This window comes from Odocoileus virginianus, chromosome 25 (genome assembly GCF_023699985.2).
Source record: "Odocoileus virginianus isolate 20LAN1187 ecotype Illinois chromosome 25, Ovbor_1.2, whole genome shotgun sequence".
NCBI lineage: Eukaryota > Metazoa > Chordata > Mammalia > Artiodactyla > Cervidae > Odocoileus > Odocoileus virginianus.
Genome location: NC_069698.1, coordinates 20,281,953 through 20,354,041, shown reverse-complemented (window position 1 = coordinate 20,354,041; position 72,089 = coordinate 20,281,953).

The following is a 72,089-nucleotide window of genomic DNA, read 5'->3' as shown; positions in this document are numbered from 1 at the left end:
ATAAAAAGAAGCACCATCAGAAAGTCCCTACTTTTTTTCATACCTGTTAACCACCTAGTATAGACCCTTTTCTATTTTCATCATGCTTATATAATTTGATATAGATATCTTGTAAACGTGTATATATACACATATACATACAAAGTGTTCCAAGTGCATTGGGCATTTTACAAAAATGTAAATAATGTAAAGATGTGAAATTTTTCATTCTCCTGCACCTTGTTGCTTCACCTATGAGTACTTCCTAAGTAAATTTTCTAGACTAGTTACTTCAGTTTGTTGTACTTAGTGGATGTAGAACAGTCATGCAATAGCTGTAGTATTCATTTTACCTTTCCTTACAGATGGTCATTAATCTGTTACCAGTTTTTTTGTTTGATGCAGTTTATATGCACATATGCATGTAATTATACCTACTTGATGCTGTTTTCTATAACGCAGAATCCTTGATGACAGTGAAAATGAATTCAGTTACTTAGAAGAGGTATTTTAAATATAATAAGTACATTTATGAAAATGATTGAAGTGCCTTATAGAGTAAAATTACTACACAGTCTAATAAGATCATGAGTAACAGAAACAGAGTTGCATTCAGCAAATGAATTAAAATGCTGAAGTTAATTTCAACTGTCCCAAATAAGGAACTAGAGAAAACCATTTATTTGCTTTATGGGTCTAGAAAAGTGTCTCTAAATTACCTGATATGCTTTTGTGACACCCCTTTGCGATTCTCCCAGGATAATATGCATTGATGCTTTCCTTTATTATTTGCAGAAAATCCTCAGCCTGTGTTTATACAATTGTTCAACGTTTGTATTAAGAGCAGACTATTAATAGCTCTATGCCGATGTTTCACTTCCCTTTAATATGCTCACAAAATACACACCACTAGCTATCTCCACGGAAGAAAAGCTTGTCTTTCTACTTTCATCTTCCTATGCTCTGTTCTCTCCATCTCTCTTGTTCACTGCCTCTATGGTATGTGTTTTCTACTGTAAGGGGAGGAATTCTCTCCTGCCAGCTTCCTACACAAAGAGTACTTTTTGGCAGACTGAGTTTCAAAATGAAAGCTTCCTTCGCTGAGTGCAAACATGGACTCAGCCTTCTGTGCACTCCCATTACACAGGCTCCTTGGCTGTTTAATAAGTTGATGCTCACAAATTATGTCAGCTTCCCTTTCACACACTTTTGAAACCCTTTCACATAAACTTTACCTGGATTCTGTACTAAACAGAATAACTTTGTGATGCTGTAAATTAAAGGTCAAAATTTGAACCTGGAATTCTTTACTCTTAAAATTAGAGACACATTTTCCTATATTATGTAAACAGTCAAAAAATGTGTTTTAAAGTTCCACTAAATGCTGTAATTTTTCCCATAGCACTGTTGAAAAAATATTCTTTTATCTAAGGATATAGAACATTCAGTATTTATTTTCATTCATAAAATTTCAGGCTTTGCAAATCTTAAACCAGGGGCTTTTTAAAATTTTAAATCAAAAAGCTCAGTAGTTAAGTAATTCCTAAAAAAATAATAAAATTGATTCATAGATTCATGCAATGATTTTGAGAAGTTTGGGTTATTTTACTTTAAGCCTGGCTATTTTTATTCACCGTTTTATCCTCTTTGCATAGGCCAGGGTTTGGCACATAGTAGGTATTCCATGTATATTGACTAGAGAGTAAATAAATGAATATTTTGGTTATTGAAGGCTTGTCTCTTGAAACTAATTAGAAAAAATTTTCAAAGACTAAGAGACAGAAGTTGCCGTCTTCTCTATGCTAATCAAAATGAAACATACTCGCTGAATTTCTCTTTCTTCCTGCCGAGATCAATTTCTTTCTTTAAACATTGAAGTAGTCTGGCATTATCTGTTCCTTTGGGCACACACAGAAGGATGTTCTGGCATTCATCTCTAACACAAAGCAGAGATAGTTTTAAAGAGCATGTGCTCTTGCATCGTCTGCTAATTTTTCAGGGCATAAGTGATGGGCACTAGTAAAAGCCAATCATAACTCTGCTATCTATTTTAAAGCAGGTTCAGTAGGCAGATTTTTTCTATAAGACACATGAACATTCAGACTACCACAAATTAGGACAAAAATATTTCACAAGAATTTTGCAAGCCTAAATAATCTCTCTTTTTGCAATATTTATCATTGGTAATCTTATTATAATTTAAATAATCTTATTTATTATTTATAAACAATAATGTTTTCCCCCAAAAGATATAAAACAAAAACTATTAATTGCTCTGTAAGAATCAGAAGTTTGTATGATTGCAAATAGCTAGACCAGGAACATGACAGACGGGTAGTTTTCTATTCATTTGTAAATTATACTTATGAGCTAAATATATTTCTAAGAAATAAATACATGAATAAAAATTTTCTAAATTGAATCATATTTTGTTATACTTAAGGTTCTTATTGTTAGAGATAAGGAAGGAAGGTTTTTGTTGTGCTGAGTATTAATTTATTTTAATAAATAAATGAATGCACTATTGTGTTAGGTTTCATTAAGAAGCAAAGCATACCTACCCAGCATATAATTGTTTTATATACTATCTTTACAAAATATAATCTCAATATAATCAGATTATTTGTTTCTATATCCCTCATGAGCTCATTATTAAAACAACCTCCTTAGAAATGAGTAGTGTGAAACTAACTACCATGTCAGATCTCTAAAGTTAATTGGCTATCATGAATCTTAATGTCATGTCGTACAAAGTGACAGTCTAGCTATACTTGAATGTGCATATCTGATTTTTAGGACAATTTTAATTTTCTCTCCAGCCAAGGTTTGGTTCTTTACCCTGGCTTGGAGAGTACAACAACTCAACTATCAGACAGGAGAAGAAGTACTCTAACACTTCTGAAGTGACAGATGATCTTCTTGCAACTATGTCAAGATCACGAGAAAGCATTCCTACTTGACTTTTTGATAATCTTGTTCAAGACAATGATACAAAATTGGTCAGTGTACTTTTTTGGGTCTATCTGCATTTATGATAAATCAATAAGACTTTGTGAGATAAAGTCAAGTTTGATATATCCTGCTTTCTTTAAAAAAAAATAGAATATCAATATTCAAAAGGAATCACAATTATGAGAACAGAAAATACAGAAAGATTAGGAGAAGAGCCAGATTCTGCATTCTTGAGAAGAATTCTCTGTGATTTTTATAGTGATTTATACTGTCATGTTTTGGACTTTACAGTTTCTGCTTCAAAGCTGATTAACCCCGTGATATTATTGACCTCTTTGGCTTAACTCTAGGAATAGAACTAGAGGAAAATTCTGTATTCCTTATTAGTAACATCTCTGAGGGATCAATGAAGCATTCATTTTCCAGCTGTTAATGACAGGCAACTGAGAGTTCAGATCTTTAGAAAGAGAGTTTCCTTCAGAAAGGCCAACTGAGAGCTCATATCTGCCATAATATAAAATTTTAGGACAGGTACCTAGAATCAACTTAGGTAATTTTTAGAATATTGAAATTGACCCAGGCCAGAATAGACTGTAAAGAATGAAAGTCCAAACAAGAGTTACAAGAGTTGGTCAAATAATTATTTAATGAAGCTACTAAAGAAAGTAATTAAATGGAAGTTCAGAGAAAAGAAAGAACTTATTTTTGATTGAAACTAATAAGACATGCTATTTTTGAATAAACAAATATATAAAAAGTGAATGGACAACTGGATTAATATTTAAAATCAGCTGTTTGAGAGACTCCAGAAGTAATTAACGCTATAATTGGACAAAATGTCTTATAAAATAAATGAGTTTTCCTCTCATAACTTAAAAAATTCAGGTGACAAAAAATAAACATTACATATGTCTTGAAAGAAAAAGAATATGATGAAGAAGAAAAAGAAAATGTTAAATACAACATAAGGGTAAGGATCATGAGCTAGAGATTATTAGTTTCTTCAATATCCTCAAGAAAATTTGAACTTCCAGTAATTAATCTCTTTCCTTTAAACTTTCTCTGCAGTGGATGCATGTTGTTTTCAGTTAGGATACAGAAATCCTTTCAAAGTCCTCTACTCCTTTTCTATAACGCAGTATTCACTAGGCATACTCCTGATCTTTATTTATCTGAATAAACATACTTACTTGTAAGGCACTATGGTAAGCAGATGTCAAGTTCTCCTACCTAGTTGTAAATTATTACTATTCTGGCTCATAAGTCAATGACTTTCAGACCACTGAGAGTCAGAGAATGGTCACACATGGATATACGGACAAAAGTGAGCATCTGAACTAGCTAAGTGGGGCCATGGTGGATCCATGAAGGTGAAACTTCCCACTAAGGCCTGGCCTGAGCAATCAACTGGCTAAACATCACATTATTATCTGGAGTTCCAGGGAGCTTGCAAAGTTCAAAGCTGTACTCATGGACTGCAAAATGGTACTGAAAGTTATCACAAGCTCACTGGGTTTATGAAGCCAGAATTGTACAGAATTAAAAAGCCAACAGCTTCGTGAGTAACCTAGAGATTGGAGTGAAAGGATGGATTAACAAAAAAAAAGCATCTATGGACAGTTTTCAACTGACAGGTTATTAAAAGAGTTTGATTAATTGTGGGACATAATTTGTACAAAGACAGAAAAGTGGGGCATTGAATACTAAACTAGAAAAGCTGGCTTGGCTATAACAAAATTTGGAATTACCTAGAGTTGACATTTTTTCCCTCAATTTCATGATTAAGGCAACTTACAATGCTACACTGAATGCCCTACAATATTCAGTTAGATTTTAACAAGCAAAGTACTTTAAGAGATTCTGTACCCATATATTCTACTTGGATTAAAGAAAACAAACAAGTGATTCTTTTTAAATTTAGAAGACAAGAAAGTTATTGATGTATATCTCCTGTCAGTTAAAATAGGATGTTTTATTTACACATCTAATTTGGGGTTACAAAATCTAATTATGAAGCTGACTGTGTATTCTACTGAAAAAGTACAGATGTTACTAAATTGAAGTCATTTTAAGAGTAACGCTGCTTGTGTTTATTGACACCTCCATATTAATATAGAGAAGATGCTATAATTCCACACTGCAAATAAATACACTAATAGTCATAGGTGCTTCAGAAATGGTTTTTTAATACTAGATTGTATTTTTGAGCTTCAGAAAACTCTAAAGCCTAAACAAAAAAAAATCTGTCAAACTGGAAAGAAATGACAGTTCACAATGACTTTTTAAAAGATTATCTTTCTATTCAATTTACAGCATGAGCTTCAAAGTCATAGTCATATAAGAAAATTATTGGTTTTACCCCAAGCATAAGTCTAGCACAGAGTAGGTGCTAAATTAATATTTATTGAGTCAATAGATGCCCTGAATCTTAATCATGATTCAACCACTTTTTCAGTTCTATGTGACTTTGGTAATGTTATTTTATTCTCTAGCAGTCATAGGTTTTCCAACAATAGTTTTCAGACTAGATAGAAGGAACAGTAAGCTTACTACATTAAAGTGCTTTGACAACTATGAATTTATACACTTACATATTCAATACTTGAATATTTTATGATGTTGTCTTTCAAATACTTGCATACATTTTAAAATATACTTACCTACTCTGAAAAGGTAGATACAAAGAGTTACTGATAGTTTTATTTATCATCCTATTGTCATCCATGATGGATTTGGAAGATCCATATACCTTAATTAGCATCTCCTTCCTTTCTGCTTTGTGTATTTCTCTCTAAAGTTCCCCCTTGCTTGAAATGTACAGTGAGTTTTTCTCAAAGACATTCCCTATATGTTGTTTTTTTAGATTAGATACTAGAACCACTTTAAGTCATAGAAGATACTCAGCTCTTTACTATGTACAAAAGGCATTGATATTTCTGCAGCCTCTGGCCTTGGAACAAGGTAAAGTTAACAGTTATCCCCAGGGTGATGAAATCTGTGCTCTTCCCTATATTATCAAAATGGTCTAAATTGTCATTTAATTAGTAAGTAAATGAACTTCTAAAGAGGGAGTGAGAGATTTACAGAAAAAAAGAAAATGAAATGATGCCAGAGTGAGATTGCAACTAAGAAAACTGGGACCTTTAGTGAATTTTGTTAGAAGTGAGATGAAGGAAGAGAAAGTCAATGTTTGAGGCAGATCAAGCATTGATTTGACACTGAGGATAAACAATTTGTTTTTCTTCTTATAGTAGTGGAGGTTACTTGAAGCTGAAATCTGATTGAAATGACCAGAATGTGGTAAGACAACACAACAGATAAAGGAGAAGACCTTACTTATCATAGATTATTTAGCTCGTTTCATTTGGTAGAAGACTCAGACACAATTAAATGAATAAAAGGTAAACTAAATTTTATGGACTTAAGGATGTGCAATCTAAACTAAGTCAGGGCTTGAAGCTGGACCCAGCTGAGTGAGAAGGTGAGACGTAGCCAACCTGAGACCCTGGGATGCCACTGCATCATGGGTATAGCCCAGTGGTCTTAGTAGTCCTAAGAGGAAAGGACCAGAGCAGTGGTGGTCAAATTAAGTTACATTTCCATTGCATAAATAGCCCTGCAGAGTTGAGCAAAAGGTTGGACAGGATAAATTTAAGGATCCTTTCACATCTATTAAAGTCTATCAACAAGAAATAATTTCTTCTAATGTGATTCTCAGGGATACAATTTATACGTGGAAGGTATTTAAGTTGGAGTTTTTATGACTAGATTTTTTTAGCATCTCTGTGAATGTACCAACCCTATTAAACGTGATCATTTAACAAAGGAAAACCACCACATTACATCTGAGCTTTTCTGTATCCCACCTATTCATGAAAGATGGAAGTGTCTATGACAGAATTGCCCCCAGGGGACTAGGTTTCCTAGTGTCTGATCAGTGTGAGAGGGTGTACAATATGTAATGGTCTCACATCTCTGAAACTGTGCTGCTGCCCCAACCACATGAGGTTGATTTTTAAATTATAAAATATGAGTGTCTTACCCAATTTAACATCATTCATTTCTATCTTTCTTACTCCCTTCCTTAAGTGCTTTCACCAGGTCATGATGGAAGAAAACAGTTGTGCCTCATGTCCTGTATTATTTCCTAGGTCTGCTGCAACAGAGCTCTAAAGACTCAGTGACTTAAGACAGCTAAAGCTTATTGCCTCACAGTTCTGGAAAGTTCTAGAAAGTCTAAAATCAAGGTATCAGTGTTCTCTCCAATGGCACTGTGGGAGGATCCCTCCTCTCTTCCAGCTTCTAGTGTTGGCTGTCATCCCTTATCATTTCTGGCTTTAAGGTGCATCTCTCTGATCACATGGCTGTCTTCTCCTTGTATGTCTCTATGTAGTCTCTCCTGTGTGAATGTGTTTCTGTCTAAATTCCCCTGTTTTTAGGAGGATATCAAAAATATTGGATTAAGGCTTACCTAATTAATTTCATTTTAACCTGATTACCACTCTAAAGACCTTATTTCTAAAATAAGCCACATTCTGAAGTATGAGGGGTTAGAACTGCAATGCATCTTTCTGTGGGAGACAGAAGTTAGCCAATAAAAGCCTTCAACACTGTAGACTTACACTGCTGTGTGTTGTTTTTCCAAGGTGGTGTCTATCCCTGTGGATGTGTTTTGCAAGATTACAATATGGTAAGGTAATTGAGGTTGAGTTTAGCAAACTTCTGCTCCAGGAATTACATTCTAATGGGTAAAGATGGACTCAGAAAGATGATTTTCTTTTTAATTTAACTTGTGAGCATTTAGAACAGCCCTTGCTAGGCTGTTCAAGGGGAGTACCACCAGCACATGAGCAGTGGAATTAATGTTTAAGTCATGAGATATAGATAAAGAAAGGGAAGTGGAAGACATTGTGATTGAGGTCTGCTCAGGGAGTGGTTCTGTCATTCTATGCTTACCACACTGCTGGTCACATAGAATGTCTTTTTCCTTGTTGTCAATTTGCCACCTTTTCTCAAAAAGGAAGTCTGACCTGACTTTTAAAGTTACTATGAGGAGAACTTTGTTTTATGTTACACAAAAATGTCTCTAATATTAAAAGATTAATGCCTTTTGCCTCTAAACATATGATTAACCATAAATTATCACACTAGACCTGAACATGTCTTTCAAAAGCCCATTAAAAAACAAATTAACCTTTTCTCTCTAGGCTGAACTCCCTTGTTAATATGAAAATCAGGAGTAATTCAGGGCTCTTAGCTTTTGTTATCCCAGCCATATTCCTTTGTGTTTTTCAAGTTGAGTTGTGACTGGAGAGTGAGTCATACCAGTTAATTAATTTAGTTAAGAACCAATTAGAAGTGGTATTTTGTGCATGAGAAAGCTTGGCTGAAGTGTTTTGAACTTCAGCAAGAGTTTCCTCATTACCCAAGCTTCTACATTTATAGTTTGTGCCATGATGAAGGGGAGATGCTTACTTAGTGAGTGAGACATCCCTCAATTCCTTGTCACAAGTGAGTTTTCAATTCTAAGGAAGATATGATTTATATTTATACTCATAAGCATCTACCACACAACAAGAATTGTTGTCAAATTTATTGTTGTAACAATGTAGCAAGGTTTATCAGTAACTAACACATATATTCTAGTAAACTAATAATCTAAATATTCACTGTAGAAAGATTAAAGAGAGATGGACTTTTCTATATTCTTCCCACTACATTAATTTGAAGTGAAGTGACATGATATGTTGCATTTTAGAAGTAGTGGGTTCAAGAGAGCAGATGTATATACACATAGCTGATCCACTTCACTTTTTTTTTTTTTTGGTACAGCAGAAATTGACACAACATTGTAAAGCAATTATGCTCTACAAAACAAATAAAAGTAGAGGAATTTAAAGTAATATGATAGTCTTCAGATTTTTCCCTTATAGGAGCAGATCTTATTGAGACAAAGCATTAACACAAGTCACTTCATTGCATTTTTTAGGCCCCTGGGTAATATTTGTGTCTATGTATGAGTTGAATCCAGCAAACCAAAGGTGTATACTAGAGAAGAGAGGGAAAAGTATTGGACAGTAAACGAGCAGATTTAAGTCAGCAATCTTCTTTTTCTTTTTTTTTTCCTATAAAGGGATAGATAGCAAGCATTTTTGGCTTTGGGGGCCAGGTGTCTCTGTCTCTGGCCTTTGTCACAACTAATCAAATCTGCAGCTATAGCATGAAAACTGCCATTGATACTATGTCAACTAACAGACATGGCTGGGTTTCAGTAAAACTTTCTTTACAAAAACCAAGACTGGCTTTATCCTGTAGGGCATGGATTTCCAACCGTTGGAGTACGTATGTAGTCATGGCAGTGACACCTGATGGATAGACGAGACTTTCACCCCACGGTGCCCAGTTTCCTCTCTGACAATGATGAGATAAAACTGAGGCAGCTGAAAGGTCTCTCTAGCTTTGCATTTCTAGCCCACAGAGAGGGACTGGCCTCCAGAAATAACTTTAAGCATAGTTCTAGGCTCAGGCAACTGATTATCCAGTGACTCTTTTCTAAAAAAAAAAAAAAAAAAAACTCTAAAGGGAAAATATAAAAACATCTTTCTCCATTTTATGGGTGTTATCTAGAGTAAAAATAGAGAACTGAGAACAAATATGACAATAATAATTTTTAATTCTCTTTTCTCTAGAGGCCATGTACCCGTTTAAGAAAAAAAAAAGTGAACATAACTAAGATCTCAAAGAACCATTTCTTTTGGAGTTAGAAGCAAAATTTACAAACTTGCAAATGAGAATATGAGCTTTAGAGATCTAAGTGCTGGTAGAAGACCAAAGGCTACAAAGTGGCTATAATAAAAACTTTTTTTTTTTTTGAAGGGGTAAAGTTCTCTGGGAAAATTCTCATTGCTGGAGCATGCTGTTACCCAACAATGAAGAATAAGTGGGGCATTGCTCTCTACTGATTTGCCACCATATCTTCTGTGAGTAAAGGTGGCCTAGGGCAATTCTGTGAACAGGGGCACTCCTGAATGTTTAACTGGTGCTTGAATAATTTTCCTTTATCATTACTCAGGGATCAGAATTTCCTCTTTCAGTTGATGTTACTTTAAATATACCTCATGTATATAGTGTCTTTTCCAGCTTATCAGAATCAGTCTCCTAGCACAAGAATGTCATCAAATATACACATGGAGTGTAATTTCACTGCAGTGTTATTACAAAACTATAAATACACAAGTAATCAGCTCTCATTACTCAGTTCCACTTCCCTCTTACAGCTCCGAGTGATGAGAATTCTATATATTTAATCTGCAGTTCTTCACATGAGCTGGAACTGTTCTCTATGAGATTATCAGGGAATGGCATGGCTGTAGTCCATTCACAATTTTTTTTCTAACCTAAGCATTTAAGGGGCACAACAGAATTAGTTATATAACTTGACCCATAACCTTTTATTTGTCTAAACAGCCTATATAAAAGTTAGAATTTGATTACTTCACACTTGACCAGACCAGGAAATACTGAGAATTCCTGATGTCTTTATGTTTCACAATAAAGAGGAGACACAGAGAACAATGCAATTACAAGGATTACTCTGTAGCATGTATTTTGGATCAGAATCATGTGACTAAAACACAGAAATTACAATGTTTGGCTCCTCCCACCTCCTCAACTATTATAAAATTTGACATTATTTCCACTCTCAGATAAGTGACCTCTACCAAACCTAGATCACTACTCCAACAGAAAACTTTCTTTAATGTAACTGTTGTGTGTCCTGCTAACATCATCTGTCCATCACAAACCAATTAAACTGATAAGGCTAGAAGAAGTGAAATGGTTTGAGGATATCTACCAAGCTATTTGTTTCACTTATACATCTACTTAGTGTCTTGACTGGTTTTTAAAATTCTGAGAAGAATTAGAAAATATGGGTGAAGCTATAAATATTGAAATAGTTGTTGAAGATTATATCTCTGTAAAGTATATCAAGTTATTTGAATATTTATTTAGGCCTCCACTCAAGATAGCCTAAAATTCTTTAAATTATACAATCCACTTTGATTTTATAAAATCCTTTAAAGACTTTAAATTTCTCTTGCATTTTCTATCAGAGTACCATTAAAGAAAAAATATTAGATAGATAAGTAGTAGATAGACAGGAATTACAGTAAAAATTGATCTAGCTGGCAGGGGAAAGCTAGGGAAGGTAGAAGGAGGGAGTCATCATTGATATTTAACATATATTACACTTCAATTTATAAATGTGTTATATACTGTTCATTCTTTCTCTGTGCATTAGGAATATTTACTTTGGCCTGGCTACATAATGTTTGAAAGTATATCAAATAAGAATTAGGTTTCATACTCTGATATACCTGTCAATAAACTACCTTCTAAAAATGTTAGTAATCCCCAGGAACTATAATAATCCTAGCTGACTACAAAGAGGTCAAATATATAACCTTTGAAAGAGGAGTAAAACAAAGAAAAATTGATTCAAAATCCCCATATTCTAGACATATTTAACTCTATAGTATTTAAGTGTGTATATGTTAATCTTTTTGCAACTTTTAGGTGGTAATCTACCTGGAACTTTGATTGGATTGACCAAAGACTCTATATAACCCTAAATGGTGAATATTGAAGGCAAAGTGAAATTTACAGTTTTGATCTTGAAGAAAAAACCAAGGAGGAAAAAAATATATTGTCTGTCAGAAAAGAAATTATTTCTATTGGAGTGTATCCTTTTAAAAAAGGTGTTTTTATATTCTCTATTAAAATTGTTCTTCACTGATGCTCTCTAGAATTATATCACCCAGAAAAAGCAATGTTTAAGCAAAAGGTTGAAGATTTTCTTCACAAGGAAAAAGATTTTCCTTGAAACTCAGTTTCAAGTTTCCTTCAAACTGTGAGATTTTCAAAGGAAATACAGAATGTTTCTCAATAAGCACACTAATAATTTGCAAATGTGGGCAACAACTTATACTACATTTCTCTCTAACTATAAGAATGTCTGCATTTGTTTAAAGAAAACATAAATAACTTAAAACTAAGCAAAAATGCTTGTTGAAACAACTTTAAATTTAAGACATAATTGATTTGATCCTTGTTGAACAGAATCTACTGGACGGCCACATGTTCACAGCTGCTTATAAACTGTTCAGTTGTGTGTTATTTTACACATAGACTTGTGTCTGAGTTCATTGTATTACTTTATGTCTCTTTTTTCTTTTTTAGCCTTTTTGTTGTACAGTAGTTGGTTTAACATTCAGTTCCATTTTAAAGTTGCATAATAAAACCTTGTTTTAAAGCAATTAAGAGTACCTTACACATAGATGCCATAGAGTAAATGATTTAGTTCTAGTCATCATCACCACCACCACCTCAACCACTGATGTCATTAGAATTTCTCCTGCCATAATAGTGCCTGACAATTTCTGAGAGCATTTTTAAATACTGTGTGTGAAGAACATGCTAGAAGAGTTTGGATTGCAAGTGTCACCAATCATATTCATGGAATCTAAACACAAGTGATGAATATTAAAAGAGTACCAGTATTGAGCAGGTATACATGGTTAAGAGCTGAATTAAGTCTCAATTCTACCATTTACTTTCCAGGTGACTTTAGACAAGTTAATTAACCATTATGTACCCCAATTTTCTTTTTTTATCTATAGATGGAGATAATTATATATAACCTATTTAATAAGGTCACTATGGCTATTGCTTTTAAAAATATTTAGGATTGAATTTACATGTTTACTGTTATGTGACTGTTTATGATTGTCACTATTATTGTTGCTGGTGTTGAGACATTTTTAAAAATCAAAAGGGAGGTAGGCAACTGGTACTCAAGAAAGGAACTGGGATCAGAGATGACATAGAAAACCATGAAGTCCTCTCTGTCTCTCACCCTGCATCTCTCTGTACATCAGGTTTAATCTAGTGAATGTTATCATTCCCATTCTACAACTGACAATTTTACAGTCACATAGTGTGATAGATAGGATTGGAAGTTCAGGTTGTAAAATTCCAAATCCTAGTTACTGAAAACCACACTAGACATATTGACTAGGATTTCTCAAAGTTGCAAATAATGTCAAGTGATAATTGATATAATGTTTAATTGGTTAATTTTTAATTAATTGATAAATACTTAAAAGATGATGTTATCAGATCATCATTCCATTTCATTGGTTTTAACAGGAAGGGAGATGGATTTGTATCTGTGCATTGATCCATATTCTACTCCTTGGTATTCTTGAGGTTAGTTGCCTCTTTTGAGACAACATAGTCATCCCATTACCTAAAATAATAAAGCAAATGAAGCATCTAAGCACTGAACACATATCATATACCATACTGAGATCATGTGATTAGGATATGGGAAGCTATAAACTGTTTAATAAAGACATCATGAGAAAATACCTAACTATACAATGAAGGGATTGTTGGCACTATCGACAAAGGTCAAAAGAGAATGAAACCTTAATAAAATAATAATAATAATAAGTGCTGTCATAATCAGACATAAAGAAAAAATATAGCTTTGGAATATTTTGGAATGGCTCTAGGTACAAAATTTTAAATTTTAGTCTTAAAGAAATATAGAAAAAAGAATAAGCGGATATTGTATTCTAGAGTGAAATATACAGATTTCTCAATAATTGTGTGTAAATTATTAAAGTGTTTGAGATAAAAATTTTATTGTGCAGAGGACTGACCAAAATCTATAAAAGCAGTTACGAAGTAATGAAAAGGGTAAAGTTGCAACCAATATCCCAGAATTAAAGAAAAAAGTATTGTGAGATGTTACTACTATTATACATCAATAAAATGCATAACCCAGATGAAATTAATACATTCCTATTTAGACAGAGGAGCCTGGCGGGCTACAATCCCTGGTACCACAAAGAGTCAGACAGGACTGAGCACATAAGACAAAGACATCCCTTGAAAGTTCATATGCTGAACTCCTGTCCTCAGAAAGTAGCCTTATTTGGAGGTAGAGTCTTTAAAGAAATAAGTTAAAATGAGATCATCAGGGCGGCCTTAATCCAATATGAATGGTGTTCTGTTAAGAAGAGGAAATTTGGGTACATACAGCAAAGACAACGTGAAGACAGAGAGTAGACAGCCAACAAAAAGATATAAGATATACAAAGAAAGGAAATATGCCTCCTACAGCAGAAAAAAGCAGGCAGTAGAAACTGCTCATGTAAACAAACAGATGCCACGTCTAAAAAGCAAACACATCTAAGCAACTGCTATAAATATGTTCATAGCACCGAAGGAAACCATGACAAACAAACAAAAGAAGGTATGATGACTATGTCTGTTAGTCCTGGGTTGTATTTGGACTAAACATGAATTTGTCTGGATATAGCCTTCATTTTATTTAGTAAGAATAAGGTATGTTTTAGTCTGTGGAACAGGTCAGTAATGTGCATTCCATGTAATACATGAGCTTATGATTTAGTGTACGTAAATGATGTTGTTTCATTAGTATCAATGAAATAAAGTTAAATCATTCAGAATATCATAAGCATGCATGGTGTGTATGTATGTGCATAGTATGTGTTCATTGCTCAGTCATGTCCGACTCTTGGGCTGTAGCCCACCAGGCTCCTCTGTCTGTGGAATTCTCCAGGCAAGAACGCTGGAGTGGATTGCCATTCCTTTTCCAATTTACGTGCATACATTAATATAATACAAAAAAAAAAAAAAAAAACATCGAGGAGGAAGTCTAAGTCTGTTTGTACTGCCATAATAAAAACACCATAGGCTGGGTGGCTTAAAAAACAGAAATGTATTTCTCACAATTCTGGAGGCTGAGAAATCTAAGATCAAGGGGTTAGCAGATGCACTTTCTGGTTTATAGATGGACACCTTCTTGCTCTAATTTCATATATTGGCGGAGTTGAGGGAGGAGGAGAAAAAGAGAGAGAAATAAAAAAGAGAGAAAGAAGGAGGAATGGAGAAGGGAAGGGAGGAAGGGGTAGATTTTACTTTGATCAAATACAGTCCTCTGCTTTGCAGTTAATAATGGGCAAGAGAGAATACCCCTCTGCTCACCTGGAACTTTTAGTCTATAAGGAAGATAACCATAAAGGAAGCAATTATGAGTGTAATAAATTTAAGGAATCACACAGGAAAATAAAAATTCATTAGATAAAAACAGAACAAAACCAACAACCAAATAATTGAATTAAATTTTTAAAAACTGGAAAGAAAAACTGAACAACTGATATAAAGCCCTCATCATGTGTAGTAAATATGAGTGAAAATTCAGCAATTCAGCACACTCAGACACAAAATAAGGGAAAAACTGAATTAAAAGCACATATACATATTTATTCAATTAGGTACAAATGAGCATATAATAGAGCAAAAATTAGGCTCATTTTAATTTTTATTAAATTTCTCAATAAATACTGAAAAAAATTAGCACATTTTCAGAGATTTATGAAAAAAGTTTTATCAAACAACTTGTTCTCTTTGTGAAGAATAGAAAAACATTTTCAAATATTAAATGGCTCAAAAATTACTACTACCTGTGGAAAAGCTGTGATAAATGTAAAGCATTATATAACCATGTTAGCCTAGAATATTATCCTGCCATTCATGTAATATATTCAGTTTTAAATATATCACACTGATAAATTTCCTTTGTGCCAGATACTCTTCCAAGTATTTTATATGTATTGCATCTTTCAACATTTATGCAACCTCACTATCTTTATTTTACTTTTGAGGAAACTGAGGCACAAAGACTTTAAATTAACTGTCCAATCATGGATCTGGTGTTTAGGTAAAAGCACTCTAACTTCAGAGATCCACTCTTTGCTATTTCTCATAATATGCTATTAAGATGGAAAGATGCAGAAAGCAATATTGTATATATGGTGTGATTTTGATATCATTTATTTCAACCAATCTTTCTAAAGGACTACCAAGAGTCATATGTTATAGCTACCATATGTTACATTTTCTATAATTAGAAATATAACTGAGAAAATGCTTCATTTTTAATTAAACAGAAAAGACTAATGAAAACCATTTTAAATACTTATATATCTATTTTTCATAATCATAAGTGATTATTTCAATTTTGACTTTATATGGTTTTTCTTGAAAATAAAGTAATATATATAAACTTTAAGTTCCCTCTTCCTAGTAAACTTTTTTTTTCCCTAGTAAACTTTTAATTCTACTTCTCCATAGTGATAAGGAGTGAGGAGTGGGTGGATAATCATAATTTAATACAAAACTTTGCTAGAAACACAAAGAGGAATCATTTCATAACGTTATATGAAATCCTTTTGCAGTTTGACTTTTTTACTTATTTTCTTTCTTGAGACATAGCCAAGTTGATATATGCACAATTAGTTTAGTTTTTAACCCCTATATACAGAATATTCACTAACGTATCTCCATTCTACCAAAGTACTCAAGTTATTTGCATGTTTTTTGAACTACAAACAAAGCTACAATGAACATCTTTGGACACATAAAGCTTTCTCCAGTATGTGAAACTAAAACTTAGATTACAGACAGAGTCTAAGATAGCTTTTTTTTTTAAGGATAAATGCTCATTTGCAGCTCATTTGTAGAAAGTACTCATTTGCAGTTTCCACTTCTGTTGCAGAGAAAAGGAAAAAAGAGGAATGAGTCTTTTTCTTCCCCTTCCTTGAGAACAAAGAAGATAAAGAGAACAGTGAGCAGGCCTGAACATTCCTAGTCTTGTTTTACTTTAACTGCTCCTACTTCTGAATGTCTGTAACTAAGTTTGCTTCTCTGCCCCCTAACTCTGCAGGAGCTACAATTCACATTTTTCCTTTTGACTCTGCTAAATACATCCCTTATCTGGTTACCCTTACAGGTTACCCTGGTTGTCACCCTTACAACACGCTTCCCCTTGTAGTTACAGAGGCCACAGAGAGATCTAACTGCCAGACTCAATTACTGGGTTACTGATGCCAGGTTATGACTGTCTTTGAAACAGTGAAAGAGGAAGAAATCAAGAACCTATCACCTATGTTCCTCATCACCAGGCTTCTGACTGCAAGCACTTACCTTATATAAGCCCCTAGACCCCTCATGGAGAATGGGCGCAGTTCTTGAGGCATGAGTCTACTGTTTTCCCCTCTCTGCTGGCTGACAATTAAAGCCACCTTTGATCCCTGGGTTGGGAAGATCCCCTGGAGAAGAGAAAGGCGACCCACTCCAGTATTCCTGCCTGGAGAATTCCATGGACTGTATAGTCCATGGGGTCGCAAAGAGTCGGACACGACTGAGTGACTGAGGCCAAGATTTTGGCCAGCAACAGTTCTACATGTTAAGGAGATTGGAAGGCACCACTTTATCCCAACAAGTTAAAAGCTGAACAGACTGAAAAATCAACATATCTTCTTGAGTTCATAAAAGAGTAGAGGACACAAGTTAATCACTCCTTCCAAGACCGGAGAGACAGAAAGGAAAATTCATGGAATTGTGGCTTACCTGGAGCTGAGCCTAGCAAGCAGAAACCACCCTGAATCTGGTGCTAGACTAAGACTACCTGAACTTATTTGACAAACTGCTGGTGAAGCTCAGTGTGGGCAAGTCTCAGAGTTAAAAACTCCAAGGGGTGCAAGTAATACAGAGGCCCCCATAATATTGTGAGATTTTCCTCCAGGAGCTCATCCAATGTCCCAAAGAAACACCTGAGAAAAATCGCTGGATTTTTGGCAGAGAAGGGAGAAAGAAACTAGTCTGAAATTTACCAGAGCACTGTTTTTCTTAACAATGTCTCCCCTCAGGGGAAATTAATTAACTAAGCACAAGCTGGAATCAAGATTGCTGTAGAAATATCAATAACCTCAGATATGCAGATGACAGCACCCTTAAGGAAAAAAAGGAAGAAGAACTGAGGAGCCTCTTGATGAAAGTGAAAGAGTAGAGTGAAAAAGTTGACTTAAAACTCAACATTCAGAAAACTAAGATCATGGCATCTGGTCCCATCACTTCATGGCAAATAGATGGGGAAACAGACTATTTTGGGGGCTCCAAAATCACTGCAGATGGTGACTGAAGCCATGAAATTAAAAAATGCCTGCTCCTTGGAAGAAAACTTATGACCAATCTAGACAGCATATTAAAAAGCAGAAACATTAATTTGCCAACAAAAGTCCATTAAAGCTATGGCCTTACCAGTAGTCATGTATGAATGTGAGTTGGACTATAAAGAAAGCTGAGTGCTGAAGAATTGATGCTTTTGAACTGTGGTGTTGGAGAAGACTCTTGAGAATCCCTTGGACTACAAGGAGATCCAACCAGTCCATCCTAAAGGAAATCAATCCTGAATAGTCATTGAAAGGACTGATGTTGAGGCTGAAACTCCAATACTTGGGTCACCTGATGCAGAGAACTAACTCACTGGAAAAGATCCTGATGTTGGGAAAGATTGAAGGCAGGAGGAGAAGGGGATGACAGAGGATGAGATGGTTGGATGGCATCACTGACTCAATGGAATGAGTTTGAATAAGCTCTGGGAGTTTGTGATGGACAGAGAGGCCTGGCGTGCTGCAGTCCATGGGGTCGCAAAGAGTCGGACACAACTGAATGACTGAACTGAACTGAACCTACTGGGGTTTGATCAGAGCCTAATTGACCTGGGGGAAGGGAAATAACCAACCTCAGCTGGCTCTATCCTTCCAAGTGGAAGAGGGAAAAACCCACATCCTGCCCATTCTAGCCTTCTTGTCCCACCTAGGTGAGAAAATACTGAGAAACTCTTCTAATGAGAGCATAGGCTCATCAGAAATCTGAGACCTAATCAGATCATAGAACACATGATCATGGTAGGGTCATAGAACACTCTCCACCTTGGACACCTCACTTTAACATTACTGCCATGCCCAGGCCATGTACTCAGTCATGTCCAACTCTTTGTAGCCCCATGAACCATAACCCACCAGACTTCTCTGTCCATGAGATTCTCCAGGAAAGAATACTGAAATGGGTTGCCATTTCCTTCTCCAATAACATTACTAAAGGCCTATTAACAGCAGTTCCCTTACCTGATGCATCATGTTTGGCTTATAAGAAAGTATCATGATAAAGGTAATAAACACAATTTGGGGAGACAGAGCAAGTGCCAGAGCCAGACATGGCAGAGCTGTTGATATAATCAAACTGGGAATTTAAAACAACTGTGATTAATATGGTAATGGCTCTAATAATAAAGTATACAGCCTGTAAGAACCGGTGATCAACATAAGCAGAGATAGAAATCCTAAGAAAGAAACAAGAAGTGTTAGAAATAAAAAACGCTGTATCAGAAATGAAGACTACCTTCGATAGATTCATTAGTAGATGATACAGCAGAGGAAAGAATCTCTGACCTAAAAATTAAAAGCAATAAAATGTTAGAAAATTATCCCAAATTAATGTCAGATATCAAAACATAGACCCAGGAAGCTCATAAAACACCAAATCCTCCAAAATAGAATTCTGCAAAGTTAACACTACAATTATCTCTACAAAATGAAGAACAATAATGACATTCTCAGCAAAGAAAAACTGAAGGAATTTGCTGCCAGTAGACTTGCCTTAGAAGAGATGTTTAAAGTTCTTTAGAGAGAAGAAAAATAATATAGGTCAGAAACTTAGATCTACATAAGAAGGAATAAACGAGAGTAAAATTAAACATTTTAGTTTTCTTAATTAATCTGATACAAGTTGTTTCAAATCAATAAGAGCAACACTATATTTGATTATACATTCTTACGTATATAGCTTATATATAATGTGTGTATGTATAGTATGCTTAAATGCTTATATATAAAACAAAGTGAATGATAGCAATGTTACTAGAAATTTGAATATAGAAACAAGTATAAGGCAATATTAACTAGAAAAATGGGTTAATAATTATTTAAAGAAGTAAAAGAGGATTCTAAGTTTTAAGGAGTAATAGACAGGAAACAGCTACTATTTCTAGGGCTGAGGAAGAATACCAAGGAAGAAATATACTTGGAAGCAGAAGTCCTCCAAGGCTGAAATGCTGCCTGCAATGTGGGAGCCAGTTTGATCCTTGGATCAGGAAGAACCCCTGGAGAAGGGCATGGCAACCCACTCCAGTGTTCTTGCCTGGAGAATTCCATGGATCGAGAAGTCTGGCGGGCTACAGTCCATGGGGTCTCAAAGAACAAGTCACAACTGAGCAACTACACTGTGGAGAAAGCATAATTGCAGCCCAAAGTCATATGAAGAAGTTCGCTGAGGTGCCTCTAGCAGGAGCTTGTTGGGTATTAGCCATGTGTGGGGTGCAGAATCTAACTCTGGTTCATGTGGCAAAGGAGAAATGGCTGAGAAGGTGCTAGAGAGACATGACAAGGCATAGTAGATAGATGTTTCTAGTCTTTGTTTGTTTTTCTTCTAGGGCCACAACTGGCAGCGGTTAAAATGCAGGAAATCCCCAGGTGCTCAGCCTCTAGTGAGTTTCTACTCCACTGCAGCAGATAACTTTTGTGGACTAACTCTAGTTTCTGGCCCCTAAGAGGGTGAATTCCTATGCACCCTCTTTGTCCTCTGGCTGCCCAGTGAACTCTGTCTGTGTGCCAGCCCTCTCTTTTCCTCCAACTTCACAACATCATGACATCCCCTTCCTATCTAGAAGTATATACTTCACTCCACCCGGCAAGTGAGATATTCCTTTTCAAAATCTGAGATTATATTAGTAATACAAACCTAAACAAAAATGAAAGTGTTAGTCGGTCAGTCGTGTCTGCCTCCGTGATCCCATGGACTGTAGCCTGCTAGGCTTCTCTGTCCATGGGATTCTCCAGGCAAGAATACTGGAGTGGGTTGCCATTTCCTTCTCCAGGGATAGTCTTTCCAGTAGTCATGTACAAATGAGAAAATTGGACCATAAAGAAGGTTGACCACTGAAGAACTGATGTTTTCAAGCTGTAATGCTGGAGAATATTCTTTAGAGTCTCTTGGATGGCAAGGAAATCAAGCCAGTCAATCCTAGAGGAAATCAACCCTGGATATTCATTGGAAGGACTTATGCTAAAGCTGAAGCTCCAATACTGACCACCTGATGCAGAAAGTTGCCTCATTGGAAAACACTCTCATGCTGGGAAAGGTTGAAGGTTAAAGGAGAAGGGGGTGGCAGAAAAGAAGGTTGGACAGCATCACCAAACTCAATGGACATGAATTTGAGCAAGCTCCGGGAGATAGTGGAGGACAGACAAGCTTGGTATGCTGCAGTCCATGGGGTCATAAAGAGTCAGACACAACTTAGCAACTGAACAACAACAGCAATATTCTGTGGTGGAATTAATGATTCAGCTCTATGTCCCTTACATGGCCTGACCATCCTCCTGATCATGTAGCTTTCCCTAGTCTTCCTATTACCTGAGCGGTAGTTCAAAGATAGGTGTAGTCATAAGCAATAATTATAAGTATTTAACCTCCTTTTGTAGACAGAGTCTACCTAAGCTCTAGTTCTTCACAGGGAGTCTAGTTCTCCTCCTTTACATTTACAAGACAATTTTAAGAGTCTTTTTACTAGACTGAAGTTAGGCACATCTGTGGCTTCTGCTCACTATTCTGTGTTAGGTAAACAGGTTATTTTATCTTGTTTTTAATGATGATGATGTTTTTAAAATATATTTCACATATATTTTATCCATTATTGCTCTAAATTTATGTAGGAGTTTGGGTTATTTCTTTGTGAATTCATAATATGATCTTAACAAGAAGAGTGTATCCTACAACAGGGGTAGAGTAGAGATGGCTGGAGAGAAAACTAAAAATATATATTATCGGAAGGCATAAATGCTCATAAAATATACTTTCCTATATATGTTTCCTCTTTAAAAATACACACTCCTCTGGAAATAATCCACCAAGGAAAATGTATGCTTTTGATTTTGGAATTTGTTTAAATTATCATTTTATTTTACTATATATAATCTTTTGTATATCAATCCATTTTTAAATGTGATATAGATATTCAGAAAAAGAACTCCAGAATATGTCATTATGCTATATACATAGTTATTATCTTTGAGTTTTTCTTCATCTGCCTATTCTCTTCAATGATATAGGAATCACCTTTAGAAATTTGAAACTCCTATTTTCAGACTATCAAGTAATAGTCATATGTTGATGAATAGTTTCATGTGAATCAAATGTTAAAATAAATGATTGGTTAATTATTCAGAGGGATTATATATTAGTTCATTTTGAAAACTAACAGCATAATTGCAAAGTAGACCATTAGCCAATACATGCCTTTCTGAATGGGAATCCAAATTAATGAGAAACTTTTAAGCCAGTAAATATGTATCAAAGAAAACTGAGGTTTTTATTTCTCCTATTTTATTTATATGATTAACTGCCAAGGAGGTAACAGGTGCCTAACAATATTTTTTGCTGTTTTTACTTCTCACCACAACCAGTTTGTTTTTGGAATTTACATAAAAGTTCTATATGGAGTCAGCTGAACAAGAACAGCAAAAACAAAATACTAAGAGTTTTAAAGGGTTTTGAAAGATTGTGTATCACCAGTTACAACCTGCTATCTTGAAATGACAGTTAAACTTTTTGACAACTTTTAATAAACAAAAACTTTTTATAATAAAAACTTTCAGTGAATGTTTATGGTTTATAGATTACAGAGATAATATGATTTCTCTGTCTTGAATCTAATATGAATGAGTTCAATAGTTAAAATATTTAAAAATGGGAAACTGGAAAGTTCTAAGGGGCACTTGGGGGCATAATTGGTGATTATTCCTCATCCCATTTATTAGTTATTCTTATAAGATTATATATGAACTTTCCCTTTTCAGTCTTAAAGTTAAAACATAGCAAAAGAAAAACAAATTCTTCTTTGTATAGGGTTACAGATGACATTATGGAACATCAGGTAAGCTATTCATCATTGTCATTTGGGTTAACTGTCTGCATTTGGAATGTATTAATTTTATATACAGATGACTTCTCTAATACTTTCTTCACTTATTTTTTCTATTATCCTTAGAACTGATTCCTGTGAAGTCATTTTGTCACCTTAATTTATCAACACCATTCCTTGGAAGGATTTGTACTAGAATTTTATAAATCAGATAACTATGGGACTAAATCATATTTCCTAATGAAATAATATATTTGCATAGATTGAAAGCTGATGTGTAAATCATGTTCTCACATGGCCTGATACTTGTCATGTTTTATTGAGACCCACTCTTTGAGAATAATGGGCACCCCTGGTTTCCCTGGGTTTCAGGCTTCCCTGGTGGTGCAGTTGGTAAAGAATCTGCCTGCAATGAGGGAGACCTGGGTTCAGTCTCTGGGTTGGGAAGATTCCTTGGAGGAGGACATGGCAACCCACTCCAGTATTCTTGCCTGGAGAATCCCCAGGGGCAGTGGAACCCGGTGAGCTGCAGACCACGGGGTTGCAAAGAATTGGACATGACTGAGTGACTAAACACACAAACATTCTTTAAGAGAAGTGCTTGTATTGCATATTGAAAATTCCAACAGAAAAAAGCCTGATATAAACCAGAAATAGAATTTAAATACAATTTATTTTATTAATTCAGACTAGTAATAGATACTATTACCTTAACATGTTTGTGGCTTTCTTCTGCTTGATTTTTCAGTCTCATCTTTTAAACGCACCAATCTGCAGATATCACGGAGTCGATTGCTTATGATTTCACAGAGTCAACATCCTTGGAAAAGCTTCCTCTGAAGATGAAATTGTATGTGTTTTATAGCCTTCAGTTGGAGGGATTTATAGTAATTACTACAAATCCAAAAGACAGAATCTTGTATCAAACGATGAAATGTTCTGAATTCAATGACTGATGTGTTGACAAGTTAACAAATTTGTAAGAAATAGAAGTACCATAATTGTTAACAAATTAATTAGTTGAAAAATAAATCCCTATTTTTTTGTTCACCCATCATACTCTGTAAAGAAAAGGAAGCATCCTCTTTATAAAGGAAAAATAAACTATTTGAATAAACAGAAATCATCTATCTTTACCTCATTCCCAATTCAAGAATTTCTACTTCAAGTTCCTAATAAATGATAATTTAGCATCTACCAGAGCACTTTTAGTATCTTTCAGCTTGCAATTTGACATTTCTCTTTATTTTTAGCTTCTTCTCTGTAACACTTATTAGTTTACTTAACAAGTATTTATGGAGCACTGTTTTAGGAATAATTATAGAACTTGCTCTTAACGTGTAATCAAATGGTAAAACTCACTAATCACTGCAAATTCTGATCTCAACAAAGAATGTTGTGATATTTGAAGAGACATGAGCCCCCATGTTTCCTTTCTAAGCTAGACATCTTAGGATCCTTAGATTGTTGCCTGGGTGACCATTTTCAGATAAGATTATCTAGTTTCACTACCATAATGTTTCCAGTTTGGTCATCCTCTTTTATAAACATAAAACTCAAGTTGCATATACCCACAGCAAAAAGAGTAGAATTATTTATTGTTTTCATTATTTTAACTTAAGTATAGACCCTCAAATTGTCTCCTTTAATATGTTTAGTATTATTATTTTGAGTCTTTTATTTTAGATATCCAAAGACATTTTACCTTATCTAATCTATCCAGAAGCTATCCAAAATCCTACAATTTTGCTAATTTGCTTTTCACACTCTAATATGATAAACTGAAAAAATAAGGCAGGATCAGTGGCAAAACCCTAAGCCATATATTTATAGATTCCCTTTGATCAGGATGTGGAATCTGTGAAAAAAACAAGAGTATATATATCTTTTTAAAGAGGTTTAATCTGACATTCAAATAGATATTGATTCCATACTTACCCTGATATAGTTAAAACTACTATTCAAAAAAAATGAATCAGTGGTGTCAAAATACATTGTACCTGAACTTAGGCTAGTATCAATTCATTTATTATATGATACAACTTAAGGGAACGATTTTAGTATGACATTTACTACCCACAAAACCCAAATTCTTTTCTTTATACTAAAATTTTTTTTAAAAAGAAACACCAGGTAGAATAAATTTAAACGAAATAAAACAAGCATACTTGTTCCTATAAGGTAGGAAAGTATTTTAATTACCCTAGAAAAATATGTTTGAATAAATACATTCATTTATACATTTTTAATGAACCCATGTTTCTGTAATTACAAGAATCTGCAGTTGGAAAATGTTTTGTTAAAGTTTTGTAATCTTTTTTCAAGAAGATACACAATGTCTCAATAATAAAAATCCTCAGCATATGCTCATAAATAAATTTTACAAGTGGTTCTATATTTTTAGTTTTAAAATGTGTTGCTCTGATAATTTAAAAAAAAAAACAACTTTGATGCTAATCTATATATTCATACTTCTTTATTTGAATTTTTTTGTTTCCATAGTAAATTTTTCTCTTATTATAACATTTAACACATGTTTGTCGTCTACCCTTAGGATATAAATTCTGGAAAGCATGGACTATTTCTACCTTGTTTTCCATTCTATTCCCCAACTGTACTATGATGCCTAGCAAATAATGCAAGAACAGTAAAAATTTTTGATTGAAACTCAGGACAGTTAGAATGTAAACAATCTGAGAAACAGAAGATTGAGAACTTCAGTTAAATATCCTCACTTGATTTTGGCTATCCTTCCACCCTGGGAAAAAGATGAGGGCAGATGAAATTATTTCCAAGGTGCAACTCAGCCCTGAGGTTTTTTATTATGTCATTTGTGGACTAAGAATTGGCATGTACTAAAAATATGTAGAATGTACTCTCCCAAAAGACCTCATTAAATTTTAAGCCAGGCTTGACAGGCATGGATGTTTGGAGAGCCCAGGTGCTAGCTTCAGAACCATATCTTTTTCCACAATATATAATCTGCTTTCCACTACAAGGAAACATACTACAGCCCTTCACTGTCGCCTTTCTATAGCGGAGGGGTGGCTGGGCACTTCCTGGAGAATGAGCACAAACTCTGCCGTGGGTACAAGGAGCTGGCTCAATTTTATGGGAATTAGGAGTAGCTATAGTTTCATTGTGTTTAGTGCATAATGGACTCCTTTAATTACACATCTCCAGGGCTTCCTTAGCTGCTAGGAGACCCCACTCAAGGGTTCAATGAAGGAAACCCTCTTGATTCAAAGATTCAGGATATGAGGATTTGAATACCCACTGCATCCTGCCCCCCTGGTGCCACTCTAGCCCTCTGTTGCCTGCAGATGGCCTGGCCTGGCAAACACTTCCCTTGTTCAAAAGGAAATTAGCAGGTGTTAAAGACCACTGGCTCCTGACCAAGGATTTCCCTTAATGTAATCAGAAAAATGAAAGAAGATTGGAAAGAAAAGTTACAGATAAAAAGTAAGCAGCTGCTTGAAGCATTTTACATAGGAAATAAATACTCATGGATTTTTGATGCACAGAATAGCTCAGAAGCCTTCCTGTAAAGACAGGAGACTTCCTGTAATCTCAGCATGAACTCTACTTGCTGGGTCCCTTTGTCCCCCTGAATTGAACTATTGTACATTTTTATAGGCTACCATTCATGCAAATATGAATTGGCAGTGAGATAATCAGCATAATTGTTATCCATTTCAGATAAAGAATTGAAATCTCTACATATGGATAACTAAGGAAAAGAAATACAAAATTTTTCAGATAAATACCTTATCTGTATTTTATTTGAAACCTAATTATCCTGCAGTTGTTAAAATGATTGTTTACAATGATAATTTGCAGCTATACCCAAGTAAAATAAAAGTCATAATACCTGGCATTACTTTTCTGTTTACTTTTAAAATATTATTAACACTTTTCCTCAGTTTTTACATGCCTCAATGCACATTAGAAATATCTTTCAACAGAAGAATAATTTTACCTTACCTGAAAATAGAACGCAAGTCTATTTTCAGAGCAGAGCCATCATTTGTGGGACTCTTACAATTAAATAATAGAACAAATGGGGAAAATAGTCTTTCAGACTCCATACTGCTCCCCCACAGCTGGATCAATATTCTTTGAGTATTCTTTTCACCATGATGTTCTCTGAAATCTGGTTTTCCATTATTTCTTTGGTGATAGTGTTTTCAAACTAAGATAATGTCTTTAGTCCACAAAATTCTCCATAACTTGACCTATTGCAAGACTTTTAACCTTAACCTGAATACATTTGCAATATTATTCTTTTGCTTCAGTGAAATTTGCTTCTTTGCTATCCATTGCACTTGTTAAGGTCATATCCACCAATATAATTTAAGAATGCCTGTGGCATAGCTCAGAGGAAAATGTGTCTTAATTTTTTATTCTTAAGTTAAGGGTTTAAAATGAAACCAAATACTTCTGACTAGCTTATGATATTTGAGTTTAAGACCATATATTAAAAAAGATTAATATAATCAGTAAGAGAAAGTCAACCTGGTTCCGGTATGCTTCTACTAGATTTTGAGACAGAATGTCTTCAAATGGGCTGACTGACTCTCACATTACATATTCCCTCATGGAGAACTTCAAGACAGCAACTCAGCTGTCACTTGTTGACAGGGTGGCTAATATGACACAAACTGTGTGTGTTAACACTTTTTATGAACAACATAGACAGGCACATATTACATTTTGAGATAATTTGAAAATGATTTTAAAGACATACATAATAAAATTTCCTATGAAAAATTCAAACAAAATTTTGAAGTCAAACAACTTCAAACAGAAGTTGCTGTGAAAAATGCATTTTGTATTTGCTGTCTCTCATTTTGTAATTATGAGCATTTTTGAGAACATATACAAGGTTTCTCTATTGTCAATAAAGAGGAGAATTTTTTTTTTCAGTGCACACTAAACTCCAAGCATTACTCTATGTGGGAAACTTATTTTAATACTTACATTTGCTAAGGTTGTGGATATTATTATACTCATTTTATAGACAGAAAATCACTATCTAAGAGGTAAAGTAAATTGCATATGTTTGCCTACTCATTAAATGTCAAGGTCATGATTAAACACATCCATCTGACTCCAAAGACTGTGCTTTTTTCAATGTGATAAATTTATTAATGTTATAAACCTTGGTTTTGAGACATAGTTGATTTAACATTGTAAATAGACAGGGTTAATCTCAAACCTGTTGAGTAGTAATGCTTTCTATATTTCAGCTTCTATTTCTTTGTTCTTCATTTCTCAAATGAGGAAATGTCATAGTTCCACAAAATAAAGTGTCATACAGCAGAGACTAAAAATAAGACTTTTGAAATGTACATGTCCTATAAATTAACTAAGCATCTCCCATTCATATTCTGCTTCTTCTGTTACCTGAAGGCATTATGTACTACAACTTGTTCTTCTAAAGACTCATTTATAAAATTACCTGCTAATATGTAAGAAACATTTAAAATAATATATTAAATTACTCCATTAAAAATGACCTATCCTTTGAAACAGAAGTTGCCAAAATATAAAGTCACTTGGTGACTTTTTATTGCATGCCTGTAATTATCTACTGTGTAATTATCTATTTCATATGACACAGAATTGACAGATTTCAGAGTTACCAAGGTGTACATACCGCAGTGCTCTTTTCATGGAAAGAGCCCTATCAATTATGTATCACTCATTGTTGATATTACATCAAACAGAAATCTTACTTCTCTGGAAAGTGGTACTTAGGAAGATTACATAACTCCACATGATAACTGTCACCCCTAAATATATGAGTGTGTTTGTGGATGTGTGTACATATATATAGCTCTGATTAGTGACTCTTTCAAATGCTATTTGATGACTATTCATAGATAAAAGACATTAGAAACACATTTTATTTATATATGATTAGCCTAGAAAACCTGCCCAGAATCCACTCAGTTTGGACTTTAAACTTTTTTCTTTATTGAGGTTAATATAGAAATATGAATAGTGGAATATTTAGAAAATCAAGAGCTTAAACAAGTCATTGATGAATAAATCCTATTGATCATAATGTCTGTAGTCAAAATCATCTTGGTGTCTTACTCAAAGAGAAAATGAAAGTGATTTTTAAATATCGACTATGCAGATAGTAAAAAATGATAGAAGGTGTCAGTCAATATTGTCTCTTCAATTTTTGGCTTTCTTATGGTCATCTGTACTGTTAAGCCTTTTTAATAGCTACTTGACTGATATTATAAATATATTTCAATAAAATGAATGAAATACTAAGACCACATTATAGCTGGTAGTTGTGCTGATTTGCAGTCTACTTATTTTTCTTATTTATAATGATAATAATATTTCAGCAAATTTATAATAATCTGTTGCTTCTGTTCTTTAATTCCCTATATTTTTCATAGAAGCAAATTTACATGAGCTAATACATTTTAAAAGCCCCCCCCAAATAAAAATCATACTACTCAATGGTATGATGTAATTACTTTCAATGTCTGTTTCTCAGACAGTTTGGGCTGTAATAATAAATTATCACAGACTCTATGGCTTAAACAACTAACATTTATTCTGTACAGTTCTAGGCACTGGGAAGTCCAAGATCAGGTGCCAGCAGACCCAGTGTCTTAGGAGGGCCTGCTTGCTGGTTTACCGATGGCCATCTTCTCACCGAATCCTCACATGCAAGACAGCAGAGAGCAGAGCAAGCTGTCTCATGTCTCTTTTTAGAAGGACACCGATCCCCTTCAGGAGGGTGCTACCTGCATTAGCTAGTCATCTCCTAAATCTCATGGTGGTTAGTACTTAAACATACAGTCTTGCAGAGGATACAAGCATACAGTCCATGACAACTTGTGATAAATACCATTTTGAGGTAACAATTAAAATCATTCCAAAGAAAAAGAAATGCAAAAAGATTCTCTGAGGAGGATTTACAAATAGTTGAGAAAAGAAGAGAAGCAAAAGGTAAAGGAGAAAGGAAAGATATGGCTATTTGAATGTGGAGCTCCAAAGAATAGCAAGGAGAGATAAGAAAGCATTCCTCTGTCTGTTGCTTCGTTTGCTATTATTTTCTCCCAATCTGAGGGCTGTCTTTTCACCTTGCTTATAGTTTCCTTTGTTGTGCAAAAGCTTTTAAGTTTCATTAGGTCCCATTTGTTTATTTTTGCTTTTATTTCTAAAATTCTGGGATGTGGGTCATAGAGGATCCTGCTCTGATTTATGTCGGAGAGTGTTTTGCCTATGTTCTCCTCTAGGAGTTTTATAGTTTCTGGTCTTACATTTAGAAGGTGAGGGTGGATGTTTCAAGAGAACAGCATCGAAACATGTAAATTATCTAGGGTGAAACAGATCACCAGCCCAGGTTGGATGCATGAGACAAGTGCTCGGGCCTGGTGCACTGGGAAGACCCAGAGGGATCGAGTGGAGAGGGAGGTGGGAGGGGGGACCGGGATGGGGAATACATGTAAATCCATGGCTAATTCATTTCAATGTATGACAAAAACCACTGCAATGATGTAAAGTAATTAGCCTCCAACTAATAAAAATAAATGGAAAAAAAATAAATAAAAAAAAATAAAGTTTAAAAAAAAAAAAAAGCATTCCTCTTCCTCGGTGATCAGTGCAAAGAAATAGAAGAAAAACAATAGCATGGGAAAGACTAAAGATCTCTTCAAGAAAATTATTGATACCAAGGTAGAATTTCATACAAATTTGGGCAAAATAAAGGACCGAAATGGTATGGAACTAACAGAAGCAGAAAATATAAAGAAGAGGTGGCAATACACAGAACTATACAAAAAAGATCTTCATGACCCAGATGGCCACGATGGTGTGATCATTAACCTAGTGCCAGAAATCCTGGAGTGCAAAGTCAAGTGGGCCTTAGGAAGCATCATTACGAACAAAGCTAGTGGAGGTGATGAAATTCCAGCTAAGCTATTCCAAATCCTAAAAGATGTTGCTGTGAAAATGCTGCATTCAATATGCCAGCAAATTTGGAAAATTCAGCAGTGGCCACAGGACTGGAAATGATCAGTTTTCATTCCAATCACCAAGAAACACAATGCCTATGAGTGTTCAAACTACTGCACAATTGCACTCATATCACATGCTAGCAAAATAATGCTCAAAATTCTTCAAGCTAGACTTCAACAGTACATGAACCGAGAACTTCCAGATGTTCAAGCAGGCTTTAGGCAAGGCAGAGGAACCAGAGATAAAATTGTCAACATCTGTTGGATCATAGAAAAAGCAAGAGAATTAAAAAAAAATATATATATATATATATGTATATACACTGCTGCTTCCTGGACTGTGCTAAAACCTTTAACTGTGTGGATCACAACAAAGTGTAGAAAATTCTTAAAGAGATGGGAACACCAGACCACATAACCTGCTTCCTAAAAACTCTGTTTGCAGGCCAAGAAACAGTTGAAACCTGACATGGAGCAATGGACTGATTCCAAATTGGGAAAGGCTATATACATCCAAGGCTATATATTGTCACCCTGCTTATTTAACTTATATGAAGAGTACCTCATGAGAAATGTTGGGCTGGATGAAGCTCAAGCCAGAATCAAGATTGCTGGGAAAACATCAATAATGCAGATATGCAGATGACACCACCCTTATGGCAGAAGGTGAAGAGGAACTAAAGGACCTCTTGTTGAAAGTGAAAGAGGAGAGTGAAAAAGTTTGCTTAAAGCTCAACATTCAAAAAGCTAAGATCATGGCATCCAGCCCCATCACTTCATGGCAAATAGATGGGGAACAATGGAACAGTGACAGACTTTTTATGTTCTTGGACTCCAAAATCACTGCAGATGGGTTGCAGCCGTGAAATTAAAAGATGCTTGCTCCTTGGGAGAAAAGATATGACCAACATAGACAGCATATTAAAAAGCAGAGACATAACTTTGCCAACAAAATCTGTCTAGTCAAAGCTATGGTTTTTCCAACAGTCGTGTATAGATGTGAGAGTTGGACCATAAATTAAGCTGAACGCTGAAGAATTGATGCTTTTGAGCTGTGATATTGGAGAAGACTTTGGAGAGTCCCTTGGACTGCAAGGAGATCCAACCAGTCAATCATATAAGAAATCAATCCTGAATATTCATTGGAAGGACTGATGCTGAAGCAGAAGCTCCAATACTTCGGCCACCTGATGTGAAGAACTGACTCATTAGAAAAGACCCTGACTCTGGGAAAGAATGAAGGTAACAGGAGAGGGGGATGACAGAGGATGAGATGGTTGGATGGCGTCGCTGACTCGATGAACATGAGTTTGAGCAAGCTCCGGGAGTTGGTGATAGAGAAGCCTGGCGTGCTGCAGTCCTTGGGGTCGCAAAGAGTCAGACACTACTGAGCAACTGAATTGAACTGAACTGACTAAAATCATGTGGTATTTAAAATTTCTAGCTTTAGAATTTATGACTGAGTTCAAACCATGGATTTATCATTTACAACCTTGGCCTTGGGCAAGGTAATTAACCTGTATAGTTCTCTTGTTCTTTTGAAAGAGACAAGTACTAGATGAATATTAGATAAGTTAATATGAATGAAACTTCTAAAACAATAATCTTGAAAAACATAGGCACTCAGTAAACATATGTTGTAATTATTAAAGTTGGAAGCAATTGACTTTAGTTCCTATGCTAGACACCTTATTAAAAATTTTATCAAAGATTTCATCAATACATGTAAAACCATGGCTAATTCATGTCAATGTATGACAAAAAACACTACAATATTGTAAAGTAATTAGACTCCAACTAATAAAAATAAATTAAAAAAAAAAGATATCATCAAGGGTTGTTAAAAACAGGTTCACAGTGGTAAATTGGATATTTTGGGAGTAAAAATCTAGTTTTCTCTTACAAACTGCTGAGCTTTGTCATGTTTCATTCTAAGTACATAAATGTCTGTATTCCGATGAGATTACTTCTAATACTCTGATATTTAAGATCAAGAAGTGTCAATGTGTTAGATGTGGGATTCCTGTGACTGTTGCATAGAGTAGAATGATTGTGCCAGTACCAGAGTAGAAAAACAGTGTGTAAATAGAGAAAGTATGGCCTATTTATAGCGATCAGTATGAAAGAAAAGAATGAATGTATGTGAATATCATTAAGCAAAGTAAAGGATTCACTATGGTATTCCAGAATAAGGCAGGAAACAAATCGTTAAAGAGCTATGTGCTGTGCTATGCTCAGTTGCTCAGTCACATCCAACTTTGTGCCTGACTCCTCTGTCCATGGGATTTTCCCATGGAGAATACTGGAGTGGGTTGCCATGCCCTCCTTCAAGGGATCTTCCCAACCCAGGGATCAAACCCAGTTCCCCCACATAGCAGGTGGATTCTTTACCATCTATGTCACCAGGGAAGCCCAATTAGCAGTTTAAGACTCACCTAACATTTATATTATGCTCCTTCAATAGAATCCAAGATGAACCACTAATAAAACAGGTTATAAGATTATTTAGATATTGGATGAGTTGGTTTGCTATACTACCCTACAAAAATTGTGTAAACAGCTATACTACCCTACAAAAAATGGTGTGGAAATTTAAGGATAAAATAATAGCAAAAATAACATTTTCTAAAATTTTTGTATTTGACTGTGAATTAGTTGCTGTACTAAGTACTCACTCACTCCTTCACTCATTCATTCATTCAGGATTTATTAAGCACTCAGATTTCATATCTGCTTAATTCCTTTTCAAAGCTACTTGTTATTTCATGTTCTTCTTTTTATTGATTCAGATATCTACTTTTATCTCTTAAATTGTCCAAAACATATCTATGTTGTGGTGTATCTCCAAATGGTTCCATAATTTTCAGTTCTGTTTAAAATGAAAGTGAAATTCACTCAGTTGTGTCTGACTTTTTGCGACCCAATGGACTATGCAATCCATGGAATCCTCCAGGCCAGGATACTGGAGTGGGTAGCCTTTGCCTTCTCTATAGGATCTTCCCAACCCAGGAATCAAACCCAGGTCTGCTGCATTGGAGGTGGATACTTTACCAGCTGAGCCACAAGGGAAACCCAAAGCAAGTCTTAATTTTTCTGTTTTCATTAACACCTACCCTTCCATTGTTTTCGTTGGTTTGTTTTTGTCATCTTCTTTCCTAAATAATAATATTATCTCTTCTTCAGTGAGACCTGTTTTCTGTTTTCACAACTTAACGCAAGTGTTGCAGTCCATGGATTACCAAGAATTGGACATAACTGAGTGACTGAACTGAACTGTGAAAATTTTTGGACCGAAGACTTTGTTTACTTCCTTAAGAGATCTGGGTCTGTATACAAATCTGTTTTATGTTAATTTCTTGGCTTAGATTCCTGCACCGCACTGTAGTAATAAATTGCAACCTGCAGCTCTGCATAACACAGGGCTAGACTTCAATTACTTACCAGTGATTTATTTTCCCCATGTGTGGCTACAACAGATGTCAAATATCCTTGCTGTTCATCTGGCCTACAGATAGAGTTTACAAGTCACTTTCCTTTGGTAGGGTAGCTCCTTAGAGTATAATTGTAAGGCCCAGCAACCTGTTGCCAAATTGAGGATGCACGGCCCATCCTGTGCTAGATCCAACACGGCCTAAACTAGTATAACTTGGCCTCAAAAGCATCAGGACTCTCTTGGTGCTGACCTCCTTCTCTTACAAAAGCTGTGTATTTCCCCCTTTTTGACCTAAAAATATTATTTAAATGTTGATTAAGTTTTTTGATAAATTACTAGATATTTCTATATGTTCATAAGGTGGCCAGGTTATAGCTGATACAATTACTTATTGATGAAGCTCTTCAAACAATTTTTATTTATTAATGTATATACCTTGTTGAGCCCCCTCCAATAGATTAAAGGCTTGCAGTAATTCAACTACGGTTTTATTTATTCATCACCATTACAAATATTTTAATGAAGAGCTAACACAATTCAAGTAATAACATAGCTGTCTTTTTAAAACCCTGACATATGAGTCATTAACTGTATTTTGATGTCCCTATAGGTAAATATATACTGATATAAACCCTTTCTGTATAATCCCAGTTCTGTAAGATATTGTGATTACGTTGATATTTCCAGAACAAGGTACTATACAAGTTAGGAGTCTTAAGGAATTAATGAAGTGGCCTAGGTAGCTGTAATACTCAGGTGATTCAGATATCAGATGACTCTGGTTTATTGGTGATAAGGAGAAATGGGAGCTCTCTTACTCCTTAGAAAGAGATATAAAATCATAGGCACATTCTTATACCTACGGTAGTGCGTACAAGCTCAGTCATGTCCGACTCTTCGACCCCATGGACTGTAACCCTCCAGTCTTCTACTCCTGAAAATTCCAAGGAATTTTGCAGGCAAGAATACTGGAGTGGGTTTCCATTTCCTCCTCCAGAGTATTTTTCCAATCCAGGGATCCAACTTGTGTCTCCTGCTTGGAGGGTAGATTCTCTACCACTGAATCACCTGGGAAGCTCCTCTTATTTCTACATGTACATCTAAAGAAGATACATTAAAAAGTCTTAAATCTGATTTACTTTGAGGAGGAATTTGAAAATATTGATGAAATATAGTATTTGATATTAAATCTATCATAATTTTCTTTCCATTGATCTTGTCATAGGTCTTTACTTCAATTTCAAACTCTATCTCAATTCTAATAAAATAGTGCTCATTTAGAAGCAGTGATATCTATCATATAACTAAACTAAGTTCCACATAATCAAAGTATGAGATGATTTAAGTCCAAGAAAACTGACATTTAATTGTGTTATATTTATGTTGCATATATAATATATACATATATTATTATATGATCATCCCTTGTGGCTCAGATGGTAAAGAATCCATCTGCAATGCAGGACACCTAGGTTTCATCCCTGGGGTTGGGAAGATCCCCTGGAGAAGTGAAAAGCTACCCACTTGAGTATTCTGGCCTGGAGAATTCCATGGACAGTATAGTCCATGGGGTCACAAAGAGTTGGACACAACTGAGCGACTTTCACTAACATTATATATATATATATACACACACTATATATAGTAGGAGTGTTCTTTTCTTTCCTCTCTACTTTCTCACAAGTTTAGACAAGATTAAAGCCTCCACAAGAAAAGCACTCAGAAAGTTAATTGGAAGAACTATAAAGTAAACCATATCCAACATTCTTATTAAGTTAGAAGTAGTTAAATCTCTCCATCTAGAGAAAAGATTAAAGGCTAAGTAGAAGGATCTTAAAGGGCTCTTGACACTAGGATGCCCTCAAGTACCAAAGACCAAGATTGGATCCATGTATGGAGATGTGAATGTAAGACTAGAACAAAAATGATTTCTTGTACAAGAAAAACTTCTCCATCATTTGATGCTCACACTTTTTATGTAACCCTAAATGATTTTGATGCCAAGAAAAGATTCAATCTGAATAAAAAGGCTACATCCTCCACAATATGGAGAAAGAACAAGGACTAAATTAAGCAGCTAAGAAATGACTAAGATAAGTATACACCTAAACACAAGATTGTTTTGGATATCATAAAAAACTCAGTCTAATCATGCATGGTTTCATACACTAGCAATTAGATCGCTGAGCTGTTTTTAAAGTTTTGTTTATAGAGATAAACTGTTACTGAAAAGAATGCTATAATTTTTTCAACTTGGTTAACCAAATAATTATTTTATATTACTCCTGATAATTTTCACTCCACATTTATTAGTCTTCAGGTTTCTAAAATTAAAATACCATGGTACCTCATGTGCGCATCTCATAATCTTACTAATGAATAAACTTGAAAAGCTCATAACCACTTTGACTTATTTATTGTATTTATAAAATAAAAAAATGGTAACATCTGCATCAAATGGCTATAGTGCAAATAGAAATGAGACAGTGAATACAGTAATATTTTGTGAATTATAAAACTCATAAAAGTACTTGGCTTTAGAAATGCTTCAAAGAAGACAAATTTCAGATTTTTCTTTTACACCTCACTTAGGGTGCACGTTAGTATGTTTGTCTTCAAAGGCACTCATATATCTCCTGCCTTCTAAAACACACATATGCAAATAGCTTCTAAAATTATCTTCCATTCAATGCTATTGCATCTCTAGTTCTCACCCTTATTTATCAAGTCCTACTCCCTATTTTCTCTTTTTACTGAGTTATACTGTTACCTTTCTAATATACACAGAACTAGATAACCAGTTTCCTAGCTGCAAGTTCATATGTAATGGGTATGTTTGATCTCAAAGATTGGGTGTAATCACTAATGCTCTAGCAATTAACTGCTAACTTCTTACTTATAATCCTCACATGTTTATGGATTTGTTCAATAACTATCTGCTGAATACGTGAATGAATGAATATTAGGTCCTGGTGGTGGTGGTGGTAGTCTAGTCACTAAGTCGTGTCTGACTCTTTGTGACCCATGGGCTGTAGCCCCGCCAGATGCCTCTGTCCAGGGGATTTCCCAAGCAAGATTACAGGAGAGGGTTGCCAGTTCCTTCTCCAAGTAGGCACTACTAGATATTGGCAATCAGAAGTGAAAGACAAGTTCCTGGTCTAAAAATATCCTAACAACTAATGGAGGAGTTGGAGGAGTAAATAGATAATTACACCATGATGGTTTCTATGATGTGGGGATGCACAGAGGAATGGATGACATTGAAGAGGAACTTCACTCACACTGATGTGGGCCCCAGAGAATGCACAACGTCAGTCTTTACCAAAAGCCTCCAAGAGGAAGAGTTTATTAAACACAGACTTGAAGGCAAGTTTGCTACATAAAAAAGAGAGAAGAAATTTCACACAAAGAAAACAAACAGCTTCCAGGAAAGCATGGGGGAAAAGTGAGTTTCTGGAAGACTTTCTGGCTGGTTGGAGTAGAGGGAGCAGGTTGAAAACTTGAATAAGGAGATTAGAAATGTAAGAAGGAGGCAGATAGGAAGAAGCTGGTAGACAGTACGTGGAAATTTGCATATTACCCTTAACTGGATTTAGATGGAGAAGTGACAAGACTTTTTATTTATAGAAATATTACTTTAGCTGGGAAGCACAGATATTAAACTGAGGATGAATAAAATTAGAAATAAGTATTAACAGGTTTTGGAGTGATCTTGGCAAGAAATGACAAGGGCCTAACTAAGCAATGGCATTAGAGACTGAATTTGTGTTGGTATTATGAGAGGAGATGGAGAAGGAAGAGGCTCTGTTTCATTAGCCTGGATCGCTGGTAATGACATTTATAAAAGGAATATATGAGTAAAATGAGATTTTTTATAAATAGAATGCATTAATTAGAATTGTTTTGCTAGGTTGTGACAGAAAGCTCCAGACAAAAGAAATTTAAATAAGGCAAGAGTTTATCTCTTGTATAAGTCCAATTATGTATCCATGGCTGGCTAAATGTTTCACAGGGTCAGAGACTAAGACCCCTTTGATTTTATTGCTCTGCCTGTGTGACCTCAGTGCCCAGATACACCTCATAATCTATTTTATCTAGCTCCAGGTCCAGCTATAAATTCTGCATTCCAGTCAGCTGGAAGAAAATTTAAAAAAAAAAAAAAAGGTAATGTAAGGCTTGCCTGTGGAACTTAAAGACATTTCTAGGAAGCTGCATGCAATTTTTGCTTCCATTTCTCTGGAGAAAAAAAAAATTCACCACAAAGCCATAATTTCCTGCAAGAGGGACTATGGAATGTAGAATTTATTTTTCTTGGTTACATGTTCAGAAATACTTTGAATACTTTATTACTGAGGTACAAGAGATGGCTTGTAATTCAGTAATATTTCCCAAAGAAAGGTAAAGCCAAAAAAATGTTCAATCTACTGCACAACTGCACACATTTTCCATGCTAGCAAAGGAATGCTCAAAATCCTTCAAGCTAGGTTTCAACAGTGTGTAAACTGAGACCTTCCAGATGTTCAAGCTAGATTTAGAAAAGGCACAGGAACAGAGATCAAATTGCCAACATCCGCTGGATCATAGAAGAAGCTAGAGAATTCCAGAAAAACATTTACTTCTGCTTCATAGACTACACTAAAGCCTTTGTGTAGATCACAACAAACTGTGGAAAATTCTTAGAGATGGACTGATTCATTGGAAGACCTTTCATGCTAGGAAAGATTGAAGGCAGGATGAGAAGGGGATGACAGAGGATGAGATCATTGATTACTCCTTTGAGGACTCAACGGACATGAGTTTGAGCAAGTTCTAGGAGATCGTGAAGGACAGGGAAGCCTGGCATGCTACAGTCCGCTGGGTCACAAAGAGTCAGACATGACTGAGTGACTGAACAACAAGAAGAGACAGCTAGCTGTCTTTGCCCCAGCAAGTTTAGCGGTGTTTGACATCTTGTGGAAGTGCAGCACAAGATTTCCTGGAGGTAGCTTGACGTGAGAGTTCAGAAGTTAGAGAGATTTGGGATGAAGATGACAATATAGGTGGTGGTCAAAGGCACAGCAATGAAAGAGTCAAGAAAAAGTGAAAGTGGGCTGTTGATAAAATTTAAGAATATTTATTGACCAATTTCTTTGGAATTCTCTATCAATTTCTGGGTCTCTGTTCTCTGCTGGTCCTCTTAGATTAATTTTTCTTAAATCCTATCTTGCTAGTTGAGAGTGGTTTCCCCAACTTTCAATGCTTGACTAGCTAATCTTCTTCAATTATATTCATCCCAGTAGTGTGTACACTCAAGTGGATTTTATTACCATCAGTATGCTGATGACTCTCCGATTTCTATCCCCATTGCTATAATCCTCTCTTTCAAGGATATACAGCATCTGCTTCAGATACTTCTCTTCAGATCCCTCATCTGCCTCTGAAATCTGCCTTTTTTAAAATCTTCATTTCTTTCTCAATATATAGCATCAGTCCTGAAACTACTTGTGGACCACAAACAATTCTTCACTATCCTTGTGCTTCAGATAATTGGAATAATTTCTTAGATTTTTATGTCTTACCAAATAAGTTGAAAATCTCTATGGAAAAAATTAACTTTTATTTTTTAATGTGTTGAATATATGGCATATTATACAAAATAAACAATGATAACTCTAAAATAAAACAAACCTGAATCTTTAAAAGAGACACACAAAAAGTAATATTTGGCAAATTTCCATTTGAAATCACTGGACTTTAGTAGTAGAGATAATATAAAATATCTCTCTCAGAAAGTAGTTTTGTTTTTCAATAAATTGATGAGACACTATGAATTTTGTTGGTTGTATTCTCTGTCCTAAAATAATTACTCTTATAAAGGAAAATATTCCTTGCTTGATGTCGCTGGCCAGAGTAAGTCCATTACATTATTACCTTATCTGGGATTCATAACCATACTGATTTACTCTGCAGTAATATAAAAAAGTAATTTTTCATTTTTGATCTCTAAACATATACTGAATATGCATAAGTCACTGTATAAGGATCTAGGAAGAAATCCTAGATATAAAAACTCATCTGGTACTTCAGAAGCTTTCAGTCAAAACTAGGTACCTGAATGTAGGATATAATCTTTTTGTTGTTGATCAGTGGCTAGGTCATGTCTAACAATTTGCCACCCCATAAACTGCAGCATGCCAGGCTTCTCTGTCCATACTATCTCCCTAAGTTTGCTCAAACTCAGGTCCACTGAGTCAGTGATGCCCTCCAACCATCTCATCCTCTGCTGCCCCCTTCTCCTCTTGCCCTCAATTTTTAACAGCATCATGGTCTTTTCCAATGAGACCACTCTTTGCATGAGGTGGCCAAAGTATTGGAGTTTCAGCTTTACCATATGTCTTTTCAATGAATATTCAAGGTTGATTTCCTTTAGGACTGACTGGTTTGATCTCCTTGCTGTCTAAGGGACTCTCAAGATTCTTCCCCAGAACCACAGTTTAAAAGCATCAGTTCTTTGGTGCTCAGCTTTCTTTATCATCCAACTCTCACATCCATATGTGACTACTGGAAAAACCATAACTTTGACCATACCAATATTTGTAGGCAACAGGATGTCTCTGCTTTTAGATACATTGTCTATGTTAGCCATAGTTTTTTTCCAAGAAGCAAGCGTTTTTTAATTTTGTAGCTGCAGTCACTGTACACATTGATTTTGCAGCCCAATAAAATGAAATCTGACACTGTTTCATATTTTCCCCATCTATTTGGCCATGGAGTAATGGGACTGAGGTCCCCATTAGCTCAGTCAGTAAAGAATCTGCCTGCAGGGCAGGAGACCCAGGTTCAATCCCTGGGTCAGGAAGATCTCCTGGAGAAAGAAATGGCAACCCACTCCAGTATTCTTGCCTGGAAAATCCCATGGACACAGGAAACTGTCAGGCTATAGTCCATAGGTTTCGAAAAGAGTAGGATCCAACTGACCGACCTAGGAAAGATAGACGGATGTAATTGTGGCAGATTAGAAAAGCTTGAACTGAGAATGTGAGGCAAGACTTCAAGATTCCATATGACAAGGATTGAAGAGAAGATCTTCCAAGAGATATAAACAATGTGAATGAAAATGTGAGAACTGAAAAGAAACTAGTATGGGAAGAATGACTATTAATGGACAGTAGTCCTGATTGCCCTTCTGTGTATCAATTTTCTACTAAAAATAACAGTTCATAAAAGGTTAGTACTTGACCATTAAATCAATAGCAATGCTTCTTTTAAAGAGGGTAGATCAGTCTGTAAATTCTATAGGAATTTTCAGAAATACATTGTCCATTCCAAGCTTTCTTAAACATATAGTCGTGTGTGTGTGTGTGTGTGTGTGTGTGTGTGTATACATTAATGTGCCAGTGCATTATTTATAATGAATATTAGGAGATAAAACTTTTAAAATATTTTCTTTGCCTGATTATAGAGCATCAAAAAATGATGACACATCCAAAACATGGTGCATGCACATCAAAAATAGTTAATTATTTAAGGAGACCATGCAAGGTAATAATAAACACTCTTTAAATGGGAAAACATTGAAGATACTGTGAGCAAATTTCAATATTAGTTATTTCCACATGACTCTGGCAAAATCAGCTACTCTTATGGAACATCTATTAACTTTAGCAGGTGTTATGCATAACTAGCTTAGGACAGATTCTAGTCCACTGAATACAAGTATAATTCTTAAATTGATAATCCCAAGTGGAACTCCTACCTATATTAAAAGGGATTTATAAAAATTAATTGGAAATTTTATCAAAGGGCTCCAGAGTCCCAGAGATTGTTTTTTCCCCTTAGTTCATATCAAACCACATGTACATATAGTATTTTTTTATATATATATAAATGTGTAACTCATTTCTAAGCAGTAATGTATCACTCTTCCTATTTGGCCACAAAGTTCTCCAGAGCTAATCTCAGTTGAGATTTATTCAGTCTTTTTTAGGCTTTGAATGTTCCACTATTTCAGTGGCAGTTGCTGCAAGAGCTCTTGTCCAATCTTACCACTCAATATTGTTTTGCTCCTTAGAATTATTAAAGTGTTTGGTCAAACAATAAAGTGGGCTGAGTATGCTTGGAGTTGAGCAGTTTTCTTTACTGTTTATGCCCCATGTTTAATCTGGGAAGACACTGACAATATTTGTTACAGTAGTCAGGTTATGGAAAAACAAAAATATAATTTAAAAAAAGATTTCATGTGTCAACAGATTAGTTATTTGCTCTGTAGTATAATTAAGTCTACTCTTCTATGAATTGGTGTTATTTTTTGAAATGTTCTCTCCTATTTTTTCCTGTTGCTAGTAGTTTACATATTTATTGTATACCAATTAACTTAAGGCACTTTAGATGGTTTAACATCAGTAAAAGAAAAGCAATACATAATCCATGTTTTCTGGAAGCTTAAAAAAAGGAAAATAAGATTTATGTAGATAACTTTATTTTGATAAGTAAAATGTGAAAAAAGTCTACAATTATAGAAGTTATGTATATGAATGTAGATATACAAAATCTTGATTTTATTTGCCCCAGAATAATTAAATTTCATTAATTTAAGGACAATTATTGTTTAATTGCTATTTTATAAATTTTATTCTCTTTAATTTCACTTTACTACACATCAGTGAAATAATCTGAGGGTAGTTATTTTAAAGCTAAGCTTTAAAAAATAGCAGATTAAATAGCACCTTTTAATTTCTCAAGCATTTTCCTATTTTGTACATTTAGTTTCCAAAAAATAATTGCAATCTAGTTTTTATTCAACCATTTTCATTTATTGTGTATCTTTAGAACTGCTATGCTTTAATGCTAACTTATTTTCCAGCTGAAGGGAAGGGTTGAACTACTTTGTTAATGGTAAAAAAAAAACTATGATTATTTTGCATTTTTAAAAAGTGCATACAAATCTTTTAATCTCTGCCTACACCCATCAGAACAATTGCCTTCCAATGTAATTATATTCAAAATGCAAGCAAGATAATAAGTATCTTGGAATTTAACTTGATAAATATTCATTTGCCTTATAGGGAAAAGAAATGAACATTCTCATATAATTAGCTGCATATTTTTAATCCATGCTTTTATTGAGTTCTTCAGGTATATTTTATGTATGCAAATCTGCTAATTTATAAGGTAAAGGAAGTAAGGAGATAGAAAAGCTGAGGAATCAGAATATTCATCCCCATCCTGCCCTCCTTTCTGGGAAATAGGTGCCCTAATTATAAGAGAAAATCATTCCTTCTTCCCAACTCAGATTCTTTGTTTTGGTGAACCCTAGCTGGCCAGAGGCCTTAATTATAAAACCTTACTTATCTCTCTTTTTCGTTACAGAACATTCTTGCCTTTTTTTTTTTTTTAACTCTATAGGCAGAGAATTCAGATACTAGTAAAAGAAGTTTTCTCTGCTCCAACCTTGGGAAATGACACAGAAGCACACAACTTCTTCATAGCTTCGAGGTCTGAAAAATTCAAGCCAGCACCCTGAGATGCACATATAGGCCAAGTCAAACTTTTTAACCCAGTGCAAGCCTGCACAAGTGCTAAGTCGCTTCAGTTGTGTCTGACTCTGCTATCCTATGGACTGTAGCCCGCCAGGCTCCTCTGACCATGGGATTCTACAAGCAGGAAAACTGGAGTGGGTTGCCATGCCCTCCTCCAGGGGATCTTCCTGACCCAGGGATCCAACCACTGTCTCTTTCGTCTCCCGAACTGGGAGGTGGGTTCTTTACACTAGCACCACCTGGGAAGCCCCTATTCTAACCCAGTACTCAAGTACTGTGCTGTGCTGAGTTGCTCAGTTGTGTCCTACCCTTTGCAACCCTTTGGACTGTAGCTTACCAGGCTTCTCTATCCATGGGGATTCTCCAGCCAAGAATACTGGAGTAGCTTGCCACGCCCTGCTCCAGGGGATCTTCCCGACCCTGGAATCAAACCAGGGTCTCCTGCATTGCATGCAGATTGTTTACCAGCTGAGCTACCAGGGACGCCCACCCAACTGCTAAGAGAGACTGTTTCTTTTCCAGTGGAGTGAAGACATATTTTCATTTGATTCTTACATGTGTGAAGAGTTTACACATTGTGTGCACACTCAAGATCACAACTGACCTCCCAAGCAGTCCTGTGGTACATTTCACAGATAGGGATGCAAAGAGGTGAAATGAGCAGCCTCAGAACCCCAGATGAGCACAGTGGAACTGGCTGTCCTAGCATTGTGCTGGCCACTGTGTTTTCTCTCTAGCATTAGCGCTCCAAAGTATTCTATGAAAGAATTACTTTTACAAAAACTGCATCTCTGGTTAGTCAATTTTTTGTGAAATTATGAAAAAAAATGGCTTTATAGAAAGAAAATGAGTCATTTTTTTTTTTCTATATCTCCACCTTCCATGAACTTTATAATTGCTTCAATTTACTGGAGTTTTGTGTTTCATATGAAAAGTTTATTTCACTTTCACTCCAGAGTGACAGCTTTTTAGCATCATCAAAATTTGATCAGAGTTATCATAATAAGATAAATCAATAGGTATAGTAGATGTAGATATTATGATTAGCTTTATGCCTAAATTACATATTAAGAGATGGGATCAGTTCTTCAGAAAATAAATTAACATAAATGATACACACATACAGTATTAAGTGGTTTTAGTTCTGAATGATAACTTTGAGAGTGTGTATCATCACGACATTTTGTAAAGTTCCTTTTACTTGAAGGAAAGAAATAGGATTCTGTTTCAGGTAACAGTATTTCACTGTAGAAGCTTAAATACTCTCCACCCTGAGTGGATAGAAAACTAGTCTCAGAAAGAGGATTCCACTCCCCTATTATAAAGTGTCTGATTTTAGAGGATTGCACTCTCAAATTCCAAGCTTAAGCTCAAAGATGGTTGGCTTTTACTTTTAATGAAAAAGTCCTTAGAAGTCTTGTTTGTAGCGGTGGTGAAAAACAGATTGGACGAAAAGTCCTTTATTCCCGCAAAGCTGAGATCAGCACATACATTACTCCTCCCATCTATCCAGAAAATGATATGTCATACTCAGTTCTGCACCTTAATAACATTCCCCCGATTGCACCCCACTCCCCCCTCAGCACCTGAGCAGGTTTCAAGCTCCTTTTATCAGACTCGGCAGTTCCCGAGCTCGAGCTCGGCTGAGACCCCTCGAAGCCTAATGAGCCTGCGAGGAGGGGCTGCCATATCAGGTGGAGATAAATGGAAATATTTTCAGACCAGGAATCCCAGTCAGACTCAATGCTGCAAACGAACAAAGGAGCCTTCAGACTGACAGTTTTGAGGGTGGGAAAGAACACACTTTAAGGGTGAGATTTCATTTCTACTACTTCTGAGATTTACTTCATTTTCCGACATTTTCACACAGTCTGCAGTGACATCTGCTTGTTGCAACGGTAACAATGGTTCCTCAAGTGATGGGTTAAATTGTCAGAAACAGCTTTCATCGTGCTTTCAAGTAGCTGGGCTGGAGTCAGGTGCAAACTGTGAGATTACGGTTGTTATCACTACTATCATCATCATCATTTTATGTTAAAAGTCATTTCTTTCAAAGACTGTGCCCGTGATACACAAGCTCAATGGTATCTAGACTAAAATAATGCAGAAGGCGTTCATTATTTTTTCTTTACATTTAAACCTTGTGTAAGCATTCACATTTCTAACAGAAAGCTTTTTGAATTATTTGTTTTTATGCTTTTAAAAATATTCTTTATGGAGACATTGACAAGCAGAAAAGCACAGAGGAAAAATATCATTCCTAATCCCACCACCCAGAGATGACCACAACAGTTTTTCTATTTTTATCATTTCAAATTTATTAGCCAAATTTAAAGAAATACATTTGAAACTCCTATATTATGCAAGTCATTTAGTATGTTTGGTAAAGAGTAGGAATATTGGAATATATTAGATAGGATACTAATTATAATACTATCAGAAGAATTTCTTAATAAGGCATTTTACCTACAAGACAGTCCCTTTGTACTGATAACAATTCTCTATTGCTTTGCAGTTTTGTGAGTTATTTTATTCTATAGAAGACAAAATGCTCATCTCTCTTTTTCTGCTTTATGATAAGGCCACATAAGACTACAAGGAATAATCCTTGTATCACTCCATTAATAACATGAAACAGCCTTCAAACAATCTCAACCCCTTGGTACCTGACAGCTATTTCTATTTCTTTTCATTCCTTTTCTCCCATAAAAGGCAACATTTTCTATGTGTGAAAAGGAGGATCCTGTAAAATATATGAGAATTTCATGAACAAGATGCCACAAGTATTTTTGCAAGTAAGACTTTTGTATGTTCATAGGGAAATAAACAACATCAACAAACAAACACAAACAAAAACAAAACCCAGATTTCTCTGGGAGCTGTTGGAGGTCATCAGGTCTTGTGTGATTCAGGTCTTGGTAGATTGCCTCCTCCCGGCTCCTCTGAACACATAGTTATAGTTGGCTTGGTAATATTGCCACAAAAATGATATACATAATTTTTTCCATTTTTTTGTTGTAAAATTGAGATTAGTTAGAGAATTAGCAATGAATATGATTTGTTATGGGCTCTCCTTATAACAACTCCTATGAAAAAGTTCTGAGTCTCCATGCTTTGTTCTTGGTCTTTAAAGACTATGGCACATATTTGGATAATTATTCAATAACCCAGGATGACTAGTGAAAGTATGAAAATGAAAGTGTTAGTTGCTCAGCCGTGTCTGACTCTTTGAGACACTATGGACTCTAGCCTGCCAGGCTCCTCTGTCCATGGATTTCTAGACAAGGATACTGGAATGGGTAGCTGTTTCTTTCTCCAGGGGATCTTCCCAACCCAGGGATTGAATCTGAGTCTCCTGTATTGTAGATAGATTCCTGACCACCTGAGACACCAGGGAAGCCCTTGAAAGTAATTTTAATGTGGATTCAAGTATTTATCCTAAATATTCATTGTGGGTCCCTTGTCCAAATATTCATTATTGTTATCAGAGAAAACTGTTATATTACTGAATATTTATGTTACTGAAATGTTAGCTTCCAAAGGAGTCATTTAATCACATTATCATCAGATAAACCATAGGAATGAAAGGAAGCAACTAACAATTACTATGAAATAAAAGTGAACTTGAATTGAGCATTAAGGTACTGTTCGCGGTGCTAAACACTGGAAACAGTATATCACTATATATGCGTGTTTATGCACTCAGGTTTTTCAGTCATGTCTGACTCTTTGCCACCCCACGGACTGTAGCCCACCAGGCTCCTCTCTCCATGGGATTCTCCAGGCAAGAACTGGAATGGGCTGCCATGTCCTCCTCCACGGGATCTTCCCGACCAGGGAATCAAACTCACATCTGCCTGCATCTCCTGCATTGCAGGTGGATTCTTTACCCAATGAGCCATCTGGGAAACCTCTCACTATGTATATCCACTCTCTAAACCACATCACAAAATACCACATCCAGTGATGCTATCATAACCCCCATTTCACAGCTGAGGAAACTGGTGTTGAGAGAGAGTACGTAACTTCTCCTAAATTACCAAATTGCATAAGAAGCAGACTAATCATTTGAAATTCAAATGTCTAACTGCTTAAATTCACACCCGATCATCAGGAGCTATATTAAGTGATTAATATGCATTAATTCATGTCATAGGATGTAGGCATATTACAGATTAAACTGAGAATTCAGAGAATTCATTAATTTGCACACAATTACATAAGATGAGTCTATTTTAGATCTGTGCTCTTTCCACTACACAAGACTAACTCTAAAAGAAAGAGAAGGTTTCTCACAGACTCAGCTTGGTGGCCTGGCTGAAAACCAAGGAAGAAGAAGTTTTCTTACTTGTGCTTTTCAAAGCTCTCTACACTTCCCCCACTGGTGTTTCCCCACCGAACTGTGATGTGATACCAAAGCTATCAAAACATCAGTATGGAACGTAATCCATAGGTTTGAGGACAGTATCTCAGGAACCTTTTTCTCTCCACAAGCAGTGTGTTCAGAGCCCACTATTTTATACCTAACATGCAGAGAGAAAAGAAACACATTTTTCTGACCGGATGCAATTGTACTGTTCACTGCTGCTAGATTTGTATTGACGTTCTTTAAGTGAAAATTACGCACTTTGGAGAACATTATTTTTAGAATCCTGTGTTATGAATGCTTAACTGACCTAAGCTAGATGTTCAAAGCCTTGGTAAATTAGAAATATTCCATGAAGTTAATGCAGCTCTGGGCAGCAGTAAATAATTCATGCTTTGTTTTAATAGTTCTCATTGTAGCATGAATATTCATAGTGTATATGATGGGGAAAAATCAGAATTACTCAAGTTCCTGGGAGAAGCAGATAAGATTATTGTCAGAAAGATGAAGGAAAGCATTAATTCCCTAAATATTTAAAATAATTATATAGGTTTAAATTTTTGTATGATCATCAATGCTATATAGGTATATCTGTCATTGTCATCAATTAGTTATTTGTACCTTAATTGTTATCAACTTTAATATTTTAGCATAATTAGAACTCTAAATGTTACTTTAAAAGCATTTTATCTAGCTCCTTAAAATAATTTCCTGAAATAGTGTTAGGAAGATACCATATTTGATGTTTGAAGTAGCAAAATGTAACAAATTTATTTATATAGTTTCGCATACACACACATACAGCTATAGTGTAAAAGCCCTTATAAACTGTTATGAGTTTACTAGTCACTACCACAACTATGAATTATTGAAAAAAAATAAAAACCTGGCTATCATTCAATCAGAATTTAATAATAGGAACTTTTTTATTCACAGTATGATTGAATGAACAAATTCGTAAATGATTATATTTACTAGCTGCCAGGTACTTTGTAAAACACTAAGGAGAACATATATAAGAATAACAGATACATCTATCCCCCCAAAATTAATATTAACGGATTGTCATTTACTTAGTTGAGAAGATCATCCAGTAAACTTGAAAGATTCATGGAAACATACGCACGGTAGATTTATTGCAATAGTTCCAAGTGGCCTATTCAATATTGTCCACAAAATCTATTGTTCTTTTCTCATAGTTTCAAGAGCTTGCTTTTTTCTCTCCTTTGACGTAAAAAGCACTTCAAATTTTTGCCTTTCTGTTTGCTCCAGCCTCTTCAAAATCACAGGGGAAACTATCTCATCAAAAGATTTAAATGACAGGGTGACATATTGGTCTCATAACACTTTGTATGAAAGAAACTCAAATGCTCTCTTTTATTTTCATTCAAAAACTCTTGCTAACTTTATTCTACTTTGATCCTTATAAAATTTATTTCAAAGCTCATCTTGTTGCTATTGTTTCTTCTGTTAGTCTTCAAACCATTTTTTAATTAAAACATTGACCCAAATGTAAGTTTCTTATTAATCATTATTTTTGGCTTGCATGAGTTATAAAATATGCCTAAGATTCAAAAACCTCTAACTAAAATTGTAATGAATGGTTACATTTAAACTAGATGAGCCTTAAATAAAATAGAACAAAACATGGTAATATGGTGAATTTTAGCCTCTTAAAAATATAATGAGAAGGGTATAATTTTCTTTTGTCTGATAGTAGAATTGCCAGGCAGAATTAAATCATTTGAGATACTAAGATAATTCTCAATTCTCTAAAAGTGGCACAAATCACTATGGGGCAGTGCTTATGGAATGACCTTTTGTACTGAGCACCTAAATATAGTATTCATGTTAAAAAGCAGTCATCCAAAACTAATCTGAAAATCTATTTGATGACACATAAAGGATGCTTATTCTTCATGTTTCACTTTAGTTCTTGCTTGGGGATACTTATTTAAGCACCATCAGAATCAGGAAAGATTGAGAAGAAAGCTAGATGTACATAGCTGGGATCCTTTTCATTTTTATGTATGACCTTCAGTGCTTCATTGTATCCTAAAAAATTCTCCCCATATACCAACTGCATAATGTTTTCTTTTGTTTTATGAATAGGTGGAAAACATATACAAAATACCACTCTAAGATTTTTTTTTTAACTGAAGTGTTTTATTTACTCTGTTAATGTGACATTTTATTAGCCTAGATCATCTGGGAGGTCAGTACAGGGTTTACCCCATTTCAACAATAAGGAAATCCTTCTAGATTAGATACTGGTAGTGAACTCACCTGGAAATGGAAACAGAAGTAGCAAAGTGGATATTTTTTTTAGAGAAGAGTGGCAAACTTTGAATGTGTTGAATAGAAGACAAGGGGATGAGTGCAAAACTATAAACAAGTTTATTAGCTATTCAAGATTCAGTTCAGGTAGTAAAGAGAGTAAGCAGGTTGAGATATACAGATTATTTGGTGGGCTTACAGAAGTATGCTTTGACTATTGTAAAAGAAATCTCTTTTAGCTACAAGTGTATACAAAGCCTCCACAATATTTTTTTGAAGAGATATATTTCACCAGTGAAAACTATTGAGAAATAAGGGGCACCATTGGGAATTCTGTATATCCTTTAACATTTTCTTGCAATTTCTTAGCATCTAGACATGTCATGTACAGTGATTCAAAAAATCCACACATCTAGGTGTCTGTCTCCCTAAATTCCAGTTTCCCAGTGTTCTCCACTGAAAGACCTGGACTTTTATTTTTTCTCAGAAAATAAATCACTTTTTATAAATGACTCAAAGCTTGCCCAAGAGGAGATGAGAAAGCCCTTATTTTTCCATCAAGGAAGCTTTGTTTCATTTCTCTTTTCACCTGGATACCTGGCCTGAGGTCTGTAAAAATGAATTTTTTTTATTTTGTAGTTTGATGTAGTTGAAAAAAAATGACAAAATCTTCTAATATCAGTAAACAGAACTTATATGTGAGTGTGCATATATAAACATAATATACACACAAATATTTATATATACATATATATATGGAAATGTACATATATAGATGTATTCAGTAAAACTATATACATATGTATACATAGTTTTATTCACATTTAATTAATATACTACAGGGAGATAAGAATTTTGTTTGTATGTTTTTGTTTTGTTTTGTTTTTTCTCCATTTATTTTTATTAGTTGGAGGCTAATTACTTTACATCATTACAGTAGTTTTTGTCATACATTGAAATGAACTAGCCATGGATTTACATGTATTCCCCATCCCAGTCCCCCCTCCCACCTCCCTCTCCACCCGATCCCTCTGGGTCTTCCCAGTGCACCAGGCCCGAGCACTTGTCTCATGCACCCAACCTGGGCTGGTGATCTGTGTCACCCTAGATAATATACATGTTTCAATGCTGTTCTCTTGAAACATCCCACCCTCGCCTTCTCCCAGAGTCCACAAGTCTGTTCTATACATCTGAGTCTCTTTTTCTGTTTTGCATATAGGGTTATCGTTACCATCTTTCTAAAGTCCATATATATGTGTTAGTATACTGTAATGGTGTTTATCTTTCTGGCTTACTTCGCTCTGTATAATGGGCTCCAGTTTCATCCATCTCATTAGAACTGATTCAAATGAATTCTTTTTAATGGCTGAGTAATATTCCATGGTGTATATGTACCACAGCTTCCTTATCCATTCGTCTGCTGATGGGCATCTAGGTTGCTTCCATGTCCTGGCTATTATAAACAGTGCTGCGATGAACATTGGGGTGCACGTGTCTCTTTCAGATCTGGTTTCCTTGGTGTGTATGCCCAGAAGTGGGATTGCCGGGTCATATGGCAGTTCTATTTCCAGCTTTTTAAGAAATCTCCACACTGTTTTCCATAGTGGCTGTACTAATTTGCATTCCCACCAACAGTGTAAGAGGGTTCCCTTTTCTCCACACCCTCTCCAGCATTTATTGCTTGTAGACTTTTGGATAGCAGCCATCCTGACTGGCGTATAATGGTACCTCATTGTGGTTTTGATTTGCATTTCTCTGATAATGAGTGATGTTGAACATCTTTTCATGTGTTTGTTAGCCATCTGTATGTCTCCCTTGGAGAAATGTCTGTTGAGTTCTTTGGCCCATTTTTTGATTGGGTCATTTATTTTTCTGGAGTTGAGCTGGAGGAGTTGCTTGTATATTTTTGAGATTAATCCTTTGTCTGTTGCTTCGTTTGCTATTATTTTCTCCCAATCTGAGGGCTGTCTTTTCACCTTGCTTATAGTTTCCTTTGTTGTGCAAAAGCTTTTAAGTTTCATTAGGTCCCATTTGTTTATTTCTGCTTTTATTTCTAAAATTCTGGGATGTGGGTCATAGAGGATCCTGCTGTGATTTATGTCGGAGAGTGTTTTGCCTATGTTCTCCTCTAGGAGTTTTATAGTTTCTGGTCTTACATTTAGATCTTTAATCCATTTTGAGTTTATTTTTGTGTATGGTGTTAGAAAGTGTTCTAGTTTCATTCTTTTACAGGTGGTTGACCAGTTTTCCCAGCACCACTTGTTAAAGAGGTTATCTTTTTTCCATTGTATATCCTTGCCTCCTTTGTCGAAGATAAGGTGACCATAGGTTCGTGGATTTATCTCTGGGCTTTCTATTCTGTTCCATTGATCTATATTTCTGTCTTTGTGCCAGTACCATACTGTCTTGATGACTGTGGCTTTGTAGTAGAGTCTGAAGTCAGGTAGATTGATTCCTCCAGTTCCATTCTTCTTTGTCAGGATTACTTTGGCTATTCAAGGTTTTTTGTATTTCCATACAAATTGTGAAATTATTTGTTCTAGTTCTGTGAAAAATACCGTTGGTAGTTTGATAGGGATTGCATTGAATCTATAGATTGCTTTGGGTAGTATAGCCATTTTGACAATATTGATTCTTCCAATCCATGAACACGGTATATTTCTGACATGATCCTCTACATAGAAAACCCTAAAGACTACCAGAAAATTACTAGAGCTAATCAATGAATACAGTAAAGTTGCAGGATATAAAATTAACACACAGAAATCTCTTGCATTCCTATACACTAACAATGAGAAAACAGAAAGAGAAATTAAGGAAACAATACCATTCACCATTGCAACAAAAAGAATAAAATACTTAGGAGTATATCTACCTAAAGAAACAAAAGACCTATACATAGAAAACTATAAAACACTGATGAAAGAAATCAAAGAGGACACAAACAGATGTTTGTATGTTTTTAATGTAGTTACTCTTAATTAGAATATTTACATTAGAACTATTGAATTCAGGTGATTTCTTTCTGCATGACTTTCAACCTGAATCATGAAAAAAATATCTACCACAGTTTCCTTTACAATTTTCTTGCACAACAAATAAAATATTTAAACATAACTTTGAATTATAAAATAATAGAATGGTATTATTATTACTCATTTTATTTTGGCTAACTTTTAAATATTTCTCTTCCCTGGGTCTTTTCTGTGAAACAGTGTAGTTGGGGATACATAATTTATTCTATAATTACCAACAAATCATTACTCTTTGGGATAAAGGTCCTAGGTAAGTCCTATTTATTATTACACAACAAAGTCTTCTAAATTCCCTTCATTGGTTTGTCTTTTAAGTTTAAAGTGAAGCAGTGTCATTGATATACTGCTAGGATGCAAACAACATACTGGCTAGGAATTCTAAGTTTTAAGTCTCAACCCCTGGAACAGACCTGTGCACATAGATAATTTATAATAAATATTGTTATACACTCAAATAAGCTGTTAGAACAAAGAGCTACATTATATAGGAGGGGAAGTAAAAGAACCAATTTTTGCTCAAATTTCCGAACTTCTTCATTTCCTCTTTGGCATGTTGTATGTGAATTGGGAAGTGTGTGTGTGCATGCATGCATGTGTGTGTGTGTGTGTGTGCATGTGTGTGCACATGCACACAGGTATATATGGTTGTATTGAGTGTTTTCTAATTTCTACTTGGCAGGGAAAGCACACTGACATTTGCTATGGTCTCTTCTTTCATAATCTTCCTTCACAATATTCAGTATTACTACCTCTTGCCCTAGACTCTCCTTTACCTCCACGGATTCTCCCTTCTGGGCTATCACAATGGCTTCCTATATACTCTTTCTGCCTTTAGAATCTACTTCTCTGTATCAAACATCTTTCTAAAGAAAAAAAAGTTTACCTTATTAAAAAGTTTTTTGTTCTCCAATGACCACAGTATTAAATCTAAAATGCATATCGTATAGAAACTTTGCTTTCCAGATTATCCTGTGTTTCTCAACCCAGGCTCTGACACAGATAACTCATTACAGGTCTGAATGTTATGCATGTTCCAGGCTTTCTTGATTCAACCATAAGGAGGTCTACTAAGGGACCCTTTAAAACCTCAGCTTTAATTCCAGCTCATCTGTGAGGTCTTCTCTGACTCCTTCTGACACTCTCAAATACCTTTTTTTTTTTTACTATGTGGACCTTTGTCGGCAACATAATAGCTCTGCTTTTTTTTTTTTTACCATTTTATTTATTTTTATTAGTTGGAAGCTAATTACTTTATAATATTGTAGTGGTTGACTCTACCAGAAAATTACTAGACCTAATCAACGAATATAGTAAACTTGCAGGATATAAAATTAACACACAGAAATCCCTTGCATTCCTATACACTAACAATGAGAAAACAGAAAGAGAAATTAAGGAAACAATACCATTCACCATTGCAACAAAAAGAATAAAATACTTAGGAGTATATCTACCTAAAGAAAGAAAAGACCTATACATATAAAACTATAAAACACTGATGAAAGAAATCAAAGAGGACACAAACAGATGGAGAAACATACCGTGTTCATGGATTGGAAGAATCAACATTGTCAAAATGGCTATACTACCCCAGGCAATCTATAGATTCAATGCAATCCCTATCAAACTACCAACGGTATTTTTCACAGAACTAGAACAAATAATTTCACAATTTCTATGGAAATACAGAAAACCTCGAATAGCCAAAGTAATCTTGAGAAAGAAGAATGGAACTGGATGAATCAACCTGCCTGACTTCAGACTATACTACAAAGCCACAGTCATCAAGACAGTATGGTACTGGCACAAAGACAGAAATATAGATCAATGGAACAGAATAGAAAGCCCAGAGATAAATCCATGAACCTGTGGACACCTTATCTTTGACAAAGGAGGCAAGAATATACAATGGAAAAAAGACAACCTCTTTAACAAGTGGTGCTGGGAAAACTGGTCAACCACCTGTAAAAGAATGAAACTAGAACACTTTCTAACACCTGACACTCTCAAATACTTTTAAACATTTTTTGCTAGCTCACCTCACAATGCCCTGCATTGTTCCTTTATGCACCATACTATGTGATGAGGCATTGGTGTGACCTTATGGTCTATTACCAAATTTCATAACTTATAGATGTTATGTATTTGTGAATTGAATGAAATATATGTCATGATATATATTATTACATATAAAATATACATTGGCAAATTGTGTGTCTGTATATTACTTTTAATACATCTAGTTTATTTATATAAAATATAAACATATTTTATGAAGCCATCATAAATGATTTATAGCAGTGACAGCTTCTTAAATTGTTTCACTTCAGATACAAAGAGAAGACTAAGAGAAGTCACTGCTCCTTATTTGATAAGGCAGATTCCATTATTCCAGACCCCTTGCCTTCAAAATTTCACATGCTGAGGATTGTTTTAACTTACCAAACTAATATTTCCAGCACATCCTCTGAGACTATTTTTAAGACCTAGGTATTACTGTCTTGGTAGTAATAGGGAAGACAATCTATGATTTTAATTTTCCACTTCAAGTAATAGGCAGGGAAAGTGTTCATGGGTCTATTGTGAAACAAGGTAAACAATCAGGGTAGCAGAGATATTTGTTGTGAGAAATTTGTTTTGATAAGTCTGTAGCTTTTTAAATGCCTACAAAGACATAGTGTACATGTACATACATATTTATACCTAGATATTCTAATGCACGCACTCACTCCATGTGAACTGGAGAATCACATAGCTCATCTGAATGCAAGTTTCAGTTAAGTGGATTTGGGGGTAGATTAAATATTCAGCCCTATTTTCCTTTCATGTAGAGATAGTAAATGCAACTCTGGTTACTATTTCTACCTGCTACTTCCCAACCCCGAATCAGTTCAGTTCAGTCCAGTTCAGTCACTCAGTCGTGTCCAACTCCTTAGGACCCCATGGACCGCAGCACGCCAGGCCTCTCTGTCCATCATCAATTCCCGGGGTTTACCCAAACTCATGTCCATTGAGTCAGTGATGCCATCCAACCATCTCATCCTCTGTCATCCCCTTCTCCTCCTGCCCTCAATCTTTCCCAGAATCAGGGTCTTTTCAAATGAGTCAGCTCTTCGCATCAGGTGGCCAAAGTATTGGAGTTTCAGCTTCAGCATCAGTCCTTCCAATAAACACCCAGGACTGATCTCCTTTAGGATGGACTAGTTGAATCTCCCTGCTGTCCAACGGACTCTCAAGAGTCTTCTCCAACACCACAGTTCAAAAGCATCAATTCTTCGGCACTCAGCTTTCTTTATAGTGCAACTCTCACACCCATACATGACCATGGAAAAACCAGAGCCTTGACTAGATGGACCTTTGCTGACAAAATAATGTCTCTGCTTTTTAATATGCTATCCAGGTTGGTCATAACTTTCCTTCCAAGGAGTAAGTGTCTTTTAATTTCAAGGCTGCAGTCACCATCTGCAGTGATTTTGGAGACCAAAAATGTAAAGTCAGCCACTGTATCCACTGTTTCCCCATCTATTTGTCATGAAGTAATGTGGCTGAATGCCATGATCTTAGTTTTCTGAATGTTGAGCTTTAAGCCAGCTTTTTCACTCTCCTCTTTTACTTTCATCAAGAGGCCCTTTAGTTCTTCTTCACTTTCTTCCATAAGGGTGATGTCATCTGCATATCTGAGGTTATTGATATTTCTCCAAGCAATCTTGATTCCAGCTTGTGCTTCCTCCAGATCAGCGTTTCTCCTGATGTACCCTGCATATAAGTTAAATAAGCACAGTGACAATATACAACCTTGACGTACTCCTTTTCCTATTTGGAACCAGTCTGTTGTTCCATGTCCAGTTCTAACTGTTGCTTCCTGACCTGCATACTGGTTTCTCAAGAGGCAGGTCAGGTGGTCTGGTATTCCCATCTCTTTCAGAATGTTCCACAGTTTATTGTGATCCACACAGTCAAAGGCTTTGGCATAGTCAATAGAGAGGAAATAGGTGTTTTTCTGGAACTCTCTTGCTTTTTTTGATGATCCAGCAGATGTTGGCAGTTTGATCTCTGGTTTCTCTGCTTTTTCTAAACCAGCTTCAACATCTGGAAATTCATGTATTGCAGTAAAAGTTAAGTATTCCAGGCCAGAATACTGGAGTGGGTAGCCATTCCCTTCTCCAGGGGATCGTCCCAACCCAGAGATTGAACCCAGGTCTCCCGCATTGCAGGTAGATTCTTTACCAGCTGAGCCACCAGAGAAACCCTCTGATTCAGAGAAATTATCTAATGCCACAGTGGTTCATGGGTTCCTAGTCTCCACAGATTAAAAGGGAGCATATGCAGGGCACGGCCTGAAACAAAGTGAGGCAGAATCACTACTTTTTAATAGCTATGTTTCTGTACTCCTGCACATGCACTTTGAAAAGGGTTAATTCTGAACATTGATTTGTTGCAGTGCCCATTCCTTGGAAAGCTCCAGATGCTGAAGCATCTTTATATTCTCCCTTATGGGCACAGGCAGTCTGTGTGGCTAAAGAGGACAAAATAGCTTTAGGCAAGACCAAAGTCTGATTAATTCACCTTTGAAGAAATTTTTGACAACTTCTCCAAAATTGCTACTTCATAGACCATGTTCATTTTAAATGAACTGCTTGACATTTTACCAAATGACAGTTTCCTGAAGACTTATTATTCACTATGGATAGAAATTTACTTTTCTGTCTGTCACCACAGTGATATTTATTTATGGAAAGTGGATGAAGTTTCTCAATTTCAATGAGTAAATTCTCAGTGGTAAACCTTGTACTGTGTGTTTAAAGTCCTTGAAAGTTTTGTTTAGAGTTAGTTGTTAACATGCTTGATAAATTGTATTAATTTCATGCAATTGTACTTCAAAGATTATTATAAAAATTCATATGAATTCTTTAATGTAATTAATTAGTATGTTATGGATTATGTGTGGCTTACCCATAATCATGTATGGGTGGCACATTAAATATATATTTATCTGGGCATCTACATTTAATGTTATACTTTTCAATTGCTATATATAGATATGTATGTATATATTATATTACTATGTAAATAATCAATTATATATAAATAATCAACAGGTCAGGACCCTGAGCAGAAAGGCAGGTGGTCTTAATAGCAGAGATAAACAGACAGCTGGGTGTTAAACATTTGCTAGCTCACCACTCCACTAAATGTGTCCTTTGAGATTTTCCAAGTTGAGAATCTCTCTGTATTATGCTTTATAATATTTTGTCACATTTTGGTACATATTGTTTTAAATAAAACATCTGCTACCACATACTCCTCCAAAATTCTTAATTATCAGTGATAGTTCTGTTTTTTTGAAGAGTCCAAGCCAACAGCAAATAATAGGAATTTACTGTTCGCCAGACACATCCTAGGCCCCGTGGACACTACACTGGATTCCCTCTCACAAAGGTCTGACAGTTAGTTAAGTGAGCAACTCCAATTTACCTCAGATTTCCAATAAATTTACCAGGTACATATTTGGGGGTGAGGGTCAGATCTCTAAACTCAGAGAGCTCTAAGGGAGAATCACTATATCCAAATCCTAACAATAATGTGTAAATCTGATGTCTCTCTTTTGAGAAGGTTTATGTGCTGACAGCTGGGGTTCTGACTGAAGCCTGAAACATTATTTGATGGCTAAAAGTCAGTATTTGTTTGTTAATTAACAATAGAAAGTCTTACTTTATAACAACAAATACAATTTATAAACATGTTAACAGATTTTCCTGGGAAGGCTCAATTTTAAGTTCAATAGAATAGTTTAGCTTCACTTGAACTCCCGCAAAGGAACACTGAAGTCCTAATACCAGCTACATTTTTCAAGCAAGATATATGATTCAGGCCATAATAATACAATGTATAACTAATTTATTTTCTAAAAGTATGCTTTAATATTATCTTTAATTCTTAAAGGCTATGTTATTATTTTAGAGCAAATTAGGATTGAAAACAAAAAATGCAAACAATTTATTATAATATCTACATACCTCTCTCATAACTGAAGTCTAATATTTTATTGTATTTATAAATGCATTTTAATTTTGTCTTTATAGAGAAAGACAATAGATCTGTCCTTGACACAGTGACAGAATAACCCTGAATGAAAGATTAAAGGATTAAGATCATCAGTTTAAAACAAGATTGTTCCTCATTACCAGACACCTGGGAGAATTGATCTGGGCATATAAACCATTTATCTATCTTTCTATTCATCTGTATCTATTTTTAAAATTGTAAAGTGTGGCAACTCAATAAACTTGGGGCAAATTGAATTTATTACTGAGATGCACCAAATGCATTTGACAGCCTGATCCTGTTGTTTTCTTGAAACTAAAACAAACGGAGACACATCCTCAGAGTTTCATGAGTGCAATAATGATGTAAAGTGAAGAGGAAAAAAGTATTTCCATCACAGACAGAATATATGCATATGCATCATCTTATTTTGGGGAGACAGTTATTATAAAAGTGAACGTTCAAAATATGCTTATTAGTACATGTCCCAAATGTAAAGCAATCAGTGGGGGGAGAGAAAACATTTAATTCATTCAAGCTACCTTTGTGAGGTTAAAGAGAAAATTGATTGTGGCTTATTAGTCCCTTCCAATAAACACTCAAGAGTTCAGCTAACTGAAAGCAATTGATACTTGTGGAATCAATGGTGCATGAGAATACCCTAATGGGTATTGTTGGAACTTTTAATTCTCATTATGCAGTTTATCCTTTCAAGGATTATTTGATGGAATTCTTGTTGATGAGTATCTCTAAAGCTCTGCTGCTTAAAGAATTGGTTTATTGAAGGACTTTGCCCAATTTTAGATCAATTTACAGGGACCTGCATTAGGATTCATGAAAAAATTTAAGGATAGAAAAACAAAAGAAAAATTTACATAACCTACATAATGTTTATACACCTTTCACTCCTTTCTAGCTTCCTTGTGGCTCAGATGGTAAAGTGTCTGCATACATTGCGAGAGACCCGGGTTCTATCCCTGGGTAGGGAAGATCCTCTGAAGAAGGAAATGGCAACCCACTCCAGTACTCTTGCCTGGAAAATCCCATGGATGGAGGAGCCCGGTAGGCTACAGTCATCTTAACTGTATTTAGTTGTACATTTTTTGTTTGCACATTCACTCCTGGTTCTTGAAAATGAATTAACCTTCATAATTTATATACAATACCCAAACCTGGCTGTATGTTGTCACCCTGATTATTTAACTTATATGCAGAGTACACCATGAGAAACACTGGGCTGGAAGAAGCACAAGCTGGAATCAAGATTGCTGGGAGAAATATCAATAACCTCAGATATACAGATGACATCACCCTTATGGAAGAAAGTGAAGAGGAACTAAAAAGCCTCTTGATGAAAGTGAAAGAGGAGAGTGAAAAAGTTGGCTTAAAGCTTAACATTCAGAAAACTAAGATCATGGCATCTGGCCCCATCACCTCATGGGAAATACATGGGGAGACAGTGAAAACAATGTCAGACTTTATTTTTGGGGGCTCCAAAATCACTGCAGATGGTGACTGCAGCCTTGAAATTAAAAGACACTTACTCCTTGGAAGGAAAGTTATGACCAACCTGGATAGCATATTAAAAAGCAGAGACATTACTTTGCCAACAAAGGTTCGTCTGGTCAAGGCTATGGTTTTTCCATGGTCATGTATGGATGTGAGAGTTAGACTGTGAAGAAAACTGAGCACCAAAAAATTGATGCTTTTGAACTGTGGTGCTGGAGAAGACTCTTGAGAGTCCCTTGGGCTGCAAGGAGATCCAACCAGTCCATCCTAAAGGAGATCAGTCCTGGGTGTTTATTGGAAGGACTGATGCTGAAGCTGAAACTCCAATACTTTGGCCACCTCATGCGAAGAGTTGACTCATTGGAAAAGACCCTGATGCTGGGAGGGATTGGGGGCAGGAGGAGAAGGGGACAGCAGAGGATGAGATGGTTGGATGGCATCACTGACTCGATGGACATGGGTTTGAGTAAACTCCGGGAGTTGGTGATGGACAGGGAGGCCTGGTGTGCTGTGGTTCATGGGGTCACAAAGAGTCAGACACGACTCAGCGACTGAACTGGACTGAACTGAACTGAAAACTGGTCTTTCTGTTTTAAAACAACTGTAATTTTAGCAAAGGATTCTGTGGAGGAAAAAGAAAACAGCTTCAGTGTAGAAACAGGTAAGACAATAAATCACAGGACCAGCCAATTGTTTGCTCTAATTAGAGTGCAAAAGCAAAAGAGACGATCAGAGGTCATTACATCAAACTAATCCCTCTTCTCCTTCTCCTTTCCTTTTTTTTTTAAATTCTTCTCTCTCTCTTTTTTTATTTTTTTCTTTCTCCTTTCCCCAGGCTAGCAAAAAGAATTATCTTTTCACCTTAATCCACTTCCAGCAACCTCAAGTCTTAGACATGAGCAGTTAGTGCAAGTGTGGTCTTGTTCATCTCTCCTTAGATTAATGACACTTAATGTATTTGAACACTATTTTGCAATTATGTTAAAGGATTCACTTCCCTTGCCATCTTTCTGACAAACACACACACACACACACACACACATATTCTGAAAAATATTTGCACCACATTGGCTTGCTTAAGACAATTTTTTTATGCTAAGTAACTATTTCTGAACATACTTCTGCAAAGTAGAAAGTTCTTACCTTCTAAGAAAACATTTGGGAGGAGAGGAGGTAGAATAAAAATATATTATCTTTTAACCTTTTAGTATCCTAGCATTCAAAAAAATACTGATGAGTCATAGGAGTAACATTAAATATGTTGAAATCTATCTTTCAAAAATGTCTTAATATAATGACGACAGTGTGATACTGGCTAAAGAATACACAAATAGATTAATGAAAAGAATAGAGAGCCCAGAAATAGACCTACATAAATATAGTCAACTGACTTTTGACAGAGACGTGAAGGCAATATACATAATGCATCAAAGGTAATACCTTTGACAAATGCTGGTGGAAAACAGGACAGTCACAAGCAAAGAATGAATCTAAATACAAATCTTATACCTTTCACATAAATTCATTCAAAATGGATTATAGATCTAAATGTAAAATGTAAAACTACAAAAATCCTAGAAGATGACATGGGAGAAAGCCTAAATGACCTTGGATATAACAATGACTTTTTAGATACAATACCTAAGTCAGGATCCATGAAATAAATAATTGATAAGTTGGGCTTCATTAAAATTTAAAACTTCTACTCTCTGAAAGATGCTGTCAATGGAAGGAGAAGACAAGCCACAGACTGGGAGAGAAAATATTTTCAAAAGATACATCTGATAAAGCACTGACAACTTAAATATATAAAGAACTCTCATAACTCAACAATAAGGAAACAAACAACCTGGCTAAAAAATGGGCCAAAGACCTTAATAGACAAATCACCAAAGAAGAAAAATAGAGGCAAATAAACATATGAAAATATGCTGCGTATCCTATACTATTAAGGAAACGCAAATAAAAATGAGCTACAACTATATACCTATTGTCTCTGTTGTGTAGTGTTGAGTAATATCTGACTCTTTGTGACCCAATGGACTGTAGCTGACCAGGCTCCTCTGTCCCATGGAATTTCCCAGGCAAGAATACTGGACTGGGTTGCCATTTCCTTCTCCAGAAGATCTTCCCAATCCAAGGATCGAACCTGCAACTCCTGCATTAGCAGGCAGTTCTTTACTACTGAGCTACTAGGGAAACTCTATACCACGAAGACTAAACCATAATGCAAAGTATGAACTTCAGGGAATTATGGTGTGTCAATGTAGGTTACCAATTATATTAATTAGTAACAACTATAATAAGTACACTACTCTGATAGGGGGCATTGATAATAGAGGAGGCTCTGTATGTGTTTGAGCAGGGACTATGAGAAATCTCTGCATCTTCCTCTCAAATTTTCTGCAAATCTTAACCTGATCTAAAAAATAAATCTAAATTTTAAAAAATGCTTTGTTGAAATGAATTATGTAACATGTATGACATGAATAGGAAAATCTAAAATTTGGCTAGTCAACTCTTTCTCAAGAGTTTCAGTCTACTTTTATTATACTCAACATCTCAATAGTGTTTACATCATGCAACAAAGTCTTGAAATATTATGAAGGAGTAAAATTCCAACATTTTTGTTGCTGTTGTTCAGTCGCTCAGTTGTGTCCAAGACTGCAGCCCCACGGACTGCAGCATGCCAGGTTTCCCAGTCCTTCACCATCTCCTGGAGTTTGCTCAAACTCGTGTCCATTGAGTCGGTGATGCCATCCAACCATCTCATCCTCTGTCATACCCTTCTCTTGCCTTCAATCTTTCCCAGCATGAGGTTCTTTTCTAATGAGTCAGTTCTTCACATCAGATGGCCGAAGTGTTGGAGCTTTACCATAAGTCTCTCCAATGAATACTCAATATTGATTTCCTTTAGGACTGATTGGTTTGATCTCCTTGCTGTCCAAGGGACTCTCAAGAGTCTTCTCCAGCATCACAGTTCAAAGGCATCTACATGATTTTACTCTGACCTAGTTTATTTAGGTCAGAGTAAAATCATATAGTCCAGATGGCAAATAATTGTAAAGGTGTTTCTAGGTTAATTCTGAAAACCTGGAAAACATAAGGAATTTGCAGAAGCCACAGTCACCCATTTGCTTTCTAGGTTTAACTTAACAATGGGGAATATAATCCCCGGTTGGCTGGTACAATGGTTATAGTGACCAATTATTTCAAGGAAAGAAGAGTCCAGAAGAGAAATATATGAAAGAGAGTAATTTATTGAAATCACTTTCACTTCATCTTCTATTTGTCTTTCTTGCTTTCTCTGCTATCTCCACACTGGTCTCCTTTCTACCCTTTGAACCCATTAGGACCTTTCCGGCTTAAGGACCTTTGTATTTGCTTTGCTTTTTAAGAGACACCTCAAAAAAAAAAAAAAATAATGTACAATTCACTCTTACACTTCCTTTAGGTGTTTCTCAGGTATCCCCTCAACCAATCTATTTCAAATATATCAAACATAATTCTTGCAGTTCCTTTTCTTTTTCTTCTGCCTTAACTTTACAACTATCAACATGCTACATATTATATTTGCTCTATATTGGTGGCTGAGATGGTAAAGAATCTGCCTGCATTGCAAGAGACTCAGGTTCGATCCATGGGTTGAGAAGATCTGGAGAAGAGAATGGCAACCTACTCAGGTATTCTTGCCTGGAGAATTCCATGGGCAGAGGAATTTGGCAGGCTACAGTCCATGAGGTTGCAGAGATTCAGACACGACTGAATGGTTAATACTTTCAATTTTTCACTTTCATATATTATATAAGATGTTATATCATATAAGATGTTATAAAACTTCCTATTATATATTATATTATATATTATTATATTATTACATATTGGATCACTATATATTAATATATATACAAGATGTTATATTATATAATATATAAGATTTTATAACATATAAGATGTTATTAAAAAAAATGAACTTTTTGTCCGACACAGTATTCTTTTTATTATCTGTCTTCCTCCACTGGAGTGTAAGCTCCATTAGAACAGGGATTTTTCTCTCTTATTCCCTGAGTTATCCTAACCATCACGAATAGTACCTGAAACTTCTTAGGTTTTTGTAAATATTGAATGGTTAAATGAATGTTATAACCTCTATAAACATGTAGAGGAGAAATTAAATAGGTCATTCTTTTCTGAAAGTTTGATGCTGTATTTAATGAACTGGCTGTCTTTGGTGCAAAAGTGAAAAATAATATTCTGATTTATATCTTCATTTTTTCTCTCTTTATTTGTACTAAAAATGTAGATTAAAAAATAGAAAATTGCAACTATAACTAGCTTAGAAATGCCAATAAAAATATCAAACAATCCATTTTTTTAAATGATCTTCAATATCTTTGTCATATACAGTGTCTCAAATATTACTAAAAACTTATACATGCATACTTTTTATATGTTCAAGTTGATAAATGTCTTTAAGAGCACTAAAAGAGTGCTGTACTTATATTTTTGCATTAAAATAAAACGTTTACAATATATGCACCCAATGTTAATAGCAGCACTATTTACAACAGCCAAGACATAGAAGCAACCTAAATGTTCAAGGACAGTTGAATGGGTAAAGAAGATGTGATATATACACGCAATAGAATACCACTCAGCCACAAGAAAGAATGAAATAATGCCATTTGTAGCAACATGGATGGGCCTGGAGATGATCATACAATGAGAAACAAATCAGACAGAGAAAGGCATTCTATGATATTACTCATATGTGGAATCTAAAGCATGACAACTAATGAACTTATATACAAAACAGAAACACACAGACATAGGAAACATACTTATAGTTACCAAAGAGGAAAGGAGATGGCAAGATAAATTAGGAGTTTGTGATTATCAGATACAAATTGCTTTATAAAAAATAAGTAACAAAGCCTACTATATAGCAAGGCCTTTAACAGGTCACTATATAGCACAGGGCACTAGATTTAATATCCCATGATAAGCTATAATGGAAAAGAATGTGAAATTATATATATATATGTATGTAACTGAATAACTTTGCTGTATACTGGAAAATAACACAATATTGTAAACCAGCTATACTTCAATTAAAAATAAACTTTTTATATATTTAAGTTGATAAATACACTTTAACAGGACTAAACCTGGAGACAGTACATTGTTTTCTAGTTATGAATCTAACACATGTGAATTAATTATCCTCTGAAAAGTCAGTTAACATCTCTGGATGTCAATTAGCTCATTTGAGAGAGAGAGAGAGAGAGAGAAAAGCTGAAGATTAAGTTGTAATATCTTTCAGTCTCAGATACTTTGAGTCTATTTAGATGAGCTGTGAATGACTGTATTTCATATGGGGAAAAAAATCCAATTTGAAGCATCACAAACTATTTACCATATTTTAAACAAATACATACTAATAGGCAAAATAAAGTATGCTATTTTTGTTGCTGTTGTTTTCTGTTTTGATTTGATTTATATGCACCATTGTGAACAGAACCTTTAGGTAATTGGTTTTATTTTGCAAAGAATTTCCAGAGTAGAAATTATCCGATCATTATGGAGTAGGAATGTGTAATCAGATACTGCCCATTGTATTCAAAATAACATTGCTTTTTCAATTTTATCTTAATGTATTTACCTTCCCCAAAAATGCTCCTAAGCCAATCAAGGGGACAAGAAGTCATAACATACCTGTGAGGGAAAAATAAACAAAGGCAGAGACTGAAAGCCAGAAATACTGCTAGCAAGCTATAGAAACATAAAAGCATCATTATGGCCTATGTCTGATTAACAGATCCAGATGTCAGAGGAATGCATGAGTCATTCATTCAGACTGTATTTTCTACTTTCAGTGTCCCAGACTGTCACTTTGGATCCTTTATCTGGATATATTTTTGGCTAATTAATAGTTCTCAAACTCTTCTATAGCAAATTTCTTCATCTATTTGCATGGGCAGGTTGATAAATAACTGAGTTAAAAGTGACAGGTTCTGAATCCTTATCAGCTGTTGAACTCAGTCTGAAGTTTTATAAAGAATAAAAATAGAAGAGTGCAAATAAATTAACTAAATCTGCAATTTTAAAATAGATATAAAAAACTTTCCTATTAAACCCACAGCAAACATCCTAATTAGCACCAGCAGAAACATCATACCCCACACCTTGAAGCAGAATGAAGAAACAAATTAATGTTCTATCAAGGATGTGCAGCAGTGTTACAGCGATGGCCCATTTATGTCACAAAACAAACTCATTCCCCACAAATGTGTCAATGGTATCGATGGTAGTTCTTAAACCTTCCAGGGCATTAGAGTCACTCAGAGCTTATTAAAACAGAGCAATGGGCACAATCAGAGTTTCTGACCCAGTAAGTCTGGAAGAGGACCCCAGAGTTACCTTCCTAGCAAGTTCTTAGGTAATATTGATATTGCTGGTCCAGGAACTACCCTTTGTTTATAGACAACTTGAGTTGTACAATCACGGTTTTCAAAATATCTTAAAAGCATTTAATCTGTTTCTCTAATTTAAATTTTAATAATCCCTGATGGTGAATTAATTATTAAATGAATAATGAAATAGTAGCAAGTACCATGTGGTAGTCATGGAGCTGGATGCTAGTGATACATTGGTTAATTATCTCTTGCTGTAGCCATACATTCCAGGAAATGAACTCACTCAGGACAATGTAGATAGTGGAGTCCAGTTTATTACACCGGGGGGGGGGCCCAAGGCAGAGTCACCTCTTAGCCAAGGATCCCAACCAGTTTTCTGTGAAAACTTTATATACCCTAAGTGTATGTGTCCAAATCCACTCCCCAAATTCCCTGAAACTAGTCTGAACAAAGGAAAAGAAAGATACAATCAAAGTTAACCCGTGATTCATTTGCCTTTAGCCTAGCTAGTTAACAATGGACAATTATCAATAGGGCCTGTGGTCATACCCCAATAAGCATAATAGAATGCATGACTCTATTCAGTTACACAGGTAGTTAGGGTATTCTTTTAGGCTACAGAGAGTCTAGATATGAGCCCTGGGGCTCTATCCTCTGGGGGCGTGGTTTTCCAGTTGGTTTGTCGTTTCCATGGATACTGGGCGTATAACTCAGTCCACAGTCCAGCCCAAGATGGAGTCCTACTTTCAAGATAGAGCCTGTTCTGTCCGTTTCCTCCTTCACTCTCTTAAGGAGTTCATGGTCCTGAGTGGGAGAGACACGTGCCGTGATAATTATTATGCAATGCTTTCAAAGAAAATACACAGAGGATTTAGATTCTGAAGATCTACTGAAAATTAAATAATAGCAGAGCAAAATGATCAAGACTGATTTTAAATTCTGTTACTCTGTCCTGACAGGAAGCAGGGGAGTGAGTTAGAAAATGAATGCAAAAATCCAAGTCAAAGACAGCGATGGTACTTAAAACCCTTCAATGTTTCCGTACTGCTTTCAGCATAAAATATAAGTGTCTAAAAATGGTGAAACAGTTCTGAATGACTGGGTATCTGCTTATTGTACAGTCTTGTCTCTTTGGTTTTTGCTAGCTCCACCCCCACTTAATCACAGCACAGTATTAAAAAGTTAATCCTGTGGAATCTCATTGTCTCTCTCAGACTTGAAATAGTTTCTCTCACTGCTCAACTTTCACAAATTTGGTGTTTACACCAGGACAACTCTTTGCCACCCTTCTCACTGTAGTTAATCACTAATTTTTTATCTCCGTATATATGTCTCTTTTTATGGACCTATTCCTTCCTCTAACCCTCCTCTCTCACTGCACCATTTTCTCCCAGTCTGTGCAGAAGCTCATTCTCATCTTTGTTCATTTCTCCCTATATTTGACTAGATAAGTGGCCTCTTGAGGGCTGACATCAAGATCTTCATCAGTGTTATTTCTCAGAAAGATCGGCTCACAATAAATACACGATGAACATGTATATTTTTAGTGAAGAACCTATGAAGAAAACAAGAAAGAAATAGAGTTGTAAGAGAAAAGTCAAGTGACTGTAATGCCAAGGTAGATAACATTTAGAAGGAATAAACAGCAAGTCCACAAAATTATGGACTTAAAAATTAGCCAGTGGTTTTAACTAGGAACACTGTTGGTAACTTGTGATATCAGCAGAGTAATAAAGACAAAGTTGATACTAGGAATTGGAGACGCCTGTGCATGTTTATACAACATTTAATTGAATCTTTACAATCACTGTATGAAACCATTAGCACCATTTTGCAGAGGAAGTAACTAAAGCTGAGAAATAGTAAATGGCCAAAGGTCACAAAGCTAGAAAATGATAAGATTTGAACCTGAAATATCAGACTCTAAGAGGCAAGCTTCAATCTATTCTGTGCAATCTCTCCTCATATTACATAACTGACTAACTAAATAAGCGAAAGAAAGAACAAATACTCACAGTGAGCTGCTACACAGCATGTCTTATGATATTTACCAGTTCCTACCTTCAGATTCCTACTCCTTTTCGAGTGCATCAGTTTGAACTTATCCTATTAAATATCATTTACATTTTTGAAACATATCTCCACTTTATGCAATTTAATTTTATTATAATTCTTTCAGTTGTTGCTCAAAACATCTATTGCATTCTACCTGTCCACAATATGACCTCACCTGCAAATTTAATGAGTATGCTTGCTTGTCTTTATCTGAATCACAATTGATTATCTTAAGCAAAGATGCAAATGGACTCATGTTTGATGCCTGAATCCATTCTTATTTGTGGACAAAGGAGGTTATTGTAGTTTGGATCAATTCAATATGCCTGTTAAGAGGACTATGGTTTGTATTACTAAGCAATTTGATCTCGGATTTGGAATAAAGTATGATGTATGTTATACAACTTCTGCAGTGTTATCAAGTTCTAGAGTCACAACCTAGCATCAGTTTAAATGGACCCTCACTTTTTAGAACAAATAGCTATTGTGGGTGTTAGAATTAGAAGGATGTTCTTTTTCTCTTTTTTATTTTATATGGCAAACCAAATAAGCAAATAAGAAGTCTACACTTACAAGCTTTTCTAAATCCATCTGTTGAAATGGTTTTAGAAAACCCTATTCACATATGGTCATGGGGTGTTTTCAGGAAGAAGTTGGGGACAAACATGAAAGCAAGCATGAAGACTTTTTTGTGCTGTGATCTTTCAGCTAGAAGTCCAAGGATAATAGAAAAGGGAGACTGAGTTTAAAAATAATCTTGATAAGTGATTTTTTTAATTGGTAGGCAGGGATAGATGTGAATAAAATGAAAAATCACTTGAAAAACTACTTTTGGTGGAGACTGGGACAAATATAACCAGTGACCAGAACACAACAGATACCAATAATATTAAAGCCCTGAAAGCAGCGGGTGTAGCCCATGGAGCCCTGAAAAATGAAACATTCACTCTAATCCCCTTCATAAAAGCAGATTTTCTACAAAGAGGAGGTTTCAGTCTTGGGAGCATGAAATTTATATATAAAAAAGGGTGTTATTTCTCCTTATTTCTTCCTCCGCATCCTCCCCCACTATATCCTGTAGATAGATAAGATCTCTGAGCCTAGTGAGAAGACAGACAGTATTTGGCATGATATAGGAAAGGAAAGTGATAAAATGTACTAACATCTCTACTTTATGTTAAAAAACCAAACAAAACAAAAACTGCAAAGCAAGTTTCCATCATGCGCACCATGTAATGAGTAGTTGAGACTTCACCTAAAGTAATAAATAAGGCTGATAAGAGAGAATTGCTAAAAATAGTACACTCCAATATCTGTTTTCAATAATCCTTTGTAAACAATTTCCCTCCTTTGTAAACAATTTCCCTCCTTTGTAAACAATTTCCCTCTGCTCTCAATAAGCTACACTTGTGGGGAGCCAGCCTGACTGCTCAGGCTCCTTCTTGGCTCTGAGAGAGATCAAGAGGTCCCTATCTGTCCCGCCACCCCTGATTTATTAAAGCACAGGTTGGCCTTTCTCACCTCCCTCAAGGAAACTGCTGTAGCGATCTTTCACCTGTTGCTGATAAACTCGTCATGATTGAAGCCTGTTTTCTATCTAGTTAATGTTCTATTGATCTTAATCATGTTGGGCGATAGGGTGATGCTTTACTGATCTTAAGTGGAGGAATTTAAAACACCTGTGCCTGTAGCTCTGCACATATGCAAACCTTTGATCTATTAGCAACTCCTGTTAGCATATATATAGGTGTGGTATTCTTCAATAAAGTTGGCAGAGTCAGACGCAAGCTGACTCTGTCCCTCTCAACCCCATCTTTCTAAGTCTGTCTAAGTCTTTCTAAGTCTGTCTAAGTCTTATTTTTCTCAGGTACTCTGGTAATTGCGTTCTCGACCAGTTCGTTTGCCGGCAGGCTCCGGCATACACTCACTAATAAGATTGTATGACTTAGTGCTCCTCAAAGAAAAAATTTGAGGGTAACTTCATTTGCATAATCCTTTACTTCTTATATGTTTAATAATACTCCTTTCAGATCAGTCTCTGCTCTTCAAAGACTTCTGTAGTCACAAAAACTTAGTATCTTTTTCTCAAAATTAATGTCACACATGTCCAGAATCAGTCCTGGGGCAAATAGTATGCAAATAGAATCCAGTGTCACTAGTTACCTTTCAATGTACATACCCTGCATTCCACTGAGAAATCCTGAACTCCAACTTCATTAGTTGGCTAATAATATAGAATGAAAGTTGCTGTTGCTGTTCAGTTGCTAAGTCGTGTCTGACTCTGTGATTCTATGGACTGCAGCATATCAGGCTTCCCTTTCCTTCACTACTTCCCAGTTTGTTCAGATTCAAGTCCACTGAGTCCATGATATTAGCAAACCATCTCATCCTCTGCCTCCTTTTTCTCCTTTTGCATTCAATCTTTCCCAGAAACAAGGTCTTTTCCAATGAGGCAGTTCTTGGCATTAGTTGGACAAAGTATTGGAGCCTCAGTTTCAGCATCAATCCTTCCAATAAATATTCAGGGTTGATTTCCTTTAGGACTGACTGGTTTGATCTTGTTATAGTCCAAGAGACTCTTAAGTATCTTCTCTGGCACCA